At 33.2% G+C, this 72,089-nt stretch overlaps 3 protein-coding genes and 2 long non-coding RNA genes across 5 annotated transcripts; 3 read left to right on the plus strand and 2 right to left on the minus strand.

Annotated features, from left to right (window-relative positions):
- The first annotated feature begins 12,397 nt into the window (after positions 1 to 12,397).
- LOC110792994 (two-component response regulator-like PRR73) lies at positions 12,398 to 19,169 on the plus strand. The gene is made up of 10 exons (XM_021997823.2): positions 12,398 to 12,566; positions 12,732 to 12,787; positions 13,168 to 13,644; positions 15,008 to 15,169; positions 15,300 to 15,433; positions 15,716 to 15,877; positions 16,910 to 17,081; positions 17,165 to 17,618; positions 17,752 to 18,481; positions 18,780 to 19,169. The coding sequence occupies exons 3-10, from the start codon at positions 13,287 to 13,289 to the stop codon at positions 18,882 to 18,884; spliced, it is 2,277 nt and encodes a 758-aa protein (XP_021853515.1). The 5' UTR covers positions 12,398 to 12,566; positions 12,732 to 12,787; positions 13,168 to 13,286; the 3' UTR covers positions 18,885 to 19,169.
- Positions 19,170 to 22,062: 2,893 nt separating this feature from the next.
- Positions 22,063 to 25,103, minus strand: LOC130467896 (uncharacterized). The gene is made up of 3 exons (XR_008927914.1): positions 24,929 to 25,103; positions 24,671 to 24,743; positions 22,063 to 22,438 (listed from the first exon to the last, which is right to left on the minus strand). It is a non-coding gene; the product is annotated as an uncharacterized lncRNA (long non-coding RNA).
- LOC130467898 (uncharacterized) lies at positions 23,000 to 27,008 on the plus strand. The gene is made up of 2 exons (XR_008927915.1): positions 23,000 to 23,580; positions 24,054 to 27,008. It is a non-coding gene; the product is annotated as an uncharacterized lncRNA (long non-coding RNA).
- Positions 27,009 to 33,224: 6,216 nt separating this feature from the next.
- Positions 33,225 to 33,746, plus strand: LOC130465536 (uncharacterized). The gene has a single exon (XM_056834334.1). The coding sequence runs from the start codon at positions 33,225 to 33,227 to the stop codon at positions 33,744 to 33,746; it is 522 nt and encodes a 173-aa protein (XP_056690312.1).
- Positions 33,747 to 33,895: 149 nt separating this feature from the next.
- On the minus strand, positions 33,896 to 39,261 carry LOC110792997 (elongator complex protein 6). The gene is made up of 5 exons (XM_021997824.2): positions 38,905 to 39,261; positions 38,097 to 38,169; positions 35,444 to 35,652; positions 34,475 to 34,621; positions 33,896 to 34,293 (listed from the first exon to the last, which is right to left on the minus strand). Exons 1-5 carry the CDS (start codon positions 39,154 to 39,156, stop codon positions 34,171 to 34,173), a joined length of 804 nt encoding a protein of 267 aa, XP_021853516.1. The 5' UTR covers positions 39,157 to 39,261; the 3' UTR covers positions 33,896 to 34,170.
- Between the last annotated feature and the right edge of the window lie 32,828 nt (positions 39,262 to 72,089).

The following is a 72,089-nucleotide window of genomic DNA, read 5'->3' on the forward strand; positions in this document are numbered from 1 at the left end:
ATTGTCAAAAAAACTTCCTCTTAATATATTTTTCTTTTTTTGTAGCTATACGCCTTTTTTCTTTTGGGAATGAAGGATCAAGTAACAGATAAGGGAAGGAAGAAAGGGAAAAAGGAAAGGGACAAATTCCACAATCTTCTCTAGGTCATAAATTATTCACTTACTACTAGCTGGTATATACCTATACATATACATTTGCATGGACAATAATTTTTTTAAAAAAAATTGGATAATTTGTTTTTGAATGTGCAAGAAAAAGAACTTTATAAAGCCTATTTTATCTTTTTATCTTCATGTGGTCTGGTTCGTTATGGTTTGAATTGATTTAAATATTATAATTTTTAAAGGTTGGAATTTTTCTGGTATGACCTAAACTAGTCCGAATGTTTATATGTGAGTGATTTTTACTTTTTTCTGACTTAGCCTGGTCTGAAATTTTCACGTTCGATCTGATTTTAACAAGAATAAGTAATAGGTCGAAACAAGGTGAAGAGAACATATATAATTTTAGGTAATTGGATTATAATTATCCATATTTAGGGTTATGTTGACCATAACTAATTATTACGAGTAATTAGTAAATAAAAACATATATTGTCTAAAATCTGATTAACTATTGCGTAAATATATAACATACAAGTATAATGATATTCTCTACGTGTTTTTTTAGGAGTTACATATTCTCCAGCACAAAGATTAAGGAATGTGAGTTGATTTTCTTATAATAATGATGCAAGTGGTAGATGTGTGAATTCTTTATTGTAAATATTTGAAGAATGAATAGTTTATTGTGACAAAAAATGATGTGAAAATGTATGAGACCATGGGAAAGAGGGGAATAATAAAAAATGGGTGAGTGAGGACATGTAATATTTTAATGTAGAAGTTGCCAAAAGAAAAATACAACTCCTTGCAAATAGTATATGCAACTCCTAAAAAAAATGCAGAGGAGTACGATATTATATGTATAGAGAAAAAAAGTGAAATGAGATAAGGTTATGTTCTTGTGATTTTTTTTTCTTCGCAACTTCAATTTAGTTCATAACGTTTCAGTTCATTTTAACTCAATTAGTACAATAAATAAGTTCAATCCAAAAGAAATATTCCATTAGGAACTTTTCTCTCATCCTCTTTCAAAACCCTAATTTTCTAGGGGCTACCACCAACCATTAGGTTGATGGTAAGCCCCATTTTTCTTGTTTTTCATAGCTTTTGATTTTGATTTCATGTTTGGAATAAACACTACAAGAAATTGTACTATTAACGACGGGAAATCCCGTCGCGAAAGGCCAATAATCGTTGATTAACGACGGGATTTCCTGTCGCGAACCCGTCATAAAAGGGGGCCGTCGTAAATAGGAATCCCGTCGTAAATCTGTCGTAAGCCCGTCGTAAAAGACATTTGCGACGGTTATTCCCGTCCTTGTTTGGTTGTTAGCCCCGTCGCAAAAGGCTTTTGCGACGGGATTTTTGACCCGTCGTAAATAGGTTGTCGTTAAAGATACATATTCTTGTAGTGAAAATCTCCATTCTCTCCCTATTGGAGAGCTTTTTTACCCATTTATTGGGTTATCTCTACCCATTTATTGGGTTTTATCTCTCTCCTTGTGAGAGTTTGGGGCCATGTTTTTAATTTCACAAGAAAAATTGATTTATTGATGAAGATTTGTGCGGGGTTACAGCAGATGTCATTCTTACGTCTACAATCAATTGAATCGGATTTAATTCAATACCAAAGCTACAACAAATCGAAAGACCCCCTCGTTGAAGGCTGTATCAAACAACGATGTGAAAGAGGGTATTCATTATTGTCAGATCTCATCTACAACGATCGTGGTTTTGCTGGATTTGAATTTTGTTTGATCCAAATTGTTTTGTATTTGTTAGTTTTGATTTCTATTGTAGATGTCGTATGACTATTTTATCAATGAACTAATTTTTACCTTCAAAAAAAAAAAGTTCAATCCAAAAGAACAAGACCCAAAGGTGCATACTATAAATAATCACTGAACTTATTTTAGTTGTAAATTCTAATTTGTTAATCTTTGAACATAGCTTAACTAAATTTACATGAACTTAATTTTCTGAAATAAATGAAAATAAGATAAACATAGCAATGTATGTATAAAACTAAGCCGCTTCTCCCCTCTCCCTCTTTTCTCTCTCTTTTTAGGGTTTACAAAAATTAGAGTTTTCTAGGGCGGAAATAGCCAATTTTCTTCGGAAATTTGGTTATTTCCGCCCCTTCTCCTTCTCTTTCAATTCCGTTGTGTTTTTGCGTTAGATCTCAATAAGTACCCCTATGGTGGGTTTGATTGTTTCGGTGTAGTAAGTACCCCTATGGTGGGTTTGTTTTTAGTTATGTTTTGTGTGTTTAGTTTAGTTCAGGTTGTTTCTTTGGTAAAGATTTATGCGGGATCGAAGAATATGTCAATCTTTCGACTACAATCAGACGAATCAGACGGAAATCATATTTGTCACGGCTACAACAGATCTATAGACCCCCTCGTCAATGAAGGCTGTAAATCACAGCGATATAAAAGAGGGTATACAGAATGTTTGATATACTACGATCGTAGCTATGGTGAAAAGAAGTTTTTATTTGACTCGATTGTTATGTATTTGTTAGATTTATATCTTTATGTAGATGTCGTATGACTTTTTATCAATGAATTAATTTGTTTATAAAAAAAAAATGTATGTATAAAACTATTAACATACCAATTTTGAGATTATAGGATTATCTAGATGGCTTTTATTACTTGTGTTAAACTTTGACAAATTTTGAGGTTTTAATCCTATCAATTTCAATGTAAGATAACGATATATATGTAATACTTTTAAAATGTTACATTTGGGCAATTTATTTATTTATTTATTTTATTTTTTCATTTCTTGCATGGTCTTCTATAGTTGAACAATGGTGCAACACCTATGTCAAGAAATAAAATATAATAATGGTGAAACAATGACAAGCCTTGCTAAAATTTTGTTTCGACATCACAACTAACTCAAACCATTAAAAAAAACATCTATTACACTATACCAAAACAAATATTAGGAATGACACATATCACTTTCTAGTGTAAAATTTTTCCGTCAAAATTTTTATTTTCTAAAAATTTTCTACTTTTTTTTATTCATATCCTTCTTTATTTACTATTTACGTATGGAAGACAAAAAAATTTATATAGATTATGAAAATAATATATGCCACATAATAATAATTTGCTAAAATTATTTTTGTTAATATTTTAGTGAAATCATTATATTAAAAATGGAAAAATATACTCAATATTTTGGTCAAATCGGCATATCAATATATCTGATATTTTGGTCAAATTAGCATATAAATACTTAATACTCCATATTGGATGACCAAATGAGTATGTACAAGATTTATTAATTATGCAGTTACTTTAGGGGGGGGGGGATTTCAATCAAATATATTATTAAAAAAATTAGTCAAATAATTTCAGAATATTCGCGCATACACGAGACCTAATATAGTCACAAATTCTTATTTACAATGGGTGTACAATAAATATTGTACACCGGAGTAAAAGTTAACTCAAAATGCTTAAAAGTTAAGCATATATATGTAAAAGTTATCTATTTTTCAGTGATAAATTTTTTCATTTTAGTAAAACTTATTTCTTCAAAGTAATTAATAATGTATACAATTAATCATTTAACCCTTTAATAAATTTATCTATCAATTTTTTTTACTAATATAAAAGTTAATCAAAACTAGGTTAAAGTTACAAAAAAAATGGTTAAAGTTTTCTTAGTGCACAATAAATTTATTGTACACCTTGTGCGCGCAAGACCTTTTATAATATAGTACTCCCTCTGTATTTTATTAGGAGTCACACTTATAATTTTCGTCCGTATTTTATTAGAAGACACATTTTCATTTTTAGTAACTTTTCTACCCCATAATAAAATTAAATAATATATCAAATTTACTCTATGACCCGCCACCACATTAAACAATTAATTTCAAAAAACCCCCACCTCCACCCTCCAAAATTTAATGGTCCCCACTTATTTTACTTGATTAAAATATTACCCAACCTCACTTGCTTTCATTCAACTATTTTTCCTTAATATATGTGTCCGGCCATATATGAATCCTATTTAAATATGGAGGAAATATTTGTGTAAACGATTGAAATTGGATTTTTGGGTTAAAAATTAACTTTTCCTGGTAGCACACTTTTGGATTAAGAGGATTGGTATTAAAGTTAGCCATGAAATTAGCTTATTTTTAGCCTAAAAGTCAAACAATCATAGAGGATAGAGTAGTAATGTTAATTTTTCTAATTAGCCTTGTTTGATTTGTATTTTTTAAATATTAGTTTTTTTTTTACAAACTTTTATATAAGACGGTCTTATATAAAATATCGCCTTGGTGTCATATAGGTCCTGTTCGGCAAAATTAGCGGTAGCGGGTAGTGGTTAGCGGTTGAGTAGCGGGTAGCGATTAAAGTAGCGAGTAGCGGTGAATAGTAGCGGGTAACGGTTAACTGTCAAATTAGCGGGTAACTAATATGAGTGTTCGGTAAAAGTAGCGTTGATAATATAAAATACAAATAAAAGTTAGAATATTACTTAAAACTTTATTATAAATTTGTCAAACGCTACCCGCTACCTGAAACGATACTAATTTTAACGTTTGACAAAAGCTACCCAACCGCCACCTCAACTGCTAACCGCTACCTAAATCGCTACTTTACCAAACACTTACAAATTTTACAAGTAGCGTCTTGACTAGGTCAAAACGCTACCCGCTACCTCAAACGCTACCGCCGAACACACCCATAAGTTAAACGATTGAACTAATTAGTTAAGCAATGGAATCAATCCGTTAAGTACTGTAACTAATTAGTTAAGCACGAGAACCAATTAGTTAAACAATGGAACTAATTTAGTTAAGCACTGAAAGTAATTAGTTACACAATGAATCCAATTAGTTAAGCAATGAAACCAATTAGTTAAGCAATGAAACCAATTAGTTAAACAATTAAAGTGTTTTTTTTGGTAAGACGGTCTTACACAAAAGTTGCCGCAACTTTTTACATAACTTTGTACGGAGTAATATTTATTTGAAAACGTGGTTGCTCCAAATGTGAATTGAATGTGCAAAAAGGAAAATAAAAATATATTTCTACAACAGAGGAAGTATAACATTTTAGTAGTCCAAATCTTTCAATATTGATACTACGTATATAGTAGTGGCTTTTGTCCAAAACGACTAGAACAAAATCAATTAATTACTCCCTATTTTCTTTGGGTTCGCCTTGTTTGAAAGTATTTTTAATACTCTACTGATAAATATATAAGAAAATACTCATTCGTGTTTTAATTTAATTCATCTTGATGTATGGTTTCACAATATTCACTTCTTCTTCTTCTTCTTCTTCTTATTATTATTATTATAATTATGAAGAAGCGATTACACAAAGTTGGATGAGAGCCTAGCCACTAATTGGCTCCGACACCCTTATTCAAAGCAAAACACAAACGATGAAAAAGAAAAGAACGAATGTTAGCAGCAGCCGTGTTATTCTGAGCAACCCGTGAGACCCTAGACATGAACTCTAGGGCATCACTCATCAGTTCTCCAAAGGTGGAGAAAGCAAAAGCGATAAAACCATACCCATTGCCTATGCACTTCGCTTCATACTCCTTCTTCTTCATGGCAACAGCATTAGCGACAGCAACCCCAGGAGCAAAAGCATCAACTCCTGGCCCGGTGAAGGGAGAGATACCTGTGACATCTAAGCATACATTTTTCCCTTTGTCCCAAGAGTAGACAAGAAGGTCTGCAGGACGGATATCTCTCCCTTCCTCAGACAGAAATCCCAAAGGCACCTCCTTCCGCACAACAACCCCAGCCTGCGAGCAAATATCCCCTAACACATCTCGAACCAAGTTATGGCGGAACTTCAGCCCAACATCATTACCACAATGCACTGCGTGATCCCTGAAACGATCTATGATTTTAGAAGAGCAGCAAGGACAAGTAAAGTCAGGAGGGAACATAGGGATCGCAAGGCGATAACACATAACACACTTGAATTGTCTTGGGTGCATCGTCTGCCCTAACCTCTCAATTGGGAGGGCACTCAAGAAGTCTAAGGAGTGTGCCGCTCTGTTGCTAATGAGTATAGCCTTTTCTCTGGAACTCGGGTTGTGCTGTCCCATCATCTTCTTCTCTGCCATATCAAAGTACACTGTAGCCAACTTTTTCATAAATGGGGGGGCTGGTACCACACGGCAGAGATCGAGAGGATCGAAATGACACAAATCCCGGAAGATATTTAAAGCTAAATCACAAGCAATGCCCAAAACAGAGTCACCACCATGCCCAAGCAGTCTGTTCTGGAGACCAAGAGACTGGAGACGCGAGGCAACAAACGCATATGAGGAAGAATCATGCGCGGTGTAGACCCCGAAACCACCCAACCGAAAAGGTAGAGTGGCACACCGCCACTGCCAATCTCCAAAGCCCGCACCACCATCCACAATAATATCCTGAAGAACCCTCCTTAAGGCGAGATCAAAGGAAATAGGAGCAGACCCGAGCATATGCGGCGGACAAGTCCCACACAACACCGCAGAAGAAGGAGCTCCGATTGAGGATCATTAAGCTCAGCCACGGCCTCCGTCAAACCCACAGTCCTAGCGACCCTGTCCTCTATCAAGCGGCTGCAAAAGTCAGCATTCAAGCTAACTGGCCCACCCAGAAGCCTGACTCCATCACTGGGGCGGGCAATACTAGGAGGGAAAAGTGTGGAATCGAAGCTCCTCGGATCAGGAGTAGGCCAAAAGATTTCCGTTTTCTCAACATTTAAATGCAACCCTATTGTCGGACCCTCAGTAGTGATCACCTGCAAAGCCGAAGAAACCAAAGCAATGTCCCCAATAATGGTACCGTCGTCGAGGTACCAAGCCATGAAATCAAGATTGCATTTTTCGTTGATCAGATGGACAAGCGGATGCAAGGTAAGCGCAAACAACATAGGCCCCAAAGGGTCACCCTGCTGGACCCCCTGGGAAGAAAGCAAGATAGAGCCCTCATAATACAACCTAGCCGGCCGGGCATAACAGAATTCAACCCAAGGAGCGAGCGAAGGACATCGACGTCGGACCTCTCTAAGAATAGTACTACGGTCTATCAAGTTAAAGGCATTGCTAAAATCAACCAGAAGCATAGACATGCTGCTCACCTCTCCCTTGGCCTCGACCAACCTGTTGACATCATGGAGAATAGCCTCACTCCCGTTAGGCACACCCACCCCAAACTGAAAGTCCTCAAGATAACTACAACCCTCCTTCCCGATCACGACAGCAGCGACCTTGGATACAAGTCTCCTCCAAACCGTCCCAACAGCAATAGGGCGGATATCCCCTCCAGGCTTAAGCAAAGGCGTAAGTGGGGCACTAGCAATAAACTCACCCAAAGAAGCAGCACACTTACCAGCAAGAAACAGGTTAACCACCGCAGTAATAGAGGTGGCTAAATCATCATCCACTGCAACAGAAGCCTTTCCAAGCGCATCCACAACATGCTGGGCCCGTAAACCATCACGCCGACAAGAGGTTCCCTTGGGGAAACTACGAATCCTGCTTAAAACAACATCTTTAGGGGCCGAGACTGCCTCGACATCAGCACAAAAGGGAGGCAGGATCGGACACGACGCATATGGGTGCTTCTTCTCTAACTCCCGCAGAGTCTCCTCAGTACCAGGTGCAACCCCCGACGAGGTCAAAACCCTAACAGCAGCAGTGAAGTGACCATCACTGACCTTCCTCATACATTGCCTCATGTTCAACGCAACAGAACTCACCTTCTTTCTCACCCCATCCCCTTCCTCCTCCACCATGGAGGTACGACGATCACCCTACTTAAGAAGCTCTCTAACCAGAACCTCAGGTCCGCCCGGCTCTCTCCAGACCCGAAGAGCCCTCGAAATACCATCAACCTGGCTACACCCCTTCTTTCCCGACTTCGTATCAGTACGGGACCGGATAAACCTAAAGGTGCACAAAGGAAGAATGAGCAAAAGGATCCAAGAAGGAAAGTCATGTGGGGAAGCAACCACCTTATCTAGCGCAGCTTTAAGGCACCGAGAAAAACCAAGCCGATTTGCTCTGGGGATACTTTTAACCGTACGACACTGGCCAGCCAAAACTCCATGCAGCAAAAAAGTATCAAAAAAGGAAGGAGAAGAGGCAACAGAATCACCAAAAGAAACAACAGAAACATCAGCCAAAATGACGAGCGGAACAGACCTAGGAGGCTCGGGGATACCGAGGATCGCATCCTCCTCAAAAGTAGGAGCACAAACCACCAAACCATCAGCATGCTTACAATTCTTACTAAAAGTGTGAGTGCGAAAACACTCACCACAAAGCCAAATACCAGCCTGGTGAAGCGCGGAGTCTAAAGCATAGAATAAAGAAAAATCCCTCCCAACATTGGCTTTGTGAGAAGCCTTCAAAGCACCATCTTTAAAATGACGAGCCCCCAGAAATAATTTATTATTATTATTATTATTTTTATTATTATTGTTATTATAATTTATAAACGTGTAAACATTTTACATAATGTTGGATGAGAGTTTAGAAATAAATTGTGCTCCCACCCATTTTTTAATGCAAAAACTCAACTTGTGAAAGATAAATGCACCACTCTTAGCGTCATTACTACCCCTTTATTTAGTTATACTCCGTAGTTACTACCGATGGCATGAAGTTAGAGTGAACAAAAAGTTAGTGGGCTTTGTTTAAGAAAAAGTAGGAAATAGAGTAAACATGTGGAGTTTGCATAGTAAAAAAATGGAAACGTTGCCAATTACTGACTTTGCAAATTACTACTTACTTCGTACCTTGTTAAAAGTTCTCAATTACTACATAGATGTTTAGTTAATGCATGTTGTCAATTACTATTTTATCTCATATTCGGTCTAATTAGTCACTAATCAATTGTTAATCATATTTTATTTGTTTTAATTAATTAATAAATATTTTTTTAAAAAAATATCCAAAACTAATTAAATCCGAAAATAATTTTTTGTGTTTCTTTTCGGATTCTTGATTTAATTATTTTTGGAGTTTTTTTTCTTTTTAAATTTATTAATTAATTAAAATAATTAAAGTGTGATTAACGGTTGATTATGATATAATTAGTGATTAATTGGTCGGAATATGAGCTAAGATAATAATTGACAACAATAACTAAACACTTAGGTAGTAATTAGTAATTTTTAACAAGGTATGTAGTAATTTACAAAGTCATTAAAGACCTATTACCACCGTTTTTGAAAGTTCTCTACGCTTTGGAAAATGTGTCCAAAGTATAAAAATTTTGACAGTAAATTCTCACCATTATATACATCAAAACATTACATGTAAGATCTTGTTAGGTTGGTCTCGAGATGTATTTTCACAATATCAAATTTTTATAATTTTTTCACATACGAAATTGAATATATTAGTAGTTAAATATTGCATTGGAGTCAATGCAAATAATAACTGTAAAGATCTTTTTGAAACGGATGTCGTAGGTAGTAATTCGCAAATTTTCCTTCAAAACTTACTTGGAATGAGAGAATGTTGCAGTGTGGTATGTGTGGGTTATGATAAAGTTGTACGGAGTAATAAAATTTGACAAAATAGGAATAAAGTAGAAGTAAAAGAAAAGAATGAAAAGTATAACCAACAAACAAAAGTGGATTTAAGCTTATGTCAAAAGAAAATTAACAACGTATTTTACGATGTATGAATATATATTTAAATGTGTTGCATTGAAAAACTATTCATCCCATTAGTTATCGCATCGATATTTTCATCCTACACCGAACTGATAGAAATTTGAGGACGCACACGGAAGTTCTGATTGACCTCAATTATCTAACAAAATTGCATTTTCATCATTGATTACATCAATAAGAATTGTACAACAATATTCGCTTTGGTAGAACACTTGTTTCTACCCCTCATATTTTGTGGGAGCTCTCTTGATTAGCCCGCCCTAAACTTATGCAAATACAACCTATTTATAGTTGTTGTATTATGGTTTATATATTTTTCTACTCCCCTCATCATCTAGATTGTTCTAACTATATTTTTCTTAGGATAATTCCAGACATTTCCTAAGAATATTCTTAATTATAATTTACAATCATATTTCTAGAATTTTCTACATAATACATTTCACTACTAGATTTTTACAAACATATTATCTAGAATTTTTTAGATTAATATTTAAACACGAACCACACAAGTACTTCTTGTGTTCTTTTTCAATTGCTACATCTAGAGAGAATAAATCAAATGAATATGTAGTACTCCTTCCGTTCCTTATTAAATATCTTATTTGGTGAAAAATACCGGTATATTAAGAAATGTGAAAAGTGTATAAGAAAAATAATAATTGTGAGTAGTTTTATGGGTAAAAAGAATAAAGTAGATGCTTATTTATTGATAAAATGCAAATAAAAGTGGATGTGAGTATGAAAAGCGAAAAAAGTATAGGATGTATAAGAAAAAACAATAATGATTTAAGAATAGTAGGAAAAATGTATGTCAAAAAATAGAAACATAACAAGTACTTAACAATACCCGATTAGAAAAACAAGACATTTAATAAGGAATGAAAGGAGTAATTATTATTAAGAAAGGCAAAAATGTCAATTAACAATCCAAAAACATTAAACTACCAACCATATATAGCGAACTCTCATTAAAAAAAAAATGTAATGTTATCCCTCAAAAAAAAAAAAAACTAATGTTATAAAAAGTATTTAAAAGAAAATCTAATAATTAAGAAAAGTAAGGAGCTATTATCCTTTTAATTCACACTTTGAATTTTATCACATTCAACAAACTCTATTTTAACCCTTATTTCTAATTTATAATCAAATGGATTTGTTATACTTTAGTTTCAAAATAAAATTTTAAAATATTAAATGTTTATTTTTAAAAGAAAATACATAATAATTAAAAATAGTTTCCGTTGTATTTTACCATGAGTTACCCTTCTATTTTTGGTTATGTCATGTCCTCTTTCTCACAATAAATAATATATCTACTGCCGATGTTGTGCAACAAATAATAAAACACTATCTTACTTTCATTTTGTTTTAATGAAGTAATATTCAGAATTTCAGGTGAAAGTGTAACTATTATTTTAAAACGGATGGAGTATTGTCTCTGACTCGTCATGTACTCTGTATAAGGAATTATTCATGCGTGGACCTGGTCCACAATAATATTAGTACGAACCCAAAATCAATAATTTTCTCTAACACCCTTTTTACATACATATGGACCTTTATTGTTCATATAATGATTATTATAAATAAATTAAACACTAGATTTTTATACAAACTTTTCTATAAGGCGGTCTTCAAAAAAGACCACCTTGGTATCATATAAGTTAGCAACGGAACCAATTAGTTAAACACTTGAACTAATTAGTTAAGTACTGAAACCAATTAGTTAAGCAAAGGAATTAATTAGTTAAGCAATTGAATCAATTAACTAAATAATGTAACCAATTAGTTAAGAAATTGAACCAATTAGTTAAGCAACTAGAGTGGTCTTTCTGATAAGGCGGTCTTACACAAAAGTTGCCGAGATTTTTAGGTACATACCATATTTTGAACCATAGTAACCCCATGTTTTTAAAAGTAATTTGTGACTTAAATTCGCATTATTCAAGCTCAACATTTATTAACCACACAAATTTAATTTTTTTTCTTTTCATAATAATCTCAAAAAACTTGCCAGAATAAATTAAGAACAAGTTGATAACCTTCTTTTAAAAATGATCAACCAAAAATATAGCGTGGATCAAATCTATTTAAGTATTGACGCCGTATAGGATAGACGTCCTTTATTACAGGTGAAAGTGAGAGGAAGAGAGATGAAAAAAAACTCAAAATCACATTGATCCCTTCCCATGCCGTATTGCCGTTACCCCATGGGAGCATGGCCCACTAATTCGGTGCTGACGTGGAATTAAGGCCCGTAAAAAGGGGATAAAAAAGCAAAGGGGTAAAATGGTGAACAAAAACATAAAGAAAAAGCATCTAACAGATCATCCAAGTTTTTGTACAATTGTACCTAAGAAAAGAAAAAGATTTAACAAAATAAAAAAAGATTTACTCCCAAACCTTTAACTGTCCGCATAAGCTGCCACGTGTCTTAAATCTGATTTACCAAGATCAATTTAGATCCTCTCTCTCAAAACACAGCTTTAGATCTCTCCCTCCAAATCAGCAAAGATATCCTACATGGCATCCCATTTTACCCCACACTCCTCCACGTCATCATTATTTCTATTTATATTAATAATCCAATATTAATAAACAATTTTCAATATATATACATATCTTCTGATCTGCTTCTTTTGTTCTATACTGCTCCTTCTTTTACAGGACACCCATTCATTCATTCTTATTAAAATATTCTAAACAAATTTGAGGCGAGTTCAAGTTCGAGTTCGATCTTTTATTAAACAAGATTAAATTTGGGGGACTTGTTAATATCGGGTATTTTTCCAAACTAACTAAATTTAGTCTCTCTTGTATATGACTTTTGATTTTAGTTGTCTGAAATTGCAACACAGTGAATGAATAAGAACCCTAATTTGGTTTGTGGGTTTTTTTTTAAGTAGAAAATCTTCAATTTAGTTTGATTTACTGAGATTTCTGCAGGGGTTGTAGGTACGGAATCATCTTGCTGAGCTTAGCTGAACAGGGGATTTTAGATGGTATGTCATTTCTTTGCTTTTCGCTTTCGTAATTTTGCTCATCTATTATGATTTGAGTTGTTTCATTAGTGTTGATTTGGTGTTGTCTGTTTTGGGTTTTGGGTAATCTGATTAGTTGTGTTAATTTTGTTTAGAGAAGTTAATTTTTGTTTAGGGGTTTGTGTGTTTTCTGAATCATTTGATTACTGTAGAAATTTGGAAATTAGGAATTTGGTTATAAATAGTTGATTTAATTGAAATTGGGTTTGGATTTGTATTGATCTTGAGATTTTGGAGATGGGATTCAGTGATTTATTTTTGAATTTCAGTAGATTGTTTACTTGTTTGTAAGGATGTGCGTATGATGATATTAACTTTTGCTCTTTTGGTCACCAAAATAGGGGTAATTGAAGGGTTTTTCATATGTCGAAGGCGTGTTCTGTTCGAAGATGCAGGGGTCGTTCAATAGACATGATGTGTTCTTTTGCATAATTGTAATTGATCATTTTGAGTCTGGTTGATGAGGTCCATTCAGAAAAATGAAAATGGTTACGGTGGTGTGAAGGTTGTGGCAGAGCTTAATCAATATATAGATGCTGAAAAGAGAGGAGGTAGGGGTAGGGTTCCAGGTGAAGGACAGGGGCTTTCCGAGGAAGATGAATTGAGAATTATCGATGATGGTGAGGATGCAAATAGCAGGCGTTCAGCGAGTTCTGTTCAGCTTCCTATGGTCACTCATATGCCTCAGTCGCAAATCCAAGGGCGGGTTCGTTGGGATAGGTTTCTTCCTTTTGGATCTCCCAAGGTTTTGCTTGTAGAAAGTGACGACTCAACTCGTCATGTTGTTACTGCTTTGCTACGGAATTGTAGCTACGAAGGTGAAGTTCATACTCCAAATTGAGTAACTTTTTGGCCGAATAAGTGTGATTTATTTGACCTAGATGTTTTCCTTTTGATATTTCGTGCACTATTTGTATCCTGGCTCTTTAAATTTCTTTTTTGCCCTTAATGTTTAATAGGTTGCTAAGGAAAGTTATGGAAATTTAAGTATTGATACTTTATGTACTCCAAAATTTTGCTCTGCTTGTGCTGTTGAATAACTGTTGATTAGCTTTTCCTATAATATGCTTTACAATCATTCAAAAGGAAGTCTGCAAATTAGAGTAGGTAGTGTAAAGGATGAGATCTGGTAAAATTAATGAAGGGAGCTTAAACTTTTATTAAATATCATGTTCTAAATGTCCTAAAATTTTCCATTTAGGTTCTATATCTAGGTACTTTTACATCCTCTTGTTGCGGATCATTTTGAATGAATCCAGGAAGTGAGAGCAGAGAAAGAAAAAGGGTAGGAATTGTATAATTTACAGGGAAAATGGTATGAAGAGAATCAAGGGTATTAAACTTGTAGGAAAATCCAGAGCAAATGAGGTCCTGTGTACCTGAACCAAAATGAAAAATCTGAGTTATTATAGTAATTCTCAAAAAAGCTACAAGCACTTGTCACGGATCGATGGAGTTCCCTGGAAAACAAGTTTTATATAATTTAGAATTAGTGTTTTTTTTTTCTTTCTGTTTTTTATCATGTCACGGTACCATAGTATCATCCCAGTGCCTATAACGAGGCTCCCACCTAGGGTTAAGGGTAAGAAGTTCAGAAGTACATAGGCTCAGCTGTACAGTGACAACAAGGCTCTTATATCATCTAAATATTATTTTTTCCTTTTCGGAAGTCTCTAGGTCACAAGGTCTACAGGGCTTAATTAGTACAGGGAAATAACAACATTAACAGGTCATTTGGTTGTAACTTGTTACAGTCCACCCAGGAAAGTCAAGCTGAAGGTGGTTAGTTAGTAGATACATCCGGCTCAATTTTTTTTTTTGGACTTTTTTCTTATCTGTTTTTTTGGATCCTTGTTCACGATTCAGTTTTCAAAGGCTATATTTTGTTGAACTTAAGTAGGCAAGTCAAGTCTTAGGGAGGAAGGAACTGTTCTATTGCTATTTGCAATTGGTGAAGTCTAGTTGTAGACTTTAGTTACTTAGTTCTTTGTGGGAATATGCTTATCAGAAAAACTTGTATGTCTTTTGTATCAAGTACATCGATGTCTTATACTTGGGTGATGCTAGGATTTGCATATATATGAAATATAAATTTTGATTTGGTTAAAAACAATTAGTATGCTTGTTTTTCTGTCCCCATATTTTCATTTAGTGATAAACTCGTGATTTGACATTTTACAGTCACACCAGTGTCAAATGGTATAGAAGCATGGAAAATCTTAGAAGATTTAAACCATCAGATTGATCTGGTCTTGACTGAGGTAGTCACATCTGGACTATCTGGTATTGGTCTTCTGTCCAAGATAATGAGTCACAACAGCTGCCAGAATACTCCTGTCATTAGTAAGCTCTTGGTCCTTAGTGTATGTTATATTTCCATATTTGATTTGTGCCTTTTCAGTCTTTCTTTTGTTTATTTTCCATATAATTATTTAGATATAGAATTTTAATCATTTCATACTATTTTGTGCAGTGATGTCATCTCTTGATTCAACTAGTTTAGTCTTAAAATGCTTGTCCAAGGGTGCTGCTGACTTTCTGGCGAAGCCTATAAGGAAAAATGAACTTAAAAACCTTTGGCAGCATGTATGGAGGAGATGTCACAGTGTAAGTTACTTTACATTTTCCCAGCTTACTCTGAACCTGATGTCATTTTGGTTGACGCAGCAGTCTTTCAATTTTTAAATTCACTGACAAAAAGGGAAAATTCAAACACTGCATGATGAGTACCGTTTTGATTATAGGTTTTAATGTTTCATCTGTTTCTTACTTCCTTTTCTTCTCGTGAGATATTTATACGAAGTATGCTATTAATACGTTTTGTTATCAGTATATGTTTAGTGTTACTTTCATTAATTTGTTTCAATTTGTTTTCATTTCTTTTCTTAGTCTAGTGGTAGCAATGGTGACAGCTGCATACGGAATGAAAAATCTATTGGCGCCAAATGCGCTGATGAGTCGAACAATGACACTGGCAGCAACAACGAAAATGACAAAAGAAGTATTGGTTTACAAGCTCAGGATGGAAGCGACAATGGAAGTGGCACTCAGGTACATTGACCCTAAAATTAAAGTAATTGGCATTGTTATATTAATGTGTGAAAAATGTAATAATGTTGAGGATGCTTGCATATATTTTATTTGAAGATGAAACGAAATTGCTGTTATGGAATTCTGAGCACTTGATTTACCTATGACTTTTTGTGTGTGTTTAATTGCTACATGTTGCTTGGGTTTGGGTATAAGTAACCTAAAATTTTCAATTGCTAAGAATCTACCTCTAGTAGACCTCACTACGTAATAAGAATTTTTTACATACGCATAAACCTGAATGAAACTATCACTAAAGCAACTTGACGAGCTTCTCAATATGTGCATCATCAAGAACACCCCCAACTGACAATTTTAAGTTAGCTGCATATTCCTCAGCTTGTTCTGTGTTTGTGATAACTATGTCATACGAAGTAGTCATTGTTAATTAGGTAGTTCGGAATAATGTTGAAACGAACTGAAGTCTGTGATAATCCCTTACCTTGAATTCCCAGACGTTGTCTACTACACTGTCTAAGATCCCAGGCTGTAGCATTTAAGCTGATAGTTAGTCTGGATTTTGTACTGTACTAGTCCCCATCTGAATGTCATTTCAATAGTTACTGGGGCGCTATGTTTATATATTTACGTAGTAAGTGGAAAATATTCATCCTAATTTACATATTATCTATGTTACTCAGACACGGGTACGAGTGTCGGGTACAGGTAGATATGCAAGTGTCGGATACGTCAGGATTCAAAAATTCAGAGACGAAGACACTGTCCTTGTTCCTTAAGTTGGACACAGGTGCGGGGATACAGCACTCGTGAACCATTTTCCTGATTTTAGAAGACTTTGTGCGTGAAAGTTTCATGTAACAAACATATACACATATTAATTTCAGAATGTAGCCTGTTGTCTATCCGTGTTTGGCATATTAATTTCACTTACAATGAATGGTAGTGTTAGTATGTTGGAAGCTACCGGCTTTATTGCTTTCTTTCCTTTCTTTAATCTAAATTTTTCCCTTTTTCTTCTTTTTGGTCATTTAGAGTTCATGGACAAAAAGGGCAGCAGAAGTTGACAGCCCCCAGCGATCATCTGCTTGGGAACAAGCAACTGATCCAGATAATAGTACTTGTGCTCAGGCCATTTACCCAATGCCCGAGGCATTTGCCAGCAGCTGGATGCCTGGAGCCATGCAGGAACAGGATAATCAACTTGGTATTTTTCCACTCCATTTGCTAATTGTTATATTACTATGGTGAACTAGGACCATTTAATGACCTAGTGTCCACCTATATCAGAAAATGTCCCGATGGGAAAGGACTTGGAGATTGGAGCACCTAGAAATACAGATTCACTGATAAATGTACCAAACAGAAAGGTGACCATATCAACTACTGCTGAGAAGTTCCAAACTTCACAGATAGACCTGAACCAGAAAAATGATGGTCAGAATTTTGATGATGAGAATCAGGAGATGAGCAATGATAAACCTAAAGGTGAATGGAATCAACAGGATATGAACTTACCAGGAGAAGGTTTCAGCACTGATGAACATCATGAAGGAAATTTAGTATCTGATGCACTGCCATTTCCTTCTGAAATTTGTAAAAACAATGACCAAGTCATGAAACATGCCGAGGAATTGCCTTCACTTGAGCTCAGTCTGAAGAGGGTGGGTGATGTTGCAGACACAAGTACTAATGTCTTGGACCAAAATATCCTCAGGCACTCGCAGCTTTCAGCCTTCACCAGGTATGCTTGAGAAGTCAGAACTTGAAATTTATTTAATTTTTTATTGGTACACGTGGCTTTGAGCCTGGCTCGCCTATCTCATGTGTATTAAAGCCAAACCAAGGAAAATGTTTAATTTATCAAATTATTGCAGGTACAATACAGGTTCAGCTGGTAACCAAGGCCAAACAGGCAATGTTGGTAGTTGCTCTCCACCAAATAACAGTTCAGAAGCAGCAAAGCAATCCACTGATCCTCCGAATCAAATTTCTAATAGCAGCAGTAACAACAACAACATGGGTTCTACTACTAATGGATCTTTCACAAAGCCTACTACGGCCACTGCAAAGTCAACAGTCAACGATTCTCAACAATCATCCGTGTTTCATCCACTGCAAATTGGTAACACCAGTGTTGCATCATTAAATGCTGCTGTAATGCAAGAAAATGGGATGGGCCATCAGCAACTCAAGACCCAACATCACCATGACCATCATCATCATCATCATCATAATTTCCATGGTGTACAAAAGATTCCTCCCCAGGATGATATGTCAAAAAGCACCCTACAATGTGGATCCTCCTCGAATGGTTGTAGAGTGCCAACTGAAGCAAATGCCGCCAACTGCAGTGTAAATGGGAGTGCAAGCGGAAGTAATCATGGTAGCAACGGAAGTAGTGCTGTTGTGAATGCTCAAGGAACAAACAAGGTCAATGGTAATAGTGGGACAGCTACAAAAGATGGTGCAGATAATGGAAGTGGTAGTGGAAGTGGAAGTGGAATTGGTAGCGGTGTTGGTTTAGATCAAAATCGATCAGCACAACGAGAAGCTGCATTGAACAAATTCCGTCTGAAGCGAAAAGAAAGATGCTTTGACAAAAAGGTAATACTACTAATTATTGTCCATCGAATTTATACTTGGACATCTAGTATGAACATGCCATGCCGTTGGATCTAAAGCATCGAATTCGAAGCTGAATTTTAGAACTATAAACACAAGTATAGTACACAAATGTGAAGACAGGGTACTGTAGGATTCACATTGGTTGATTGTGTATATTAAGACATGTGAATATCTGTTTTTCTGGTTACATTAGCAAGAAGCCTGCTGTCACAGTATTTTGATCAGTGCTTTCTTATACTGAAAGTGAGTTAAAAATTAATCATTGTCTCAACATTAGGTGCGATACCAAAGCAGAAAGAAGTTAGCCGATCAAAGACCACGTGTTCGTGGGCAATTTGTGCGCCAAGAGCGAGAAAACAAAGCAAATAATGCAGATAGCTAACACAATCTCATTCCAAAAGTCGCCGTCAAGATCATTCATGCCACTCTAGTGTTAGCTGTCTACATATGTATAAGAATTCAATTTTCTCTCTTTCTTTTTAATTTTTATTAATGTCTACATGAGGTACTAAATACTGTAAAACCTCATCGACTCTGTTTCTTTTAGACTGTAGGAAAACATGTTTTCCTTTGTGTTTTCATGGTTCCTATTTTGAGCTGTGTTCACTACTTTTTAACATGGTAGCCCCAACCCAGGGTTGCCTCTGGAAATAAGCTTCTCTTTTAATGGTGTGCTGCTTTAACAACTTGTTTCTTGTCGATTCTTTTCTACAGAGGCAGATTCTATAGAATCTTCAAATCACTTTACAAATTTTGCTCATGAATCTGCAAGATTTATTAGTCTGAACTGAAGTTATGATTCTTCCTAAAATAAAAAGGTTTTGAAAATCATTAGCAGAGCGTTTGGTAGGTGGGAATGGGCATATTTGCAGAGCTTTTATATGTTTTGGCACATAGTTTCAATAATGCTCCAGGTGCAGTAGCTTGGGACCATGCTCCAGGTTCAACCGTTCAACCAGAAAAGTTGTGGATTGGGTATATGAGAAATCATTTGTGCTGGAATAATGCTGTCATGGCTAAATATGTCAGGGCAATTTCCAAAAAGAAAGATAATAGTATGTGGATATGTGCAGTGTACAAAAAGAATGATAATTGGTGGACCTCAAAAAACAAAAACAAAAACAAAAACAAAAACAAAAATAGTGGGGATACCGGCCTAAGGTGAGAATATACTCCGTATATGTTTTGAAAGAAAATAAATAAATTAAATGTGTAGGTGCCTTGAGTTTTAACGTATGGTTCACTTTTATTTGGAAGTTCGACTTTAATATCTTGTGTTTTACAGAGTAACTTTTAAGGTTATGGGTGGGATTACCAATGCACGTTTTTTACCAATAATATATTATATGTTAGTAAAATCATACTACTCGTAAAAATTTAATATCCTTAAAATAGTAATTGAGATGAATCATACAAGACAACAATGCTTTTTGTTTTCTCCTATATTTAATTTTTTTAGAAGATTCTCTTCAGTTATCAATAGTGACTAGATTCCAAATGTGAAGTACTTAGAAGATTCTTCTTTAATTGGATTTAATTTGGTATTTTTTAGGTTTTGATTGTGTTCCCCCTTTTTATACTTGAATAATTACGTAACCTTTTAAACCTTAAAAAATTACGCAACTTTATCCTTCCTGGTCATGATTTGACTGGTCGACCATCTGAAATGATTAAAATTATCCCATCAAATAAGTAATAAAATGAAGTAATATTTAGGAACTTCATGGATTGGTTAGGTTTTTAATTTTTTTTTTATATTTTTTTTTATAGTAAAGTCAATTTATTAAAAAAAAGTAGTATGACAATAAATTTGACTTTAACAAATGGAATGCAAACAAGTCTTTCCTTCTTCACAACTATGATCGACGAGCAGATCTTGCAATGTGTTGCATCTCTCACACGTATCATTGGAATGCACAATCTTTTCGGTTAGATAATCTAACGATACATCGTTGTAGCCGTGAGGATAATTCTCATTCATTAATCTAAATTTATTCGAAAAATTGATACCCGTTATGATCCCCATACATTTTTACAAACGAACCAAGCAAAAAAAAACAAACACAAAATTTACGGAGTATATTTGAAGCTATCAACCGATATAAACCGATTGAAGATTTGAAACCCAATCAAATTACGTCGATGGAAAAGGGGGGAGGGGAGGACATTAGCTTGTGTACCTGTAATTGGTAAATTTAATTAAGGTGAAATTATATCCTATCATGTGGAATTTTAATGACTTTATGTAATTTCTCCTTTCTAGCTACTTTCGTATTAAATTGCATGGTTTTTGCCTTTAACATTTTTCAAGTATAAATTTGATCATTGTTATCTATAAATCTATAATTATCTACTACTCCATAGTTGTTAAGCTCGTACGTCGCCTTCCTTGCTACCGCTTACATAGGTTAATGAGGTTATGCATTTCATTTATTTTATTTTTTTTAAAAAAATTATCTAAACTTAAGTTAGGCTCTGTTCTATTCAACTTATTTTGATTTATTTCAGACAAAATAAGTTCAGATAAGTTCAGTTAAATTCATGTCCAGTTAAGTTCAGATAAGTTAAATTAAATTCAACAAAAAATGAGTTTTTTTTCACACATTTTCACACACAAATAAGTTTATTTCAGACAAATTAAATTTTTCTTAGATAAATTAAGTTCAGATATTTCAGAAAAAATCAATTAAGTTCACATATGTTCAGATAATAAGTTCAGTAAAAATAAATCAAATAGAACGGAGCCTTAACAAACTTAGTACTCCCTCTGCCCCGGAATATACGCACCGGTTTGACCGACACATAGTTTAAGGCAATTTAATTGACTTACTTCCTCTGTTCATAAATACTCGCAACGTTTGATATTTTTACACTATTCACATATTCCAATTTGGCTATTGTTGATGATTTATATGTCAAATAAAACATAGTAATTTGGGATCTTGTTAGATTCATTTTAATACGTACGTATTTTCAAAATATCAACTTTTTATAATTTTTGCTTGAAAATAAGTTAAGATATTAACGATCTAAATTGTCCATTAACATACGTGAAAGTGACAAACTTTGCGAGTATTTATGAACGGATGAAGTATTATTTATAAGGTGGTAGTTGAGATTGAGTATTTTTTAATAACGTTAGTGGGAAATATATCAAGTTTTTTAAAGTGGTGGGGATAGGGGTGATTTTTTTTAATGTTTTTTGAGATGTTAGGAATACATGCAAGTGGGACCTCAGGTAAGTGAGAAAAACAATATAAAATTAGAAAATATGATATTTATAGAAATAATGCAAATATTCCGAGACGCTTTTATAAGGAAAGCGGTGTAAATATCCCGTAACGGAGAGAGTAGTATAATTTATCAGAACTTTACTGAACAAATTTAGTATAACTTAACCAGACTAAGTTGTTAATTTTGTTTTCTTGGTCCTAATCATAAAAGAAAATACGTTATAGAATCATATACAATACTCGTTTTCTTTTTTTTAATAAAACTAGTGGAAGGCACGTGCGTTGCACGTTGATAAAGATATTAAAATTTTTACATTATGCAAAATATAATTAGAATATTTACCTACAGTTCATCATTATTAATTACATCGACTTTGTTTTTCTTACATATACAAAAGTGTGTACAACTGTACATAGTGAAAATTAGCTTATGTTCAGAAGAAGCTTAGTGTAACACCTACTCATCTTTCTTCTATGCCAGCATTTTGCAGCAATTTTTTTTCATCATATCCAAAAACAGCCCACAACTTTGATTGCAGCATATCTAAATTAGTGTGTGGGGTACATGTCAAAAGGAGATTAATAATGCTTGTTCAAGCTGTACACCCTGTCAAAAAATTTAGCATTGAAGCGGTATATTGAATCAAATCTATAGAGTCACGTTAATTCCGCTTCATGCATCCTTTGCTTCAATAATATTAATCTGAAATAAAACAGAACAGAACTGAAAAACTTTGATACTTTGTTTCTAGATACTACGTAGAGTAAGTACTTCAGACATTTTTACTAATTTCAGTAGATCTGTATATTAGTACAAGAATAATATTGTGTATCGCTGCTGATAATTAAGCACAAAAAATTGAGCACAAAATCGACCGACACTACTACCACCGAATTTTCAATCAAATATGTAAAATAAGATTCTGGACTATTAGACAATGGGGGTGTTGGTACTATGGTGGTCAGTGAGGCGAAGAATAATGGTTAGAACAGGAGAGGAAGAAATGAAGAGAGAGAACTATATGAAGTGAGAATTAATGATCAGATAGAGAGATATACACAAGGAGAGAGTAAATAGAGCAAAAGAAAAAATGCAAATCCAAGCTTTTTTTTCATAAGTTTGTAAATCAGAATAATGTGACAAGTAAAAAAGAACATACCTAGGTGGCGGTTACTTTAGAAGTATCATCTTCTTTCTTTTGGTGGGTGGAAGTTTGTATTTCATTATCTTCTTGTTTGAGGGCGGTTACTAATATTTATTAGAATCAAAATATATGTCAAAATCTGGATAACTGATCACTAAATACACTTTGTTACTCTATAAAAAGCACAACAGAATTCACCAGATCATCCAGTTTCAGTTTAGAGTCTAGACAAGGTCAAATTTGGTTAAAATGGCTTTTCTTGTTTTGCAGGATCAAAGACTCTAGTTGCATTGTGAAGTTGTACGATGTAAGTTAGTTCAGGATTAGGGTCAAGGTCAAGGGTGGAATTCGGGACTCTCATCTTGTGCAGTTAGGTAAGTTGAATTATGGATAATGAACATGTCCCAAGCCATGGATGATGCTATCTTAAACAATTCATTCGATATCTGATATAATGTAGCCTATTTAATGGTTTTTTGAACCAGTTTCTATTCCTTAGACAGTTTGAAAAAGATAAAATGGTTGGGCCATATTTTGATCCAGAATACGAAAACTTAAGCATCAGAATAAATCCTCCCAGGTTCCTAATCTGTCTAAATCATCCGCAAAGATATTGTATCATACACCTGTCTCTAACTTAGTTTTTTTTTTCAGGGTTTCTGTGGATAACTCCAGTTGTAGTGACTGTACCCTAGTAAAGGTTAGTATCTCATCATCAAATGGTCAAAACAGCAGTAGCACTAACTACCCTAGTTATTTTTGCACTTGTTAGTTATCAAAATATAATTAATAGGACCATTATTAGTATAATTATCTGATAGTTAAATAAATTTTACATACAACATAAGCCTGATTACGGAAAAAGGGATAGGACCATTATTAGTATAATTATCTGATAGTTATATAAATTTTACACACAACATAAGCCTGATTACTGAAAAAGGGAACCTTTGTTGTACTCTGCTGGAAGTAAGTGTAATGGGTTGGTTTCACAGTTACTTTGTTGTACTCCGCTAGTTTTCCGAACTGGGCCTTAATAGGTTCCAACGTAACACTAATGAATGAGTTTTTTGAGAAGTTAAGTAAAATTGAAGGCAAATAGGAAAGTTAATCCGCTATCTGTTATAAATTTCCTATTTCTGTTGACAGGTTAAACTGTTTCTTCTGTAGCAGGTTGACAGCATGAACAAACCAGGAATATTGTTAGAAGTCATACAAATCCTAACTGACCTTGATCTAATCATCACCAAAGCTTACATTTCTACTGATGGTGGATGGTTCATGGATGGTATGTTGTTCTTCAATTTAAGATTTCTTCAATTCTTTTATCTTGACACATTGACAGCTAAATTTTTTGTGTTTTTCTTAATCACATACTCTGTATCTTTTTACTTTAGAATATAGCTCATCTTAGATATACACTCTTGCTTTGACTGGCGATCAATGTTTGATATTTTTTTCCCCTTGTGAAAAAACAGTCTTCCATGTTACTGACCAAAATGGGAAGAAGATTACAGAGTACAGAGTACAGACAGCAAAACCATAGAATATATAGAAAAGGTACAAATACTAATTTGAGATGGTCAAGGCTGGCAAGGACTTCTTTGGATTAGTCATGCTAGCCGATTGACGAAAATGAAAGATGACGAAAATGAAAGATGACATCCAAACCAATCTCCCCTTGCTATGGTATTGAACAATCCAAAATGAATAGATTCATTCAAAAATTTAAGCATGCATTATTATTATTAATCCATTGGGGGGAGCAAAATTAGGAGAGACCAATGTACCTTCCTTCTGGGTATTATTCGAAGAAAATCTTGAAATTTCCGATTCAAACATCAACGGAAGTGGAGAGTAAGCCTGCAAATATTATTCTACATGTAAAAATGGAACGAATTTATATACAAATTCGGTTTATTTAGGGAAAGCATGTGTAAATGGAATTAAAGTAATAGAAAAAAAAATCAGCCCCAAATCATAGTGAGAAGTAATGGCGAAGAAAAATTACTTCCAGCAAAATTGAGAGAAGGGAGGTCGGCACTTACTCCGTACTTTTTATGAAGAACAAGCGATTAACTTTGTTAAGTTAATCAGAGAACCGCTCAAGCTCCATGGACAGCGTCTCTTTAGGAAAAGAAAAAGGAATTCTACAGAAGCTTTGTGTCTTTGGGAAAGAAAGAAGGAAGGTCAAGTGATTATCTATCCAAGTAAACTCAAACGTGGAGGCTAGGATTGCATTAAAATTTTAAAGACACTTGTCAAGATCATGCAAGTGTTGTAATTATAAGTTACAACAAGGGTATAAAAGGAATAAAAAAATTACGTAAGAGTAAGATGAAAACAAAGTTGGATGAGGGCTTTTTTTTATAGAAGAGAGGATAGAATTCATCCGTCTTTAGATGAAGTTTCTATCCAAGGATTCTATTTCAAATATAATAAGTTATACATTACTAGAATTTCTTCAATTCGCATCTTATATCTTACTCCTCCGTTCTTTTCTAGATTACTCAATTTTTTTGCCACATTTATCCATACACGATACAAATACTAATATCTTTATTTATGAATAAGAAAAATATATGGTGTTTCGTTAGGAGAGGTTTGAAAGAAAAAGAGTTTTTTGGGGTGAATTAGAGGTTTGACTTTTAGAAAAACCTATTTGGAAGTGTTTGGTTATGAGAGGTTTGGAAGAGAGTTTTGGGGTGAAAAATCTAATTTTGAAAAAGCTCAATATAGGAGTTTTTTGCAATTAGAGGTTTGAGATAGTGGATGAAAATGACTATTTTGTCCTACTATTGCCTATAATTACAACCACTATCAACCTTGGTACCCTACATTATTTTTGTCCTAAAAACATTACTCACTTTCTTTTTCATTTCACCCTATTTACTAGATTCGTTTTTTGTTATAATAAATTTTGTATTAGTACTTTGAAGGAATAGAAATATATTGCAATTATGCTTGAAATATCATTAGTAATATTTTTCTATTTGAAAAATATATATTACTAAAAAAATTAATTAAAAATATTTGTTTTAAAAATTATTTTATTTAGTGATTGTTTATTAAAAAAAATAAAGAGAAAAAAATTAACACAATAAACTAATTGTCTAATATTAATAAAAAACAAAGTATGTCAATGTCCTTAATGGTCATTTTACATATTAAACAGCTAACAGCTATCAGCTAATTTACCAAACACTTTTACACAAACAGCTAATGTAACCAGCTAGTCAAATCAGCTAATACAAACAGCTAACCGCTAACAGCTAGTCAAACCAGCTATCAGCTAACAGCTCCTAACCAAACAGGGCCATAATAAGTTGATATTTAAAAAATATTTCATAAAATCTCACATGACTATTTATTTTTAACTATAAATCACAAAAAAAAGTCAAAAAACTTGTGTGAATAGAGTCAAAGTCAAATTGTGTCAACTAATAAATTAAAAGCGCGTCTCCTGTGAGACCAGTCACACCATCAAATTGATGGTGTGACGAGCGCAAAACCAATAGCGTACCTCCCCTAAAACTAAAAAAAAAAAGTAACAGATCTAAACTATAGAAGTAACATACCTAAATTAAAAAAGTACCTCCTCTAAACTTATATTAAAAAAAAGTAACATGTCTAAACTATAGAAATAACATACCTAAACTAAAAATGTACCTCCCCTAAAACTATTCCGTATAAAAAAAAGTAACATGTCTAAACTATAGAAGTAACATACCTAAACTAAAAAAGTACCTCATCTAAAATTATATAAAAAAAAAAGTAACATATCTAAACTAAAAAAAATACCTCCTCTAACATTATTAAAAAAAAAGTAACATGTCTAAAATATAGAAGTAACATACCTAAACTAAGAAGGTATCTCCCTAAAAATACTTCGTATAAAAAAAGTAACATGTATAAACTATAGAAGTAACATACCTAAACCAAAAAAAAGTACTTCCTCTTAAATTTTTTTAAAAAAGTAACATGTCTAAACTATAGAAGTAACATACCTAAACTAAGAAGGTATCTCCCCTAAAATTACTCCGTATAAAAAAAGTAACATGTATAAACTATAGAAGTAACATACCTAAACTAAATAAAATACCTCCTCTAAAATTAAAAAAAAAAAAAGTAACATGTCTAAACTATAGAAATAACATACCTAAATTCGCAAGTGTGAACTGGCCTCACCATCAGTTAATGGTGAAGACAATCTCATATAAGAATTTGGGATAAATTAAAGGAGTATTTAGTTAAACCACAACTTATCACACGTAGATGAAAAATAAATTAACACTCGTAGTTTGTTGTTTCATGTGGCACTCCTAAATCTTACTGCTTCATAAAGGTTTCCTTTATACGTAGATAAATTGAACATCACTCCCTCTGTCCCAATTTAATTGTCGTAATAGACGTTTCACGGAGTTTTATGCGATAAATTATTATAAGATTATCTATTAATACGAAGTATAAAATTAGATATTATGGAGATAGTGAAAGAATTTTTTTAATTGAATGCGAGAGGTGCATAACCATATCTTTTGGTATTGGGAAGAAAAATGTACGTAGTAGCTAGTAAATATTATTAGATCTATGTTATAAAAGGAAATATGGCAATTACTAAGACTGAAATAAATGAAAAATGTGATGATCAAATTTGGACGGATGGGATATTATTTTTTTTATGTAAAAATTATTTTGTGACATTTCACACTTATGCAGTGCTCTCCATGCTCTTAAAAGTTCATCTTTTTATATATATAACTAGTGTGTGGCTCGGGCGATGCCCCGATTGATACATTGAATAGTTAAATTTTAGACTTTTCTTAAGCTCAATATTTGATAAAATTCATGTATACCACAAAGGGAAAAACATCCATCAAGTTCGTCAACTGCACAAACAAACTACGTCATTTATCATGAGAAATAATTTTTCAATTGCATCTCTTATCATTTGTATAATTTGTGGAACTAAGTGATTCAAATTAATAAACACCAAATTAGATATATGCAGCCATGGAAGGCATTTCTGTAGTTGATGCTTATGAGACTTGTGACATCATGTTTATTCATGGTTGTCCTAATTATTTAATAATTAATTTTTTTGCAAAATTAGTTAATAGAAAATAAAGTCTTATAAAAAATTAGTTGTTTTAAACTTCAGGGTAACATTAATTTATAAATTAATGTGAAGAGATAAACCACAATTGGTTGTTGGTTAAGATGGTAATGGGAGTTATCATCCACACTTGAGGTCTGGAGTTCGAACCTCATTGTATGTATTGAATTTTGGTTTTCCATGATATGACATATCATCTGGTGAATGAATGATGTGACACTAAGGGAAGAGTACTATGTGACACATAGACATTTTTCTCAACGCCTTTTAATATATTAGTATAGATAATTGTTAGTAGCGCTCTACATGCTCTTAAAAAGTTCATCTTTTATGTAGATCAATTATTGGTTGTAGTAAATGTTTTCAAAAAAATAATAATTTTAAACTATTCGATCTAACCACTTCTTACACACTACGTACGATCATGTTATTCCTTCAGTTTTTAATTTTTGTTGGTAGTTTGGTGTGTAAACTATGTAAGGGGTTTTAATGACCCTAATAGTTTAAGTTGTTTTAGTTTTAGTAAGTTGTAATATGTACACTTTCTTTATTTATGCAAATTAAGTTTATGTCAAAAAAAAAAACCAAAAAAAATACATACTACGTACGGATTATATATTTGAAAAACTCAAGGAAACTCACGGACATTTATATGGTGGAAAAAAAATATTATGTTTTATATATGAGAAAGATAAATATGTTTAATGTGACGTATGTAAATTATACAAAAGTCAAAACATTACAACTAAAATAGAATAGTGGAATTTTACAAGATACACAAAACATCAATTTTGTCGCGGCCTCGGGTGTACGTTGCAAACTTGCAATTCGTATTTTGATTTAGTTTCTTAAAACTTAATTGCTTTAAGAGAAAGATAAATCATTTCTTTCATCCACAATACACCAAAAAAACCAAACTCCAAAGATGACATAAAACAAAATTCAAGGTAAAGAGTAGATGGATTTTCCTCTAGTTATGAAAATGAAATACTAGTTTAAAAGAGAGATTATTTTTAGTCTTAATCCACCAAGATTAATTAAACAAACAAATTAAATGGGAGGTAGAGAAGGTCATGTTTGTATGGGATTAGTGTTTTTCATCATAGGTCTTTGGCATCTTAATTTGCAATAACCTAAAAAACAATGCAACCCAAAAATGTTTCAAATCATACACTTGGTTTCCTACCTCATTCTCAAAGTATTTAGAACTTTACCTAATCCTAATTGGATCCTTTATATTCATCTTAGTTGAGCTTCATAGCTCACCCATTGATCATAATGGAGAAATCCAAGCCACTCGATCATCTCCACCACATTGAACATACTCTCACCGCCATCAGCCATGCCCTTCTTCTTGTATGCTCTCTTTGTTATACTCCTTGACAAATTAGCCCAATTCAACACCAAGGCTCACGTGATCAACGTGTGCCATTTCCTCGCGGCCATGACCTTCGCCCAAGAGTTTCTCCTTATTCATTTTCACTCAACGGATCATGTAGGTTTACAAGGGCAATACCATTTGTTTCATGAACAACTAGTTATTGTGTGTTTATTATTTTCTCTCTTAAGCATATGGTTGCCTAAGAGTTTCATGGCAATGGCAGACCTAGCCTATGACCAGGGGTGGCACGTGCCCCCCTCCTCCCGAGAAAAAAAAAAAAGAATTTGGTGCTGCAGTGGCAATTTGTTGCGCTTGGAGTCTCCCTTTGGATTCCGCTGATCCAGGGGTTCGAGACTCCTCTACTGATGTTAGCTTCACATTTTATCATTTCTTTTTATTTTTTTTTCGTTCTTTTTATGATAATTCAATTTTTTTAATATGAAATAGCATTACTACAAATTTTTTACTTTGGTTATTTATTTTTCATTTAAACTTTTTCTTATTCCCTTTTATGATAATTCAACATTTTGAATCAATAAAATACTTGGTATATAATACTGACTACTGAGTAATACTACGTACATTACTGCATACTAATTAAACACAATAATGTTATTGGAGGCACCTGTTTTTATAATTTATTTGAAGAGGATCAAAATAGGTTGTAGATGTCTTCATGACTTTTTTTTTTTTCTATTTTGAAGGGAGATGTTTTGGTGATCTAAAATTCAAGTTAATGACACGAATTCTTTCTTCGGAATATTCATTTTTTGACTTTGAATGTATCTGGATGAGTGTTTTGGTGTTACTAAATAAAGTCAAGATGTTTATTTTTATTTTTTTTTGACGTAGGAAATTCAAGATGTTTAGATGACCTACAATATTTAATATAAGTCTACAACACTAATATTTTCTTCAAAATAATATACGGAGTATATTTTTGTTTTACTTTGAAAAAATGAAATATGAGTGTTACTGTGTTAATAATTTTTTCAATCAATATTTTTTGCTTTAATGTTGTTTATTTTTTTGTTTATTTATTTATTGATAATTAAGGATAAAAAATTAGGTTAACCTCAGTTAAACCAAAAAACATAAAAACTATGGCCGTAAGTGACCCAAAAAACCGACTTCTAATTTGCTGATCCTTTCTCCACATCGGCAATAATGTTGAAGATCGGTGCCCCCCCGATTGAAAATCCTGGGTCCGCCACTGTTTCATGGTATGTTACATTAGGTCACTTGGTATGACTTTTCAAGGTATATGGTTCATTGTCACCTGATTCATGCTATGGACTCCGAATTTTGCTCCCAAAGGTTGCTTAATGAAAAGGGATCAGTATGATCAGGATGTGATTAAGTGTGAAGATCCTGAATCTTTACATCGTGGAAAGGCGTTGGTTACTATTTTGTTTTGTTGGGTTTTCACAAGTATGATGGTTTTTGGTGCGAGTTTTTATTTGGTTGTAAACAAAGTTTATGGTGCAAGTAAATTCATGGAAGATGAGGAGGAGGAATTAACATGCGAAATGGAAGACATGCAAAAATTTCTATGCACAAACAAGGTTTCACCTATTGATTTGGAAGAATTATAGATATTTTATCATTTTATGTACTCCTACCTTCTGAATAGATGAATCACTCCATTTCCTGTTTTCAAGAAGAAAAAGAATTGTCTCTTTCTACCATGGTCACCACTCACCACCTATATTTATGTAGTATTTCTCTCTCCACCTCTCATTGGCTTAAACATATCTTTATTTTTTCTTCTTTTATGCACCCTTTTTATTAAGTAGATTAAATGGTTCATCCATTAGTTAATTACATCCATCACCCATTCTTTTTGTTAATTATTATGCATATTATTAGATGGTGAATTTTTAATAGTTAATAATTTTCACCCGAATATCTCCCGATTCACCCGGTTCACCCGCGGATGATGGATGGACGGAATGCGGGTGATGAGTAAAGCGGGTGACGGATGGACTGGGTGGAGCGGATGGAAGCGGATGATGAATGCGGGTGATGCTCCACCCGACCCAAATCCCACCCATTTCCATCCCTATGTACATGTGAGTGAAGCATTCATATTATGTTTGTAAATTAAATGGTTTATTACTTATTTACGAATATCGTTTTTTGTTTTTATCACTATGATCTGATTACAACATGCTAATTGTTTTGGACATTCATGGTTCTGTGAATTTTGACTAACTCATAACACTCCCTTTAAATATCTATCCTTAAAGAGTTATTAGTTTCTAATTAAGAACATGTCTTGGTAAAACTTAGTCGGATAAAAAAAACATAGTTAGGAAAAATGAGTACAAGTTTTATGATTATATACTTTACTCAGTCTCAGATTCGAACTTTGTATACTGACTTATTAAAAATCCGGTGCGATTAAAATCTGTCCGAAGGAAAAAAGCGTGCAACACATATAATTAACAATCCTCCTGAATTTAGCATTGGTCATGAAGACGACGGATATCAAAATTTGTACACCAGCTGCTCAAACTTCTTTGAAGGAAGAGATTTGGTAAACAAGTCTGCATATTAATTTGTTGGACGTTTACCTTTCCTTCTTTCTAAAGATCGTCAGGGGAACACCTATGGGGATATGTGTAATGTGTTTAGTTTGATCTTCTTTGATATATCCTTCTGTTACTTGTGCGACACATGCAATATTATCGTTGTTATCTAACCTTTTCTCTCTCTTTTATTTGTAATTAAATTGTAACGATATGGGTTTTGATGTTTATAATCTTTAATCTTTCTGGCTGACCTAAGTGGTACAAGTAAAATAAAAATAAAAATGGATGAAGTACTTAAAAGATCAAGAAAAGAGGAAATACTATTTTACATTACCTCAGCCTCAGCCTCAGCCTCAGCCTCAGCCTCAGCCCGCGGATGTCTACATGAGTATATCGGAGTAGCATAATATGTAGAGTCAAGATTAGGTCTACCAAACTTGTTTAAATTGAGTTCCTTTGGGAGAAAGATTAAATCATTATCCTTCATACACAATTATTCCAATTACTAAACTCGATCCCAAGAGTCAATTAATGCTAAAGATATGACATCATACAAAATTCAAGGGTAGAGTACAAGGATTTTCAAGAGTAGTTTAAAAGAGAGATTATTACTATTATAAGTTTACCAAAGCCATATTCTGCCAAGTACCCAAAATCCCATATATATCTTTCAAGTTCATTTAAGTATCTTTCAAGACAACATTGCCTAGCTTTGCATAAACTTCAACCATGCATTTTTCTTATTACTACAAAACTAAACTACTTGTGTTTATTCTTTGGCATATATATATGCTTCCATTATAGTACGTACTTATGCTTCTCAAAATCGTCTCTCTTTCACTCCATTATTCTATCTAACTCGTCGATGAGGAACTTATAGTCGAACTTTGAGGATAAATCAATCTCAAGTGTTTTTATTCAACAAGACTAATTAAACCAACATCATGGGAGGTAGAGAAGGTCATGTTATGTTAGGGTTAGTGTTTTTTATCATAGGTCTTTGGCATCTCTACAATAACCTAAAAAACAATGCAACCCTAAAATGTTTCAAATCCTACATTTGGTTTCCTACCTCATTCTCAAGGTATTTAGAACTTTACCTAATCCTTAGTGGATGCTTTTTATTCATATTAAGTGAACTCCATAGCTCACCCTTTGATCATAATGGAGCAATCCTAGCCACTCATCTTCACCACATTGAACATACTCTTATTGCCACAACATTCTTCTTGCATGCTCTTTTTGCTATTCTCTTTGACAAAGCCCGGCTCACCACCAACGCGCACATCAATGTGGGTCATTTCATTGCAACCATGGCCTTCGCGCAAGAGCTTCTCCTCTTTCACTTTCACTCGACGGATCATGTAGGCCTAGAGGGACAATACCATTTGCTCCTTCAACAAGTGGTTATGGTGTGCCTATTTTCGACTCTTTTAAGCATATGGTTGCCTAAGAGTTTCATGTTATGTTACATTAGGTCACTTGGTGTGATATTTCAAGGCCTTTGGCTCATTGTAACCGGTTTCATGCTATGGACTCCAGATTTCGCTCCAAAAGGGTGCTCGATGAAAAAGGGTCATTTTGGTCGGAATGTGATTAAGTGTGACGATCATGAATCATTACATCGCGGTAAGGCGTTGGTTAACATTTTGTTTAGTTGGTTTTTCATAGGTATGATGGTTTTTGGCGTGGTTTGTTATTTGGTTGTAAACAAAGTTTACGGCGTAAGTAAAGTCATGGAAGATGATGAGGAGGACTTGACATGGGAAATGGAAGATAGGCAAAGATTTCTACACAGAAACAGGGTTTTACCCACTGATTTGGAAGAACTGTAAATATTAATTTTACCTATATTTGTAAATTAAAATGGTCTGGTTACAACTTACAACATGTATATTTATTTATGTAAATATCACTATGATTCTTGTCACTTACTAATGAAAATTCTTTGTTGTATAATTTATAATTTTAAAGGACAAGAAAATTGCAAAGTAAGAATGTCATTATAGAACTTCATTTGATTAGTTTATAGCTCCACATGGGAAGATACATTCCAGTCTCAAGGATCAAATAAAAAGTTAAATAGTTCACAACTCCGGCCACTTTCACCGGAACCCCAAAATTACGAGACATGGTGCTGAACTCCACAAAATATATCAGCATTATGTTAATTCCACACCACTGAGATGTGTACTTGTGCGGCAGCACCTACGCTATTAGAGGGTATAGCCTTTCGAGTTAGTTTACTATCTTCTCTTTTCAAGCCCGAGTCCCTGGAAAAAAGCACTCCACACCATTCTCCTTGAGTTTAAAGTGGAAATTTTGTACCTTGTTTGTTGAACTCCTAGTCTTGTCATGCATGCCCTTATTCAATATAGTCAACTGCAAGTTCAAGAGCCATAATTAGACAAGAGATTCAAAATCCTGCAATAACTATGCAACAAGCAGCTTATATATTTTCTAAAATTTGGAAGGGATTAAGAAAAATGTGATACAGAGCACTGAAAGTTTAGCAAAATTACTAGACAATCAGACTGTTTCTCCCTAAAAAATCATATCATACCTGTCCATGGACATCAGTTGCCAGACCAGTTGCCAATGGTTCAGCTTTGATCAATATGTTAGCTAGGTACTCCATCTGTAAAATGGGTGTCGAACTTTCCTCTCCAAAATAGATATCCTCATGGTTAAGAATCACAAGGGAACATCCCTGAAAGAAGGTGAATGTGAAGATCATGTTAAACTCATAATGTGAAGATCACGTTAACATACTTTATTGAAAGCCTAGATTGTGTTCAATTGTTCAAGACACTAAACTCATAATGGAAGTGTCATAGTGAAAATGTCTTGATATTTCAATAAGAGTTTACATGTGTAGGAGTAGGACATGGCTAAAGCCAGTTTCAGGTGTTCAATGGAATATCCTTTATTCAAAGAGGGTTTGAAGAGCTTATCGACTTCCTCTACACCATGATAACTTATCTATTCAAAGAGGGTATGAAGAGCTTATCTACTTCACCTGTAAATTATTGATTGTAACAGAGTTACACATATTAGAACTGACTAAAACTTATTTTACTGAATATGGAGTACTTTTTTAAAGGTGAAATCTGAAATGAACAAGGCCTTAATATTTAATAATTTTACTCATTCAGCTCTCTTTTAAAGGTGAAATGAACAAGGCCTTAATGTACAACCTCAGATGTCCTAAACAATGAGATGGAGCGAGAATATAAAACCCAAAAAATTTAAAGCTATAGAAGCAGTTAACTACCCCGTTAGATCATTACGCATTTATACGGGTCAAGGGCCTGCAGCAACTTTAATTCCTATCACAAGTTCACAACAGGTTCAAATCTGCACCACAGTAATAGATTTATGGGTAAACCTAGATGGAAATACCTTACAAAACAAATATGTAATCATGCGTCAAATAAGCATTCCTTTTTCTCTGAAAGTGTGTGTGTGTGTGTGTGGGTGGGGGGAGGGGGAAAAAAATGCATGAACTAAGAAAAAAGATTTGTCATCTTACTTCCGAAGTCAAAGTATAACAATATCGCAGGAAGTCAAAGCTATGATTGAAAGAGCCCTTGGCAGCAACCTCGATTAGGGAGAAATCGTCAAGTATAATAGTGATACATTTACTGTTTCCACCACTGGATATAATGTCTTCTACAACTTTTTGGATTTTCCCGTACAACTCAATCAGTACACCATTATGTAAGTTTCCCATGCTTTGGTCTGGTCACAACCAGAAAACAGAAAAGAGAGAAAAAGAATGAGAAGAAAAGGGCATTTTAAAGAACTTCTAAGAACACAAATTTCATAGATGATCCTACGATATCCCAAGCTGGTAAAGGCCAAAACATAAGGAAACAGAAACTTCAGTACACAAGTTGAACACAAGCCAGAGGCTAACAGAAAACTACTAAGTCTACTTTTCCCATCTAGGATCAAAACTCAGAAAGGGCAGAGGGAGGAAAGGGCTAAAAGTAAGGGTGACGATGGGTGGGATTCGAGGCAGGTGGATTTCCACCCATATCTACCACCCAACTCCACAACACCTGATACATCCATCACCCCCTGAGTGAGTCAGGTGTAATTGTGTAGCAGATGATTAATGAGTGAATAATATGTATCCCAACTATTAAAATTTGGACTCAACTAAATTTATTGTATATACTAGAGCCATATAGCTCAAGAACTGTGCCAATCAATTTTTTCCAACAAAATTGCTTCACAAAAATTCTCAAAGGGAACTAATCAATAATTAAAATTCTCAAGGTCGACAGATCAATAATTGTAGCAGATCTAGATGTCGCAAAAGCAAGTATAACTATCAAGCCATTGAACAAAAAACTGAATTGAAAATTTGCCCATAGGACCACAAGGCATGAATTCAAGAACCAAATTGCTCACTTAAGTTGAGACTTCCTTAAGCAACATAACAAAACAGGTTAGCACTAAGTCTCTGAAGCGAATAAGAAGGACAATCTCCCTCTACATTTTGGGAAATCCTCAATTTCCCATTGTCTCTGTATTTTTTCTTCCTGTTGGTAGCCAAAAAAAGTTATTCTGACAAATAACCCCTTAGACTTTATTTAACACGGTAAGTTATTGATGATTTTTGTTAAAGAGTCCGGTTAAATATAAACTTTCTTAACCACGGTAACCCTTCACCATCTTTGACCAATCTTGACAATTTCCCACCTCCACATCAACCAACCCGCCACCCCTAACACCACCATGCTCCCACCAACCACCAGTCACCACCATTGCACAAACGAAAGATTCATACTCAATACCTATCCTCACTTTCTCTCTCCTCACTCTCTTCCTCTTCTACACTCTTCCTCTTCTACAGTGATTCAACAAACAATTCCTATGGTACTCCTCAAAGTTTATACAATAATCAATTCTGTAGTTCAGCCCATCACCAACCACCTTCAATACATGATTCCTGCCCTCACCGCATCTGAATAACCAATTTATGAAAAAATATTGAGAAAAAACCCCGATAGAGAGACATTCAACATACAAATTCCGAAGAAGCACCAATTTCAACTTTAGATAGTTGAATGATTGGATCCCACCATTGAAACTCCAACACGTCTTAAAAGTGGTAGAATTTGACCATCCAAATGTCTAAAATATGGTACACTTACACAACCAACTAGCCAAGCAAACCTAGTTTCTGGTCTTTTGGGGTTTAGTCATTGAAAAGTGAATGTAATTTGAAGAATTTATAGAAATAAAACTACTCCATCTTGATTGTAGATGCGCTACTTCAACTTTTTCTTCCACTTCAAATTGCTCAAGCTATCTTTTTCTAACTCCATTTTTGGTTCCACTTAATGTTTTTTTTCAGGTTCCATCTGATGTTATAGGTTCATGTATGTACAGTTAAACCACTTGATGTGTTTCAAAAAAAAAAAAAAAAGAACATTGATTCCTTTCCTTTCTCATGATTGAACCAAACAGCCTTAATATAATTCTTACAATGTTACCATAATTACATACAAATATACAATCAGTATCTTAACGGTTAAAACCATCCTTAATGTCAACTTGTATAAAACTTAGGAATGCAGGGTTATTTTGTGAGATTATCTTTCTTTTTCCCAGGGTACCAATTATAAAGAGTAAAAACAAAGGGTCACCAATGAGAATTTTCCTAAAATGTAATACTGTTATTCTTTAGAGGGCCTACTGAGCTACTCCGTATAACTTTTCTCCATGACCTGTTTTCTCCCCTGCATTATCTCCTATACTGATACACCCTCTTAAAATTTTAAAAACATATACTAGCGAATGTACGGAATTATCTTCTGGAAGGAGCAGAAGAAGCATTGCCAACTCAGAAAGTAATGCTACCAACTCATTCCCGATGAGAAACAATAGAAGAATTTTCACTTCCAAAAAAGCTGGCTATTCTTCTCAACTATTTTCAGCTTTTGGAACCTCGATAGATCCATCAATATGATTATCGAACTTCTAGGGTACAAGAGAAATGCAAGTCATCTAATTTCCTAAGTGACTCGCATGCATCATAATTAAAATTACTAGCAACGCGCCAAGGCCCTAGAAGGCATAATAAAGAATCAACAAGCCTTATGATAGATCCTGAAATTCCTTGCAAACATAGTTAAATGATGGACAAAGATAACTAAATGTGATATTCTCACCTGTGCATCCCAGCATAAGCATGTCAAAGAAGAAAAACCTCCCATTTTCACGGTGGGAAGCCAAGTTACAACCCTGTTACAGCACCGAATATCAATATCAATGGTATCACATCAGACCTTTGAAAGCCAAAAGAGGGATGCATTGACCATTGGGGAAGAGGAGTTTTGTTTTTCATTTATCCAATCAAACATGAAACTTAAAAAAAGCACGAAGAAGCAATGATTACTTCCTATAGAAAAAATACATCACTAAATATATTTTCATCTCATGTAACTATGTAAGTCTCAATTGCTTCGCCATGAAAATACAGGAAGCTCTCCTTCATTCATCATATATGCACAAAAAAAAACATTTGTCAACATTTTTCTCTAACTTAGCCACGGAGACGCCACAGAACGCCATTCTATCATACCTTAATATTACAATCTAAGATATACTAGTAACCAAATACTCCACAGCAAATTCCAGATGGAAACCATGAACTTTTAGAATTTATTTCAAACCTAGATTGGCTAGATAACCCATCTGAGTTCATTTTAATTCAAGGTCCAAAACCTACAATTTTAGCCAAAAAATAAACTCCCAACAAAATACAGCATAAATAAGCTAGCAATCTATCAATTAAACCCTAATTAATTCTCACACTGCATCACTGTTCAAATTCAAGCAATACAGACATTTCAAAGCCGCCGAAGAAAACTTAATTTCTACAGTCATAACATAATTTAGATTGTAAGATTGAGTTCAATTGAACAAGAATGTCGATTAAAAATCGATAATATTAAGACAAGAGTGTGGTGAACATACAAGTTTGCGGAGAATGCGATCGTAGTGAGAGAAAGGGTGAGAAAGAGAGACGAAAACGACGGCGGCGGAGGAAGAGGAGTGAGGAGAGAGAGTGCGTTTGAGTATGTGGTGAATGACGAAAGCGCCGCTTGTTTCGACGGAATCTTCGATCAGTACGCAACTGCCGCTGGGTAGTGAGGAAGAAGATGAAGAAGAGCTTTCGTTGAAGATTCCAAGAGCTTCATCCAATAAATTTGAACTTCTTCCCTCCATTGTTGCAAACTTCAAGCTTTGAGATCAAATTTGAAGAAACGGAAGGAGGGTTTTTGGGTTTTGCCCGTTTTGGGTACTTGACTATGTGGGAGGAAATTTTAGGAGAAACTATAGTATAGTACCCGTGCGATGCACGGTTTTTTTTAACGGATTTTTCATGAAATACCCCCGAATATTGGCGTAATTCACCAAATGCCCCTCGACTTTCAGAAATTCACCAAATGCCCCTCACAAATGACTTAATACCCAAAATACCCTTATTAATGATGCGCCGTTAGTCCTCCGTTAACCTAATTTTCAAATTCACCAAATACCCCTATTTTAATACTTATTTCACCAAATACCCTTATTCAGAAACTTAATTCACCAAATACCAATAACTTAAAATTACTCATTTTGATGCTCAACGGCTAGTTTTTGTGTTTGAAAATTAGCCGTTGCTTATTGTTTGCTTATAAATACTCTTTTTCTGACGGTTTATTGTAGTTTTCCTATTATTTTGTTAATTTCATATCATTTTTGTCATGAGTTTTCTTTCAAAATCATCATCCACACCCAATGAGTCCACATATGTAAGAGTCCCAAATAAATTTTGTTATCATGGGAGAAAATTTGACATCCGAATATCTGATACAACACTCAATCTGAAGCTCCGGTACAACACTAAAACAGAAAACACTCCTAAAAACACCTCAAAACGTCGCAACTCTTCAAGAAAATAGCTACTTCTTTTGTACCTTATTCTTTATGTGACCAATTAATTATATTTACCACGCAATCGGAAGGTATTCCTTTTTCAATATGGGAAATATCTTTAACATATGCAAACAGATTAAAAATAAAGCTCTTATTAATTTTATTCTAACGCATATGTTCCAGCTACCTCGGCTTCTATTGCTTCCATGCCACATATTTAACGTTAACTCCCTTTTGTCTCCTGTCTCTACTGCCTCCAAACATCTTTCTTCAATCTCCTAACTTTCTCTCAACCTTACAGTCGAGGCATAAAGGTTTTCCCACTTTTCTTTTGAGCTAGGTCCTATTGACATGGTCAGATTTATGGACAAATGTCTATTTTTGGATTTGAGGGAACAAGAAAAAAAAATAAAACTAAGGTATGTTCCAAAGCTCATGAACCAGTGAAAAAACATGAATCTTGGCACAAAGATTTGCCTCCAAACTCAAGATTTTCACATCATGAATCCAAGTTGAAATCGAGGTTGTGATAAAAATGTATGTGTTATTGAACTTGATTTCTTAGTTTCTTTACCATTCGGACAATAAGAAAATTAAGGTGTTAGCTTTAGATTGAATTACTTCAGCTTCACTTACATAAGATCCCTTTGAAAATGGGGTTTTTTGGCCTTTTGCTCAGCTAAAGTGCATTGTCTTTACTGGATGAGGCCTGAACTTATTGGATCATAATTGAAACTTACTGAGTGTTGTATCGGAGCCTCAGATGGAAATTTCCTCCCATAATATTAGAAATTTTTTGGAACTCTTACATATGTGGATTCATGGGTGTGGATGATGATTTTGAAAGAAAACTCATGACAAAAATGATATGAAATTAACAAAACAATAGAAAAACGACAATAAATAGTCAGAAAAGGGGTTTTTATAAACAAACAATAAGCAACGGCTAATTTTCAAACATAAAAACTAGCCGCTGAGCATCAAAATGGGTAATTTTAAGTTATGTGTATTTGGTGAATTAAGTTTCAGAATAGGGGTATTTTATGAAATAAGTAATAAAATAGGGGTATTTGGTGAATTTAAAAATTAGGCTAACGGAGGACTAACGGCGCGTCATTAGTAAGGGTATTTTGGGTATTAAGTCATTTGTGAGGGGCATTTGGTGAATTTCTGAAAGTCGAGGGGCATTTGGTGAATTACGCCATAATTCGAGGGTATTTCATGAAAAATCCGTTTTTTTAATCTATACATAAATTTGTATGAAATCTGTTAGGAAATTATAACCAAATAGAGATTATATATATTCTCCAAATTAAAACTAGTTACTGGTAAATTTATCATTGCTAGTTCATTTATCAAATCAATTAAAACAAATAAGAGTACATAGATAAAATTATTTTCATTCTCATTCACCACTTGTGTCAATCACAAAGTTATGTCATCACTCTTAATTATTTCGGTAGTACGTAATACCCACTTAATACTCGCATAATCTCTCAATCAACTTCATTACCCGATCTCTTAACACCTACCTAAACCATTTACTTTACTAAGTTAAAGATGACTTTTAGGAGAAGCGGGGCCTGCACACCTGTGCCCGCCTACAGTTCTCCCCTCCATCCACGATGGAACGATATCCAACCCTCATAATCCCCGTCTCGAGAGGTACAAAATAAAATTCATACCCTCTTCATCACCCCCCCTTGCGTGTATCTACACCCGCCTCAAACTCATACACAGACTCAACTTTGGTAAAGAAGTTTTGAATTTTACAACTCTATTCTAGAGTCTTTGACAATTTGTTTGTCTAATTAGAGTAATTATATTGAATAAATACACAAAACATTATAATATACTCCCTTTGTTCCACAATGTTCCTCATGTTTACTATTCATATGGTCAAAGTTTAAAAACTTTGACCGTAATTAATAGTATAATTAAGAGTAAAAATATTAACTTGTGGGATATTATTGGATTCGTTTTAATATATATTTTCTAAATATCATTTTTTAATAATGTTTTCTAATGTGAAATTAAAACTATTAACGATCAAAGTAGTGCATTGGAGACCGCGCATAATGGAAAAGTGAGGAACATTATAAAACGGATCGGAGGGAGTATAAGTTAGTAGTAAATTTTATTTAATATATTCATAATCAATTAGATGGAGGATTAGAGACACAGGCGGGTCCAATTTAAAATTCATTCTTGCCCCGTCAAGGCGTCAACCACACCGTATACATTTTTAACCCCCACCACCCACCAAACTTTCCTCCATCCCTGCCCACTTGGAGAGGATCCATCGGGGGATCTTCCGAAAAATCTGCCTCACTAACAATCTGCCTCACTAACAATCTGACATCCCTATGTTCGATAAACGATCCACTTTTTCTTCCAACTAACTTTTAAATATATCGACATAAGTTTATTACGAAGTATTCTAATTGATTGTATTAGCTATAATATTGATAAAAAAAAAAATATTTAAAAGCGACATAGATAAATAAGAGTTATCGTTTGTTATGCATATCCTGATTTATTATATGACACAAATTCTTAAAAAGTTGATAGTATTGTAATAATTTAAGTGATAGTACATGTTCAACTATTATAAAATTTTCTATGTCGATCGGTTCTCAAAAATTTCATGCAAAGATTTTTCTTTGGATTACAAATAATAAACGATCAATGGTAAACGTTCATTATACATTATTCACATCCATTATACGTAGTATGATACAATTTATAAACAAAACATGATACTCGACTATTTACGTTATAAGAGAGGAAAATCAGAGAGTGACATTTTTTTATCACCACGTTGATTTGCCTCTCTTTATTATAATATATGGAGTACTCCTTCTATTTTCTAATATTAGTCCTATCTGGAATCTTTCTTGTCACTATTCACAATTGAAGAAAATCTTCTAATTTATTTCAAATAAGTATTTCATAACATATTTATGTGATATTTTATTTTGATCGTCTCAATGTTTGGTTTAACAATATCAAAATATTATGCTTTTTAACATACATATTTGGAGATATTTACGTTTAAATATTGAGTTGAAACGGGTGAAAAAGTCAAAAGATGACTAATATTAAAAAACAGAGGGTGTATATAGATATATATATTTAAATTAAGAAATTTACTGACCTAAGTAAATAAGTACTTCGCAATATGATCCATTATAACCATAAATAATTAGAAGATTTTAGGAAAAATATATACGAATTATATTAATTATTACTAATAGAGTATTAGATATATTAGATTACGCAAGTTTTACTCATGTTTAAGAAAGTTACATAATTACTATCAACGACGGTGATAATTATTGAAATTATTTGCTAAATATACTACATAATAAAACAGTAGAATAATTGGCGGTTATATTATCAAATTTAGTTGTTTAAATATTATAGAGTGAAGGAAATAATGCCCTTGGTCCAAGTATGCATTCTATGTTAAGTCTAATAAATGCGGTTCAGTATTAATTAACAAGTTAATAATTCAGTGAGATCAAGTGAGCTGAATGCCTAGCTAGAGGCCGCTTCAGTTCAAGTGGAATTAATGATATTAATCCACAGCTTACTCTTGACTGAACCCGTAGGGTCACACAAATAGTACGTAAACGGATCAAGTATTTAATGGCATTAAATACTCCATCTATGAATATTCGGAACCGACGGATCTTGGTTTCAGTGGGAGCTAAGATCGTCACAGGCAAGAAATGAATACTCCGGAAACGATGATATTGCCGGAAACGAAAATATGGATCGTATCGGAAATATGAATATTATCCAAGTCGTAGATGTTGCCGGAAACGGAAACATGGTACGTATCGAAAAATATTATTGGAAATGGAAATATTACCAGAATCGGAAATATTGCCGGAAACGGAAATATTGTCAGAATCGGAAATATTACCGGAATCGGAAAATAATTCCGGAAACGGAAATATTAAATATTTGTTCGAAACGGAAATTAATTCCGGAATCGGAAATATTAAATATTGTTCGTATCGGAAATAAATTCCGGAACTGGAAATTTAATCGGAAGCATATCGTACGAATTAGCATCGGACGAGGCCTGCCGGACGAAGGCCCAGCACGAAGCCGGGCCATCGCCCAGCAAGCACGCACGCCACAAGCCCAGCCAAGGCAGCGCCCAGGCCTACCGCAAGGCAGGCCCAGCGCGCGCCAAGGCCACGGATGCGTGGGCCGCGCTGCGTGGGCTGCTGCTCGCACGCGCATGGGCAGCCCTTGTGGCTGCCGTGTGTGTGTGAGTTTGTGCTCATGCGTGATTCCTAAATCTACAAGAGTCAGTGTATGATTAAATTTCTATTCCTAATTGGATAAATTAATTAAATAGAATTCATGTAGGATTCTAATTTCAATTAATTCGTATCCTACTAGGATTACGATTCCTTTTCCATAAACTCTATAAATAAAGGCCTAGGGGTCATTATTTATATAACAAGTTTTAAGTATTCAAAACTAAGATTTTTAAGCAGAAAAATCAGCCAATATTCTTGCCTACCTAACCGAAAATAATAGTACCTTAAGGGCGATTCTAGTTGGTCAATCTTAAGGCGGATCCGGACGTGCTGTGGACTATCTACGGAGGGACGACACTTGGAGTCCTAAAGACTTGTTCTTGTTCGGTTCGGGCGCAGCTAGGGAAGGCACGCAACAAAGAGTATGCATCTAATCTATGCTAAATGATTATGTGTAAATAATATGTTTTCCTGGGTTTATGGTTTTTCCGCATGATTTATGAATTGTCATATGTATCATAGACTAACAGTGGTATCACGAGCCCCTTATTATTTTCATAATCTAAATTGCATGAACATGGTTAAATATTACAAATTTGCAAGAATTAAAAGGGGTGATTAATTTTCGTAATTGTTAATTAATTGCAAATTGCGTTTATTTAATTATACGTACGCAGTTTTTCGGCAGTTTCTTCGTCACTCATCCAAATCGAGTGATTTTTGTGTCAATTCCGCATGTAAAAGGCATTCTAAAATTTTGACAAAAATAGTGTTTTTCTGCCGAACCCAGAATTCTCAAATTCGAAGCCTAACTATGACTTTTCGAAGGTTTTAGTTTTTCGAATGCAAAATTTCGTAAATTTAAGATGTTAAATTAAATATTTGCGATTCTTGTTGATAAATCTTGAATTTTTGATTGACCTACTGCATATGTTTAACAAGTTTGAATGCCTAGTCTTGTTAATTATGCAATCTAATTTGTAATTATAATTAATTTGTTGAAAATTAGAATAATTTAGAATTAATTTGATTTTCATAATTAATTGTAATTTAATTAGAAACCTATGATTAAAAACCACCATAAAAATTGTAAATTTACGATAAATTTTAAATTTTTTATGACCTAGACTTGAATCCATATCAATCGGAAATCAATTGGATAATAAATTTTCGATTTTTCGCCCTAAAATTATGAAATTAATAATATTTATTAATTTGTCATTAATTTTAAATAAAAATTTTAAATTTTATGCGATTCGTTCATATAACTTGCACGCACGAAGCAATGGACGCTTCGTGTTACCCTTAAGGGGTGTTGTATAATGCGGGCATGCGACGACGAGCAAGGGAGCTCGTCGCCCGTGCGGCACGAATGCAATGAGCAAGGGCGTAGTGCACGAGCACAAGGCAGCAGCCCTGCCTTGTGTCGTGTGCCACGAGCAATGAACGAATGGGCATGGGCGAAGGGCGAGCCAAGGCAGTCGCGTGTGGGCAGCAAGCGAGCTGCGCCACAACGCGCGCTGCCTCGCGCGCAGCGAGCGCAAGCTCGCGTGCCACGAGCGCTGCGCCCAGCATTACTCGCGCGCACAGCGCGCGATGTCGCCCGCCCAGCGAGCGATGTCGCGCCCCAGCGAGCGATGGCTCGCGCGCACAGCGAGCGATGTCGCGCGCCCAGCGAGCGATGTCGCGCGCCCAGCGAGCGATGGCTCGCGCGCCCAGCGAGCGATGTCGCGCGCACTGCGAGCGATAGCTCGCGTGCGATGAGCGCTGGCGCGCGCAGCGAGCACCAATGCGTGCGGAGGCTTGCGATAGGGAAGCAGCAGCTATGCGACGAGCGCATGGGCTGCGCGCACATGGCCAGCAATGGCTGTGTGCGTACGGTCCATGGGCGTGCAACGCGTAGGGTGTTTGCGTTACGATTAGATCGTTTTGAATGTTTAATTTGAAAATTTCAGTTCACGTAATTTTAATTAATTTTAAAATTAATAATTTGAATTATTTACTTGGATTTTAATTTTGAATATTATAATTATAATAAATGTTATTTATTCTAATTATTTTACTAAAATTAAAATCATGAATTAATTTAAATACGACTGAAATTAAATTAAATTTTGGATTCAATTATAAATTGATATGAGCTTTAAATTTTAATTAAATTTGTATGTTTCCGGTTAGACTAGAAATACATTTTTATGTTTAAAATTGGTAAAGCATATGAATTTATTGGTTTAAGTGGGAGCATTTTTTAGTCATAAACTCTTGATTAGGTCTACAAATCCTTAAGGTTAAAACAACTTGATTAGAATTAATAAGGACTGAATAATTGGTAGATTATTGGTGCCCTTGATTAATTGCTGCAAATGTTTACGTGATGCATAATGTGTTTTACTAACCAGCTATGTGGGCCATTCATGATAATGAATGGGTGAATGGTATATATTGTATATGTACTGTTTTGCAGGTTATGAAGTGACTAGTATGGCCCAAATAGGATAGAAAATATGGTCTGCGTACCATTAATTTGAATGTAATTGGTCTAAAGTACCAAAGTTATTTTTCAATTCAAATATGGTCTGCGAACCATCAAATAGTTGTAATTAGTTATAGCTTATCCTATTTGAAGAAAATGGTGCCTCCCACGGAGATTTTCAAGACGGACTTTGAAGTCAAAGCTTCAAGATGAAGTCGGGCCATACTAGATCACAAATATCTTATGCATGTTTTAAGTTATTTATTGTTTTAAATATGTCTTAAAATGCATGAGATCAAAAGCTTGATTATGTTGCATGATTAAGGATTTTAGTTCACTTAAAATCTAACCAACATAGTAAGAGCCTTAAGTTCCAAACTTAAAAATTGAGTTAAAAGGTGCCATGCCAAAATATACACTTGCTTGGATATCCTTTACATCAATCTAGTAATAGTTTTCGCTCAGCGAGGTGTTACTTATTGGTCCTAAAGGGGCAAGGTACACAAATAATTGTGAGTACATGTTAGTTTTGGTGAAACTCAACGATATAAGTAAGGAGTCCTTTTATGTCGTGGCAAATTCGATAGGTTTACCTAATAAGTTCTTAGACGTACCTATCAACCAAGAATAGTTTCTAGACTATTAGCAAAAGGCTTTTGCTTACCTAAGATGTTCTAGGATTAAGTCGACAAACTGTGCTTAGTTCTTCAATGATTTTAGGATCTTGGAATCATTTTATTCACACCTGCCGGAACAATAAAATCGAATAAAATGCTAATAACTTGTTTGAATTGCATGGTTGCTTTAATTTCAAGTTATTATTCATGATAAATGTTTAGACTTTGCATGCTTCAATGTATGTTTTAATTATTGTTTATAATTAAATATCTTGCACTGCAATAAATCCTTTTAGAAAGGTAACAGTAAATTTCCTCGATTGGTAGTGAATCCAAGAACGATTCACGGAAATGAGAGAAAGTGAGCAATTTAAAATGTACGTTTCTTATAGCGACTTTTATGGTTGTTTTCGAACGTCAAAATCGAATGGCAAACCAATTGGTGCTTGTGAATTCAAAATACACTGTAGTTTTGAGATCATAAAGCATTGAGTTTAATACGCTCAGCTTTACCAATGGTTAACAACCTAATATCTTTGTCCATTTAATTCTCGAATGAGTCTAGTCCCTAGACATTCGAATAGATCGATGCTTAGAGAACTTTAGAAGCTTCTGGTAAGATCATCTAGTTGAAACAAAATATTCAACATAAATTAAAATGGTAAAGAACCTTGTTGGTGACATTGAACATATCTAACAAAGTATAAAAGTCAACACTAAAGAATTCAATTCTTAAGACTATAAGAAAGGGTACAAGAAATAGGAAAACAAAGGAACAAATGAAAGGAATTACGATTCCGTTTCTACCTATAAGTTTATATTTAAAGAGAAGTGACCTAGCAATCAAACTTCCTTGGTATCATATACCGCTTGAGGTTCTTACTTCGGTAATAACTCAAACGATGGAAGCTAGGATACACTAATGACCTACAAGTGGGAAATGAAGCATGACAATGCTACATTAGTTGTAGGGTCATCTAAGTTTGTTTTAAGTCCTTTCAAAGGCTGGAACTTAATGGCTATTTTGTTCCATAATCAGCATACCTAAATTTCTGTTTCAAACACAGAAAGACTCACATTCAAGAAAAACAAAAACAATGTTTGTTTGTTTATTTGAATGAAATGGTCAATTACAGGTTGAGTCAATATGCTTGATTAAAACAAACAACTCTTTAAAGAACTTTACTAGGTTCAAATCAACTTCTTGATTTGAGTTCCACTAATCTTTGGCATTGTTGCTTAGACCATATCAACAAGTTAACATTCAAAAGCTCTATTTTGATGGACTTTTGAAAGTTGGTTGATTTCTAGATCAACTTAAGACAAGCTAGTCTTACTTGTTGAAAGTAACAAAGAATATGAACTATTGTTAGAACGCCTAGACGATAGAGTTCAAAGCTAAAGAAAGGTTTTATGACTTTATTATTTCACATGGATTTGAGTGAATATAGGTTTATTTACTCAAATGTGATATAAGTTGAATCTGTTTGGCTAGTTCAAAGATTCAGAAGTATAAAATCCACTTGGCAAGAAATCATAAAGATCTAGGTTAGATCATGTTGATGATTACTTGAGACCAAATATGATCATCAATGATTGTGTGTTGTAATTTCACAATCTAGGTCCTTAAGATATGGCATATCTTAGTTGGAATAATCGAAGTCAATTAGTACTTGATTCGATCAATGATGGATCATAAAGACTTTTCCTATAATTTCTAAAACAAAATGCTCAACTACCACCAAACTAAACCAAATTCGTCAAAGCTATTGAAAAGTAATTTCAGGATATCTTTTCAATTATATATATATCTAAAGAGTTGCTAAACTCAGTGGGAGCTTAGTGTTTGTTATTCAACAAACTAAGGCCCAAGTCTAGATATATGTTTCATTGTGATTTATTCAAATGAGACACGAGGGTATTGTTTCTACCACGAATTTTTGAGAACATAATGTTTGTTTGCTCAAAATAATGTCCTTTTGGAGATTCGTTTCCAAAATGACAAGTGGGAGAAAATAGACCTCGAAAGTCTTCGAGGCGAACAACAAACATAAACGGACATTCCGAAGGTTTTTCGAAGTTCTTCAGAAAATCCGAACTTATTCTTTAAGGACTTTAGAAGTGGCTTTAAAGAATAGACATCTCTTAGAAGACTTCACAAGTGCTTCAAGGAGAACAGAATATTCAAAGGACTTTCAAGTGGCTATTGATATTCTATTGTTTGATGTTCTATACCCAAGTAGGCATAGAATTCAAGTCACTGAAACTATGAGATTCTTCTATTAAATAGTGAAGAAACCTACAACTTGCAGTCAAACTGTTATCATGTAGATTAATGAGTTTGTGACTTGTAAGAAAGCTATGACAAAACCCAGATTCCCTAAAATGGTTAGAGGCCATATATAGACTAAATGTTTTAAATGGTTAGAGGCCATAAAACATACTCAATGTTTTGATGACAAAATTGAAATTTTGTTGATTTGCAAGAATAGTTTCACACCTATTGGTTGCAAGGTTTGTTTTAAAGATAAAAACCATCAAACATGAAATTGTGTTCACACGCAAAGCTAGATTAGTTGCTAAAGGTTACAAGCAAATTCATGACGTGGATTGTGTTGAAACCTCATGCAAAATCGTAATGCTTAAGTCTATAATTCAAGCAATAATTGCATATTGGTACATATGGCAATTGGATGACAAAACGTATTCCTCAATCAAATGTTGGAATATAATATGTACATGGCATGTCATAGAATTTGTGGATCCAAATAAATGCTTGAAAAGGAAAGCTAGCTTATAAAATCTAAGTACAGATTTAAGCAAGCAATTGGGAATTGGAACTGTATTTTAAGTGAAGCTAATAAGCATTTTAGTTTCATAAAATATACATGATTCTTATAGATGTATAAGAAGTTTAGTGGGAGTACATAAAAACTTATTTGGTCCTATGTGTATCACACACATATCTCTCTATTGTGAAATAACATTCAAATGCTAATTACTTAGATTTGAAATTATTCATCAATGATGGACCATGGCGAAACTTAGTACATACTGGGTATTAAGATCTATTTACAAAGATCTTATGATATTGTTTTGGATTAAGTAATGGCATTTACTAAATCAAACACGAAAGTCTCCATTGGAAATATTCGACCCATGTGAATAAATCTAAGTAAAAGATGTTTGAACTATGTATAAGCATTTACTAAGTTAAACATCAAAGGATCTAAATAAGATTCTTAACCTATATTATATGTCAAAGAATTTAGCTGAGTTTAGTATCTACTGAAACTAGATAAGCTAAAGTTACATGAATAGAATTCAATTGGGAATTATTCTGCAAAAGAATTTATCATGTATGATATAATATGAGGATCGCCAAAAACGTATCGTATGACTTTAGGCATGACGAACATATACCAATCTCTATTGATCTAAGTGAAGATCAACTAGATTGAGATCAAGAATACTTATGGTACTTGAAAAGGTACATAGGAATAGTTCTTGATTCAAGGAAATAAAGATATGCTAAATATTGATGCTACACGCATAAACACTGGCAAAGGATCAAGCAAGACCCTTTGGAGTTAACCATTGATAAGGACGAGCTATAGAGCATCGTGTTTTGAAATGGCAACATGGGTTGGAGACCATGAGTTGTTGCGTGGGAAATTAAAATAATAATTTCTATGTTCCAAGATATAGTTGGAGAATCTTCCACATATCTATGAACTGCCTGGATAGGTAAATCCAAACAAAGCATCACTAGCAACCTATACAGTTGAAGTAAAAGTAATTATTGCCTAAGAAGCAATAAAACAAGGTTGTTTAAAGTTCTTCACTGAACTTGGGTAGATCACCTATCTGCTGGCTTGATGGTTATTCATTGAAAAATGCGTAGAACCACTCTTGAAGCAAGAAAAACGTCTGCTAACTTGATGGTTCTTCATTGCAAAGTGAGTAAAACCACCATCGAAGTAAGAAAGACTAGATCACATAATAAACAAACTCGAAAAGATCTTATCATCATATCTCGAAGAACATTCGATGAAAAGGATATTAAGATTGGAAAAGCATGATAACTAAACCTATGCAACAAGTGAGAAGCAACACTCACATTGTAGCACTGGAAATCAAGCATAGCTTTGAATTCCATGAATTGTTTTAGAAGATGGGTTTGAGGCCCATGGTTATAAAACATTGGGGTTGAACATTTATCATATATGAAATGTATTTTCATATTCCATTTAATCTTGGTTTAGTATTAAATGATGAGTCCCTTCAAATTTGACGATATATTCAAGATAGACTGTCAGGACCAGTCCTGTGACTAAGAAATGTCTATCAAGTGAACTTGAATGTCAAAGGTTGAAAATGGTCCCTAATCGGAGTTTTCTATAAAATTGGACACATAGAAAACGTTAGACGATTAGAATTCAAGATGACTAGTAGTTCTGTTTCTTGAACTATGTGGACATGGCAATGTCATAATCATTTGCATAGATACTTACTTTGGGAAGACTAGTATCGGACAAGACCTATGAAACTTTACTGTAAGAGATGAAAATCTGTCATAAGTAAATTTCATTAAATTATTAGACACTAAATCCTCAATACCTGAGTGATTTGAGATTACTTGTTTGAGAACTGGTTGCTTTGACGTTGACCAACCGTCGCACCGTAAAAGGAGGCTATAAAGGCAACGCTCAGGTAATCACCTATCAAACGAAGTCTAATCTCAAGATCGCAAGATTGGGATTGTCCTCCCATAAATCGGGAAGAGATGCTTAAAAGTTGTACAAGGCCACTCGGAGAGCTAGAAACTGTGAAATGCATGGCCGTGCTCGGATGAATCATAGGCTATGATTATCTGTTTATTTGATCAGTTGAACTCTGAAACCGAGGAACACCTCTGGACATAATAAGGATGACAACTCTTACCTTATGTTCAAGAGCAAGCATCGAGCGACAAAGGAATTAGGAAATGCACACTTGTCCCTAAGGACAAGTGGGAGACTGAAGGAAATAATGCCCTTGGTCCAAGTATGCATTCTATGTTAAGTCTAATAAATGCGGTTCAGTATTAATTAACAAGTTAATAATTCAGTGAGATCAAGTGAGCTGAATGCCTAGCTAGAGGCCGCTTCAGTTCAAGTGGAATTAATGATATTAATCCACAGCTTACTCTTGACTGAACCCGTAGGGTCACACAAATAGTACGTAAACGGATCAAGTATTTAATGGCATTAAATACTCCATCTATGAATATTCGGAACCGACGGATCTTGGTTTCAGTGGGAGCTAAGATCGTCACAGGCAAGAAATGAATACTCCGGAAACGATGATATTGCCGGAAACGGAAATATGGATCGTATCGGAAATATGAATATTATCCAAGTCGTAGATGTTGCCGGAAACGGAAACATGGTACGTATCGGAAAATATTATTGGAAATGGAAATATTACCAGAATCGGAAATATTGCCGGAAACGGAAATATTGTCAGAATCGGAAATATTACCGGAATCGGAAAATAATTCCGGAAACGGAAATATTAAATATTTGTTCGAAACGGAAATTAATTCCGGAATCGGAAATATTAAATATTGTTCGTATCGGAAATAAATTCCGGAACTGGAAATTTAATCGGAAGCATATCGTCCGAATTAGCATCGGACGAGGCCTGCCGGACGAAGGCCCAGCACGAAGCCGGGCCATCGCCCAGCAAGCACGCACGCCACAAGCCCAGCCAAGGCAGCGCCCAGGCCTACCGCAAGGCAGGCCCAGCGCGCGCCAAGGCCACGGATGCGTGGGCCGCGCTGCGTGGGCTGCTGCTCGCACGCGCATGGGCAGCCCTTGTGGCTGCCGTGTGTGTGTGAGTTTGTGCTCATGCGTGATTCCTAAATCTACAAGAGTCAGTGTATGATTAAATTTCTATTCCTAATTGGATAAATTAATTAAATAGAATTCATGTAGGATTCTAATTTCAATTAATTCGTATCCTACTAGGATTACGATTCCTTTTCCATAAACTCTATAAATAAAGGCCTAGGGGTCATTATTTATATAACAAGTTTTAAGTATTCAAAACTAAGATTTTTAAGCAGAAAAATCAGCCAATATTCTTGCCTACCTAACCGAAAATAATAGTACCTTAAGGGCGATTCTAGTTGGTCAATCTTAAGGCGGATCCGGACGTGCTGTGGACTATCTACGGAGGGACGACACTTGGAGTCCTAAAGACTTGTTCTTGTTCGGTTCGGGCGCAGCTAGGGAAGGCACGCAACAAAGAGTATGCATCTAATCTATGCTAAATGATTATGTGTAAATAATATGTTTTCCTGGGTTTATGGTTTTTCCGCATGATTTATGAATTGTCATATGTATCATAACCTAACATAGAGTACTATAGTAATTTATTTATACAATCTTATAATCTTATTCAGACTTGATTGATTCTCTTATTTATTTGTATTTTAATTATGTAAGTACAAATCAGTAGTCTACTCTTAAATTTTTATAAAATTACTACTACGTGCTCCATATAATGGATTAATTATTCGTAGTATAATGTTTATTACATTATACTAAAATAAACACCAGAAGTGACACATGTCACATCCTTGTGCAAATTTTCCCACCAACTTTTGACACATTTGTCTATAAAACGTTCGTAGTATATAATTAGGAAATGGTTATTAAATTAATGAATCAAAAGTGTATATTTTTTGTAAGATAAAAAGTTCACGATTTTTTAATTGTGCTAGAAATTAAACTTTAGTAGATACATAGTGCTCCCTCTGTTCCATAATGTTCTTCATGTTTACTATTCATATGGTCAAAGTTTAAAAACTTTGACCGTAATTAATAGTATAATTTAGAGTAAAAATATTAACTTGTGGGATATCATTGGATTTGTTTCAATATAAATTTTCTAAAATTTATTTATTTTATAATTTTTACAAATGTGAAATTAAAACTATTAACGGTCAAAGTAGTGCATTGGAGACCGCGCATAATGGAAAAGTGAGGAACATTATGGAACATAGGGAGTACATGCCTAAGTAAAATGTCAATGTATATTTTAAAAATTTAAGTTATTTTTTAGACTTAGCTATATATTTTATTTCAATTTTGTTTTACCTTATTTAGCTAGCTTAATATACTGTTATAAGAATAATTAAGTATGTGTTGGTTTATTTTGATAAAATAATTAAATACATCTTTTGCACTAATTGATTATATTTTTACGAGTCATTTAATTGTATTAAAATAAGAATTTCCTAATCGATAATGAGTATATTAATTATAAATAAATTAGTTCTCATTTTACGAAATGAGTTTCCGTACGTCATTATTTATATGATGTTCTATCTAAATCGAGATTTTATATCGTTGGCTAAATGTCTAAACAATAGTAATGTTTCCTTTTATAAAAAGATAATCTTAAATTGGTTATATTTGTTATGAAAGTATATAAAAGATAATTTACACAATATTTCCCATTTTTAGAGTGAATTTTTTTTAAGAAAAATAGAATCAAATATTCTTATGAGGTGAAAGTTAACAAAATAATTATAGAATGTTTTATTTTTTATAATTTTTTTATATCTAAAAGAGAGGCCAATCAATGAGTGACATTTGTCATCACCACATTGATTTTCTCTCTTTTAGTATAATATATAGAGAGACGAAAACGACGGCGGCGGAGGAAGAGGAGTGAGGAGAGAGAGTGCGTTTGAGTATGTGGTGAATGACGAAAGCGCCGCTTGTTTCGACGGAATCTTCGATCAGTACGCAACTGCCGCTGGGTAGTGAGGAAGAAGATGAAGAAGAGCTTTTGTTGAAGATTCCAAGAGCTTCATCCAATAAATTTGAACTTCTTCCCTCCATTGTTGCAAACTTCAAGCTTTGAGATCAAATTTGAAGAAACGGAAGGAGGGTTTTTGGGTTTTGCCCGTTTTGGGTACTTGACTATGTGGGAGGAAATTTTAGGAGAAACTATAGTATAGTACCCGTGCGATGCACGGTTTTTTTTAATCTATACATAAATTTGTATGAAATCTGTTAGGAAATTATAACCAAATAGAGATTATATATATTCTCCAAATTAAAACTAGTTACTGGTAAATTTATCATTGCTAGTTCATTTATCAAATCAATTAAAACAAATAAGAGTACATAGATAAAATTATTTTCATTCTCATTCACCACTTGTGTCAATCACAAAGTTATGTCATCACTCTTAATTATTTCGGTAGTACGTAATACCCACTTAATACTCGCATAATCTCTCAATCAACTTCATTACCCGATCTCTTAACACCTACCTAAACCATTTACTTTACTAAGTTAAAGATGACTTTTAGGAGAAGCGGGGCCTGCACACCTGTGCCCGCCTACAGTTCTCCCCTCCATCCACGATGGAACGATATCCAACCCTCATAATCCCCGTCTCGAGAGGTACAAAATAAAATTCATACCCTCTTCATCACCCCCCCTTGCGTGTATCTACACCCGCCTCAAACTCATACACAGACTCAACTTTGGTAAAGAAGTTTTGAATTTTACAACTCTATTCTAGAGTCTTTGACAATTTGTTTGTCTAATTAGAGTAATTATATTGAATAAATACACAAAACATTATAATATACTCCCTTTGTTCCACAATGTTCCTCATGTTTACTATTCATATGGTCAAAGTTTAAAAACTTTGACCGTAATTAATAGTATAATTAAGAGTAAAAATATTAACTTGTGGGATATTATTGGATTCGTTTTAATATATATTTTCTAAATATCATTTTTTAATAATGTTTTCTAATGTGAAATTAAAACTATTAACGATCAAAGTAGTGCATTGGAGACCGCGCATAATGGAAAAGTGAGGAACATTATAAAACGGATCGGAGGGAGTATAAGTTAGTAGTAAATTTTATTTAATATATTCATAATCAATTAGATGGAGGATTAGAGACACAGGCGGGTCCAATTTAAAATTCATTCTTGCCCCGTCAAGGCGTCAACCACACCGTATACATTTTTAACCCCCACCACCCACCAAACTTTCCTCCATCCCTGCCCACTTGGAGAGGATCCATCGGGGGATCTTCCGAAAAATCTGCCTCACTAACAATCTGCCTCACTAACAATCTGACATCCCTATGTTCGATAAACAATCCACTTTTTCTTCCAACTAACTTTTAAATATATCGACATAAGTTTATTACGAAGTATTCTAATTGATTGTATTAGCTATAATATTGATAAAAAAAATATTTAAAAGCGACATAGATAAATAAGAGTTATCGTTTGTTATGCATATCCTGATTTATTATATGACACAAATTCTTAAAAAGTTGATAGTATTGTAATAATTTAAGTGATAGTACATGTTCAACTATTATAAAATTTTCTATGTCGATCGGTTCTCAAAAATTTCATGCAAAGATTTTTCTTTGGATTACAAATAATAAACGATCAATGGTAAACGTTCATTATACATTATTCACATCCATTATACGTAGTATGATACAATTTATAAACAAAACATGATACTCGACTATTTACGTTATAAGAGAGGAAAATCAGAGAGTGACATTTTTTTATCACCACGTTGATTTGCCTCTCTTTATTATAATATATGGAGTACTCCTTCTATTTTCTAATATTAGTCCTATCTGGAATCTTTCTTGTCACTATTCACAATTGAAGAAAATCTTCTAATTTATTTCAAATAAGTATTTCATAACATATTTATGTGATATTTTATTTTGATCGTCTCAATGTTTGGTTTAACAATATCAAAATATTATGCTTTTTAACATACATATTTGGAGATATTTACGTTTAAATATTGAGTTGAAACGGGTGAAAAAGTCAAAAGATGACTAATATTAAAAAACAGAGGGTGTATATAGATATATATATTTAAATTAAGAAATTTACTGACCTAAGTAAATAAGTACTTCGCAATATGATCCATTATAACCATAAATAATTAGAAGATTTTAGGAAAAATATATACGAATTATATTAATTATTACTAATAGAGTATTAGATATATTAGATTACGCAAGTTTTACTCATGTTTAAGAAAGTTACATAATTACTATCAACGACGGTGATAATTATTGAAATTATTTGCTAAATATACTACATAATAAAACAGTAGAATAATTGGCGGTTATATTATCAAATTTAGTTGTTTAAATATTATAGAGTACTATAGTAATTTATTTATACAATCTTATAATCTTATTCAGACTTGATTGATTCTCTTATTTATTTGTATTTTAATTATGTAAGTACAAATCAGTAGTCTACTCTTAAATTTTTATAAAATTACTACTACGTGCTCCATATAATGGATTAATTATTCGTAGTATAATGTTTATTACATTATACTAAAATAAACACCAGAAGTGACACATGTCACATCCTTGTGCAAATTTTCCCACCAACTTTTGACACATTTGTCTATAAAACGTTCGTAGTATATAATTAGGAAATGGTTATTAAATTAATGAATCAAAAGTGTATATTTTTTGTAAGATAAAAAGTTCACGATTTTTTAATTGTGCTAGAAATTAAACTTTAGTAGATACATAGTGCTCCCTCTGTTCCATAATGTTCTTCATGTTTACTATTCATACGGTCAAAGTTTAAAAACTTTGACCGTAATTAATAGTATAATTTAGAGTAAAAATATTAACTTGTGGGATATCATTGGATTTGTTTCAATATAAATTTTCTAAAATTTATTTATTTTATAATTTTTACAAATGTGAAATTAAAACTATTAACGGTCAAAGTAGTGCATTGGAGACCGCGCATAATGGAAAAGTGAGGAACATTATGGAACATAGGGAGTACATGCCTAAGTAAAATGTCAATGTATATTTTAAAAATTTAAGTTATTTTTTAGACTTAGCTATATATTTTATTTCAATTTTGTTTTACCTTATTTAGCTAGCTTAATATACTGTTATAAGAATAATTAAGTATGTGTTGGTTTATTTTGATAAAATAATTAAATACATCTTTTGCACTAATTGATTATATTTTTACGAGTCATTTAATTGTATTAAAATAAGAATTTCCTAATCGATAATGAGTATATTAATTATAAATAAATTAGTCCTCATTTTACGGAATGAGTTTCCGTACGTCATTATTTATATGATGTTCTATCTAAATCGAGATTTTATATCGTTGGCTAAATGTCTAAACAATAGTAATGTTTCCTTTTATAAAAAGATAATCTTAAATTGGTTATATTTGTTATGAAAGTATATAAAAGATAATTTACACAATATTTCCCATGTATAGAGTGAAATTTTTTTAAGAAAAATAGAATCAAATATTCTTATGAGGTGAAAGTTAACAAAATAATTATAGAATGTTTTATTTTTTATAATTTTTTTATATCTAAAAGAGAGGCCAATCAATGAGTGACATTTGTCATCACCACATTGATTTTCTCTCTTTTAGTATAATATATAGATTCCGAGTTAATGTTAGTGATTGGAAAACATTTTCGTAAATATTTTGGCCGAAAACTGTAGGTGGTATAAAGTTAATTGTTGACTGTATATTTGTAGGTATTGACTGTATACTTGCGGTTATTGACTACATATTACTCGGTGTTGATTGTGTATCACTTGTCGTTGCCTGTATATTGTATGATTGCTTATGATAATTATTAAAATGCAATATTGTTTATTGGTAAGTGATTGACTGTATATTTATAGTTGTAGATTGTTTATTAGTAGAAGCTTATTGTATATTGTGAGCTGTTGACTGTATATTATATAGTTGTTGATGTGTTATGAAAATACAATAATGACCGTACATGTGGTCCACATTTGATGACCTCACTGTAATTTAACCCACATTTAATGACATTTTCGTAATAAAATCATCAATTATTTACGAAAATACCATTTGATTGAAAAGTTTTCCAATCAATGAGATTAACTCAAATTTTAGCCACTTTATTTGATTTTGATTTTGACACATCCCATACGTCCCAAAAAAATAAGGTTGGCAAATCCCCACTTATTGAGTGATTGTTCAAAAATTACTTCATGATATGTTAAAATTATTTTCCTTTGGTGAATATGGAAGTTTTGGTGTTTTAAGAGGTAGAGGTATATATATAAACTCTGGTGCTCGGTTCGAATTGTGGCCATGTTATTTAGTGTCTCTAATTATGTTCGGGTATGGGTTATAGGTTGAGTTCAGTTCGAGTTATAGCAATCTTACCTTATGGAGATAAGCAAGTTTGATTTCGAGTGAAATTTTAATCATGTTTAATTTCAGGTCTGTGTTTTACTAAATTTAATTTTTGGATAAGTTTGTGAGGGACAATTTCGTATTCGAATCAATTATTGGATAGGATAAACCGATAAAATTCCAACCTATTTGGACAAGTTAAATCAAATTACAATCATAAATCATTCATGAGCTCATCACTAACATAGGCCTCAACGACTCTCACGTACAAATTGAACCTTCTAACTACATAACCTTTTAAACTTTCTAACACTTTAACTTTTCTCCATGCTCTTTAAGGTAGAGGATTTGGGACTTTGCTCACCAAACAAAAATGTAGAGGTTTTCAATATAGAGCAAGAAATTTTATGATCTTTAATTAAGTTAAACACCGCAATTTAGAAGGTGGACCATGGTGCACATAGAGCATTGAAAGAACATCTGGTTACGAGAAAAGAACATGAGTGTTTTTTTTATTTAGGTTTTTAATAAATAGTAAAATAATATATTATTTTTATAACAAAAAAGTGAAATATTATATCGCATGTTCTTTTACCGTTAGTGTCATGTTCTTTTGCTTATGCACATATGTTCTTTTGGTGCACCATGGTGCACCATGCTCTATGTGCACCACGGTCCATAGTCCACGGATTGAACACCCAAGAAATCTCTCTAACCGTTTTCCATCTTAAATGTCGTTGTTCATCTATTTTGCAAGTACATACTACATATGATTTGTTTGCTTTGCATGCAAGGAAGGAGTCACAAAGATTGTGATGTACATTATGAAACATTTTAAACCATAAACAATTTTAGAATCACTTTTCTCCATGACCTTTGTTTTAGAGGGTTTTTTTTAGACAATAAGATCTTTTACGAAACCAAAATTTTAAGTTTAACGCCCAAGAAACTTTTAAATTATTTTCCAACGTCTCTCAAAAGTTTTCTATTTTTGCAAGGATACGATTTATTTTCTTTGTGTTTAAGGAAGAGATGTATAGATGGTGATGTATATACAGGTCGAATATTAGGTGATATTTATTTTACGTAGTAAAAACAAATACGAAATATATTGCTTTTAAGAATAATGATTTGATCAATTTACGACCTTATCCTACCGTAGCCGTGTTTTGAGTTGGTGATCCTTTAAAATTATTAAAATTAAGTTTCTTTCTTTTAATTTCTTTGTTTGAAGCTCCTCTTCTCATTTGAATAAAAAAAAAACTTAAAATAATTAATCCGTAATACTTCGTATTAACATAAGAGCAAGATTAGCGGCAGTCTGAGCAATAGTTTTATTGAGTATTAACTTAAGACCTCTCATTTAAGTGGAAGAGCTAGTATGACAAAAGTCTGAGCAAGAGTCTTGAAATTCCAAGATTCTACTTAAAACGTTTAAACAATACATTCAATCCTAATTATTATTATTTATTCTTTTTTATTTTATTATTTTCATAAGTTTGAGGAGTCTTGAATGAGTACGAGGGGTGAAGTGAAAAAATTAAGTAAGTCTGAACAGTGCGTCTCCTGTGAGACCAGTCACACCATCAATTTGATGGTGTGACGAGCGCGAAACCAATAGCGTACCTCCTCTAAAACTATATAAAAAAAAGTAACAGATCTAAACTATAGAAGTAACATACCTAAACTAAAAAAGTATCTCCTCTAAAATTATAAAAAAAAAAAAAGTAACATGTTTAAACTATAGAAGTAACATACCTAAATTAAAAAAGCACCTCATCTCAAATTATAAAAAAAAGTAACATGTCTAAACTATAGAAGTAACATACCTAAACTAAAAAAGCACATCATCTCAAATTATAAAAAAAAAGTAACATGTCTAAACTATAGAAGTAATTAACATACCTAAACTAAAAAAAATACCTCCTCTAAAATTATTAAAAAAAAGTAACATGTCTAAACTATAGAAGTAACATACCTAAACTAAGAAGGTATCTCCCCTAAAACTACTCCGTATAAAAAAAGTAACATGTATAAACTATAGAAGTAACATACCTAAACTAAAAAAAGTACTTCCTCTAAAATTATATAAAAAAAAGTAACATGTCTAAACTATAGAAGTAACATACCTAAACTAAGAAGGTATCTCCCCTAAAACTACTCCGTATAAAAAAAAGTAACATGTATAAACTATAGAAGTAACATACCTAAACTAAAAAAAGTACCTCCTCTAAAATTATAAAAAAAGTAACATGTCTAAACTATAGAAGTAACATATCTAAATTCGCAAGTGTGAACTGGTCTCACCATCAGTTGATGGCGAGGACAGTCTCATATAAGAATTTGGGAAGTCTGAAAGGGTCTCAACAAGAATCTGATTAATTGAAAATAAATAAAAATTAATAAAAAGATGACGTAAAAGTCTTAGCTTATACTAGCGTTAATCTTGCTCTAATCCTCTAACAACTAATTGCTACGTTGGACCTACTTTTTGGAATGTAAAACATGGAAGATCGAAACAATAAAATTATGTTAATATGTCTATGATCGAATAATAGATAATAATGAGTAATGAATAATAAATAATAAATTATAAATACTTCCTCCGTCTCTAAACGTTCTTTCAAGAGCAAAAAGAGACGGAGGGTGTAATATATAATAAATAATAATAAATACATAAAGATATGAACATTGCAATATAAGAATACCGAGTAGTAACTTTTAACATTATAATATAAAAAAAGTAAGATTATTAAAGACGGAAATGAACACGACGTCGTTCTTTTGAACTGAAATGAACTGAAATGAATGGAGCTGAAATAGACTAAAATTGTACTAAATGGAATTGAAATTAAATCCAAATTAAATGGACATGACCTTAATAATAGAGATCATATCCCTATACCTTGTACAATAGTCATAATGTTACCATTAAAATTAAGAGACTACAAAAAATACTACTTCCTTCGTTCATTTTTTAGATGACACAATTTTTAGGCACGTTTGTCAATGTACAATTTCAAAAATTAATATATTTAATTATGGATAAGATTAAATTATAAAAAGTTGATATTTAAAAATAATTCTTTATTACGAATTTAATAAGATCCCACGTGACTATATTTTTTCTTGCTATCTCAGGTTCAAAACTAATGATCTTTACTAGACCTGTCAAACGGGTCGGTCGGGTCGGATTGTAAAAAACTATTTTCGGGTTCGGGTTGAATCGGGACGGTCACTTTCGGGTTCGGGTTTACAAATGCTTGTTCAAGACCCAGAACATTCGGGTTCAGGTCGACCCAACGGGTTGAGAGATTTTAAAACGCGCATTAATTTTCATTAATTTAGGTGATACATATACAAAATATGAGCAGAAATTAACAAATTTTCCTACACAAGTTTATATTTAGTCAAATTCAACCATAAAATGACGTATAATTCAATTTAAAATCATATTACACACAACAATAGTAAAAACAACGTGTTTATTATGCTTAAATTTTCACAAATATTAAGAAAAAGTACTGAAAGTGTGTAAAAAAGTAGGTAAATATAATAAAATATGGATAAAGTAAGATAGATGTGGAAAAAGGTGGTGAGTGTAAGTAAAAATGAATAAAGTAAGAGAAAAAATGAGTGAAAAGTTATAAATGTTATGGGGTAAGAGGGGTAACATAGTAAATTTCCATGTCCAAAAATAATATAAAGCACAATGTAAAGAATATTATGAAACGAATTAAAACGGAAAGTGTAAATATCATTTCGAAATGAAGGTAGTAAATATAAAATCACAAAAAGAAGTCAAATGAGTTTGTGTGAATAGTTTCAAAAATCAGATTGTGTCATCTAATAAGAAATAAATGAATTCTTTTACAAAGTAATACATAATTTTTTCCGCATCGCAGCTGGCGGGTGCATGTACATATGAACTTGTAGTTTCGTGTTTTTGGTTTAGTTTCTTTAGATCGAGCAACTCCGATGGCAATCTAATTTGATAATTAGCTTGTTATGCCACATAAAATTTCAAGTTGTTTTATTTTCTAGCTAATTTGTGCTCCAATGCATAGCAACTAGATTGTTATTTAAATCGGATTTTTCATGAAATGACCCCGGGGTTTGCGTTAATGCACCAAATACCCCTAATGTTTCCCGAATGCACCAAATACCCCTAAGGTTTAATATAAATACACAAAATGCCCACAGGCTAACGGACGTTAAACCTCCGTTAGCGTACATTTACCCTTTTGCCCTTAATCAACTATTTTACCTATTAATCCTAACATTAACCATTAATTAAAGTAATTAAATCCCAAAAAAATCAATTAACCTCAAAAAAACCAATTACCCCCAAATTTTTTTGGATTCTCCATTTCTTCTCTTCTCTCAAATTTCTCCATTGCTGCTCTTCTATCAATTTTGAAAGTCGCAATTTTTGGTGCCGAGGTGAACATTGACAACAAGCATCATTTTGATGTCCTGCTCTATTGCTTCTCTTTTTTCACCGAAGAAAAGTAATTTCCGACTATCTACAGAACAGTAATCCAAAATTGTTGAATTAGGCAATTGCAGACTTGTAGTCGGATATTTGTTGTTGGGAATACCCATTTGTCAGTAATGTGATATATTATCAGTCACAAATTGGTGCTTTCAACCCCTCTCAAATTTTGTAATTTAAGAAGGCACATGGAGCAACCTTCTGGTTCAAACCTCTTACTCCCGCTAACTCCATTTTTGCGGCTGCTTCTCTTTCTCTTTCCTCACTCCCTCTCTTGAAGAAAAAGGGTTGTGATTCTGCAGGAGATTAGGGTGAAACGATAGAGGAGAGAAAGAAGCTATACTCTGTAGTGAAGACCCATTTTCTCCCTTCTCACACACACCCAAATCGATTAAACAAGACCCGGATCGAGGCTCAGATCTGTTGGTTTGTTTCTTGCGACGATCTGGGCGTGCCTTTGGTCCGCTTGAGCACGCTGGTGTCGGTGGTGGTTTGGGGTGGTGGTGAGGGAGAGAAGGGGGTAGCTAGTGTGCCGGTGTGTGGTGGTGGTGAGTAAGAGAAGGGGTGCCATGGAACATGGTGGTGATATGGGCTGCCATGGTGCTTTCAACCTAGAAAAGTTGAGCTTTCATGTAGGATAGGAAGAAGGAAGGGGGGAGAGAAAAAAAACAAATGAAAAAATAATAAAAATAAAGGGTAAGAGAAAAAATAAAAATAAACTAAAATGAAAGTTAAAGTTAACGGATAAGTTAACAGAGTTAACGGAAAATAGTCATTTTGGGCATTTTGTGTATTTATATTAAACCTCATGGGTATTTGTTGCATTCGGGAAATATTAGGGGTATTTGGTGCATTAACGCAAACCTCGGGGTCATTTCATGAAAAATCCGTATTTAAATTTGTCCCACTTGTCAATATATTATTTGGCAACTTTTGGGAGCTAGTTTTCAAAGAAATTTTAGCTTAAACAATCTATTTGTTTGGCCAAGCTAATTTATTATTTTCACTCCAATGGTCTAGTTTTAAGCTAGTCTCTAGCTATAATTATTGGAAATGTACTAGACGCTACATGAGTATTTTGGACACTTTGGAGTATTCCTAGCTCTTTAAAATTTGTTGCTTTAGGAAAATTATAAATTGTTATCCCAATATATACCAATAACTAAACTCCAAAGGTAAGGTTAAAGATCACATCAAACCAAATCCAAGGTTAGTTTAGAAGAGGTATTATTAATTATAAGTTTAATGTTAAATCACCAAAGCCAAACAAAATCCAAAAACATTACCTAGTATATAATTAGTTACACTAGTGTTGATTGTTTTTCCATTGTTCCATTATACTAGTACGTACATAGTATGCTTCTCGAAATCTAGCTTGACGCGAGCAGAGCAGTGACTTGAAAGCCGGCCTGATATTTGAGTGAAGATGAAAGGTACACAAGGTCATGTTTTTATGGGGTTAGTGTTTTTGATCAATAGGCCTTTGGCATCTCTACAGTAACCTAAAAAACAATGCAACCCTAAAATGTTTCAAATCCTACATTTGGTTTCCTACCTCATTCTCAAGGCATTTAGAACTTTACCTAATCCTTAGTGGATGCTTTTTATTTATGTTAACCGAGCTCCTTCACACCTCAATCTTTCATCATAACAATTAATGGAGCAATTCCACCAACTGATCTACACCATTTTGAGCATACTTGTATTGCCACACCATTCTTCTTGTATGCTCTCTTTGCTATCCTCCTCGACAAAGCCCGACCCATAACCAAGACTCACATAAATATGGGTCATTTCCTCTTAGCTATGGCCTTCGCTCAGGAGCTTATCCTCTTTCACTTTCACTCGACGAATCATACGGGCCTAGAGGGCCAATACCATTTACTTCTTCAACAAGTAATTATGGTATGTCTATTTTCCACTCTCTTAAGCATATGGTTGCCTAAGTGTTTCATATTATGCTACATAAGGCCACTTGGTGTGATACTTCAAGGCCTTTGGCTCATTATCATGGGATTCACGCTATATATTCCGGATCTGGCTCCCAAAGGTTGCTTACTGAAAAGGGATCAATATAATCAAGATGTGATTAAGTGTGAAGATCATGAATCATTACACCGTGGCAAGGCGTTGGTTACTATTTTGTTTTGTTGGGTTTTTACAAGTACGATGGTTTTTGGTGCAACTTCTTATTTGATGGTAAACAAAGTTTATGGTGTAAGTAATTCCATGGAAGATGATGAGGAGGAATTGACATGCGAAATGGAAGGTACACAAAAATTTATATCCATGCACAAATACGGCTTTACGTACAATTGGTAAATTAAAATTGTTTGGTTACAACGTGTGTATTTATTTATGTAAAATAATATCTCTATGATTCATGTTTACATGAAAACGAGTGTGTGTCTCAGTTTGTGTTCCAGGTTACTACGTTAGATGTCTTATCCTACGTGATATGGTTTTGATTAACACTTTAGTTAGGTAATTAAGTTAATTTGTCTTTCATTTCATATTGTTTTAAGAAAATTTATTTATTACAACTTGATTGTGTTATGTGTGTTTTTTATAACTTAGACCATGTATTATTATGTATTTGCGTAAATTGTTCTTTGTTCTTATTAATTATCAAATGTCTTGTGTACGTGTTACTATGAATTTGTTGCAGACTTGCAATTCCGGAGCTTTGATTTGTGTTTCAGATAAAATTTGGGGTTTCTATTGGACCGAGTTGAGTTATTATGTGTCAATGTGTTTGTCGTTCTGATTATTTTTGTGTACCATCCGGTTCACCCTTAGGGTTAATCCGGAATCGGAGCGAGTTCTGAGTGTATATGTTCTAATCCTCTCTCAGTTGTCGCTGCGGGGGATCGAACACAGAGTTCTCCCTACCAAGTTCAGCCTCAATAACCATTGAACCAACATGCAATTGGTTTTGTCGCTCTGATTATGTCCGGCGAAAATGATAAAGGTCGCAACATGCGACCTTTAAGCCGTGTCACAATGATGACATGGCGTGCTTACGTGTCATGATTTAAATTGGAAACTAAAATATTTAACATATATATTCTATTATACATGTTTCAAAAAATGATAGAAATCTTAATATTCTAATTTGTTTCTTTTTTTATATCGGCTACTTTATTTACATATTTTCATAGTAAAATATGATGATGACTCATAGCCTACGTGTCGCTTATATGTACCAATTAAATTTCGACACGTAATATTGCGACAACTAAATGTTGTCGCAACTTGCGACCTTTATCATCACTCTATGTCCGGATACGTATTGGTCATAGGTTAGTTAGAGTTTGGTTTGAGACATGTCTTGGCATTTACCTTTTACGGACAAGTTGGGTAAGTCCGAGTCAAACTCGAGTCATATTTGAGGTAGGATCGATCATTTCAATTCAAATTGATTGTGGATCAAGTTTCATCCATTCAAATGAGTACTCTATTACATTTACTATAGTTCTTACAACAAAGTGGAGTAGTTCTTATAAGAAAGTGGTTGGCTGTAAAAATGAATATTCCGTAAATGATTAGGCTAACAATCTTGCTATCTATCTATCTATATATTATACTAAAAGAGAGGAAATCAATGTGGTGATGACAAATGTCACTCATTGATTGGCCTCTCTTTTAATATTAATTAATTAATTAATATATAATTTTTTGTCATATTTAACTTATTGTATTTTCTGGTAACAAGAACTAATATGGAAAAACAGATAAAAAATAAAAGATTCATCGTTATTTAGCAATATTTTTACTAACTTATATAGATCATTATCCTTTCAAAACAAGAAAAAAACCTTATATAGATCATTAGCATTTGGCATTATTTATTTAAGGAATTGTGCATTTAGCATTATCACATTCTCATGTCCAAAACCCAAAACGTAAGTATTGAGAATGCGTGATATACATATCACAATCTTTACATAATGAAAATAAGTCTTTCCTATACATGCAGCATTTTCCTATCAATATTTTACAAACTAATATAGAGCATTTCCTATATATGTATAATGAATATCATGTGAATCTATATATATCTATATCTATATCTATTCTATCTATCTATATATAATATACATTACTACACTGCCAATAAAAAAAAAACAAAATCCGAGATATTAAGGACTGGTGGAGACAAAAACCCGAGATATTAAGGAGTGGTGGAGTTTTACTTTGCTTAGGTCGTGTTCAGTGTAGTTTTTTAAACAACGATCAACGTTTAGCATTTATCTATAACTATATACCGAGTATTATACTAAAAGAGAATAAATTAATGTGGAGCTGACAAGTGTCACTCTCTAACTTGCCTCTCTTATAATTTAAAAATTATTGAAATATATGATTCTATGGGATTACATATATAAAAATAATACGGGGTAAAATATTTTGTAGTATGAATTTTTTATTAACTTTCTCTATATAAAAGTAAGTTTATTCTAATACTTCGTATATAGCAAAGATAATTGCAGTCAAGTAAAGTCAAAGTATATTTTTCTTATAGGAAAAATTATAATTCTGATTACTTAATACAAACTTAATCTATATCTATATATATCTATATATACTCTAATAAAACACAAAGCGCTCGATGTAAAGCTGACACATGTCCCTATCAGTGTTTATTATTTAATTTTTTTTAACTTACATATATATTAAATAATTATTTAAGGTAATAAACATCTTTTACAAATCCATTTTATCATATGCGGAGTATTTGAAAGAATAAAACAATTATATTACTTGGTCATACTTAACAAGAGTTTCCTAATATAATGATCTACTACGTATTATTTTGTCAACCTTAAATAATTATGATCCCAAACAAGTTTAGAATGACCAAATATAATAAAGAATGTATAATATCATGAACGTAATATAACATTTTAAAAAATAGATTCATCCTAAAAAATACAACTACTAAATGTGATATTATACAACATTGAATAATTATACATAGCTTACAAGAAGAAGAAAAGCTAATGTAACCTATATATTACGAATAATTATACATAGCTTACAAGAAGAAGAAAAGCTAATGTAACCTATATATTACGAAGTATTTACCTCCATACATCGTATTAAATAAGCAAGTCTCTATCTTTTACAACTAACACATCGTGCTCTCTGTGTTTTTTTTTTTTTTTTCCAAAAAGTACTTCAAATTTTTTTAAAAAGATAATTCAAAAAAAAAAATACTACTTCGTACTCCTTATCTTATAATATGACAAAATTACTTAAATGATGCATTAAGATTATATGAATAATATACTCATTTCTAAAAATCATCTCATTTCTATAAATGATTAATTATACTTTATACCAAATCATACATAGTAATAAATACTTAATGAAAAATATACTCCATCCGTTCTTAAATATTAGTCCCATTTTGACTTTTTCATCCGTTTCAACTCCATATTTAAACGTAAATATATATTCAAATACGTACGTTAAAGAAATATAAAAATTTGATATTGTTAAGATACGAACAAAACAAGATGTCACATGAATATATTTTGAAATACGTATTGGAAAGAAATTAGAAGATTGCCTTCAATTATAAATAGTGACAAGATTCCAAATGGGACTAATAATCAAGAACGAAGGGAGTATATCTTTTGATATTTCTAAACAAAACAAAAAAAACTTTGTAATATATTCTTTCAAAAAAATCTTTTTCAAAAGTAATACATGAGTATGGTAATAAACAGAAAAATATTTAAATATTACAAGAAAAATTGATAGCATTTTGAACTATTTAAATATGCAGTTTCATAGATAATAATATTGGTGAAATTAAAATATGACTAACTAATTATACTTGGTATGTGCTTCATCAAATACTATGAAAAATATGACCAAAACCAAATTCTACAATTAATTGGTGGACTATGATTTATAATCATATATGCATTATAGTCATGAAACCCAATTTAGTTTGGGAAGTTAGTATTTTTGGAAAGGGCCAACGATTATAATATTTACTTCTTTTTTCCCACTACTAAAACCTAAGGTCACATACTCATTCTCATTCAATTAAAGAAAATTCACCTTTCATTCTACCTACTTTCTCAATAAAAAAATATTCGATAACCACACTTCAAAACTTATACTAAAATTATGTGTCATGATATGTGAACACTTTAAATTGTGGACGGAGGGAGTAGTTTAAGAATTATTTTTAAATAACGAATTAATGTCAACAAGTATATGCTCAAAAGTGTAAGGATTAGCATAGAATAAAAAGATGGTGTTTAAGATGAATCATTGAACATATTTGATATAAAATTACTTAAATAACACACTATGTATTATGAGTTTGTTAAGTTATTGTTGATAATATTTTTTTTAAATTAGAATAACAGATTAATGTAACGAATGCAATATCACTTATATATAAAAAAATTGTACAAAATTAACATTTTGATACATGAATCGTGTGTCTATGGGGATAAAAATGTATCTGTCAAGCGATGATGGATTTTAGGGGGTACTACGTTCTATTCACCTGATTTTTATTTCTTTTAATGAACTTATCTTATATGAACTTACCTAACCTTATTAGAACTTATCTTATTTATAAATTATAATTATGACAACCCTTATTTTTCCTGAACTTATCTTATCTGAATTTAGGTGAACTTATTTGAACTTATTTTCATTTTAAAAATAAATGGAAATAAGGTGAACCAAACAGAGCCTTAGTCTGGAACCACATGTCTAGCTTATCTTCATCTGATTGATTATGATTATATCTACATCTTTTCACTATACTTGCATATTATAAATTCTATTTATTTACTCAATCACTCGAATCAAACAACCAGATTAAATTATAGAAAAGAACAGTGTAGTAAAATTCAAAAATCTCCTACCAAATTAAATAAATTTGTTGGATCAAGGGGTGAGTTTAGGGGGGGTATCTGGGTGGTGAAGGAGCGGGGATGACTTTTATTTTATACCCCGCGAGGCGGTGATTGGGATGAGGATGAGTACGAGTACCATATACTAACCTGGGTAGCGAGGATGGAGATGACATTTTTAAACGGATATGGAAGTGGAAAGACCATCTTCCGCACGCGCCCTGCTTCAGAGTCATCTCTACCTAAATAAAGTAGATGGTGTGGATAGGTATTAATTGATCGCGTAATGGATATATGGTATATCCATTATTAGATGGTATGATTATCAAAGTAAAGGTGGATGAAAATAACTTTATGTTTGACATGATGATGAACGGGGGTCAAAATAATCTTGTGTGAAATAGGAGGGTCTCTCACAAATTTGCTTCAAAGTGTGATAGATTTGGATTTTAATTAGAAAAAAATCTATAAGATCTATTTAGAATACAATTTTATATAGCTATAGTTTAGATTTCATGCAAAATTAATCTTTAGATCATAAACCGTGCATCGCACGGGTACTATACTAGTTAATTTACTAATCTCTAGCTAAATAACCGCATATATGATGTATTATTAGATGTTAACTTGTTCTACCTAATTACGTCTCCATGTGCTGCATAATGTTATCCTACTCAATCTCCACTTCTTTATAGAGCCGGTTTATGGCTCGCACCAAAAAGAAAACCATACAAAGTCAATCATACAGATTTTACGGCCAATTCACCATAATGTTAAAAAAATAAAGTAACACTAACGACAATTTGGTGAAAAAAACTTACAGCGACGACAATTTGGTAAAAGAAATTGAGCTTCAGCGACAAGTTGATAAAAAAAATTAGCTCCGGTGACACTTAGGTAAATAAAATGATCATTGACGACAATTTGGTACATAAAATGGATTTCTAGCTACATTTATGCCATATTTTCAAGAATTTTTCAGTTTGATTAACATTCAATACATGCATTTACATGCCTTTTATATAGATTTTTTCGAGTTTTTTTATCTAATTAACTACTCCCTGTCAAAAAAAAAAAATCTAATTAACTACTCTTGCTAGTTGCCACTAACACATATTTTTAACTAAATCGAAATAAAATCTTGTAAAGTGCACGCGTTGATCAAATCGGAAAATTATAGAAAAAATTGTCCTAGATGTCGCCGAAGCTCAAGTTTTTTAAAACAAATTGTCGTCGCAACAAGGTT

The sequence above is a fragment of the Spinacia oleracea genome, chromosome 1, assembly GCF_020520425.1.
Source record: "Spinacia oleracea cultivar Varoflay chromosome 1, BTI_SOV_V1, whole genome shotgun sequence".
Lineage (NCBI taxonomy): Eukaryota > Viridiplantae > Streptophyta > Magnoliopsida > Caryophyllales > Amaranthaceae > Spinacia > Spinacia oleracea.

What these genes read in the sequence shown, in the direction of transcription:
- LOC110792997 (XM_021997824.2), bottom strand. Translation starts at nt 39,156, where the DNA reads ATGGAGGGAAGAAGTTCAAATTTATTGGATGAAGCTCTTGGAATCTTC. An exon ending in ATCGCATTCTCCGCAAACTT is followed by an intron (nt 38,170 to 38,904) that starts GTATGTTCACCA and finishes GTGCTGTAACAG; the next exon opens with GGTTGTAACTTGGCTTCCCA. An exon ending in GTTATACTTTGACTTCGGAA is followed by an intron (nt 34,622 to 35,443) that starts GTAAGATGACAA and finishes ACCTTCTTTCAG; the next exon opens with GGATGTTCCCTTGTGATTCT.
- LOC110792994 (XM_021997823.2), top strand. Translation starts at nt 13,287, where the DNA reads ATGAGGTCCATTCAGAAAAATGAAAATGGTTACGGTGGTGTGAAGGTT. An exon ending in TATGGAGGAGATGTCACAGT is followed by an intron (nt 15,434 to 15,715) that starts GTAAGTTACTTT and finishes TTCTTTTCTTAG; the next exon opens with TCTAGTGGTAGCAATGGTGA. An exon ending in GGAACAGGATAATCAACTTG is followed by an intron (nt 17,082 to 17,164) that starts GTATTTTTCCAC and finishes CACCTATATCAG; the next exon opens with AAAATGTCCCGATGGGAAAG.
- LOC130465536 (XM_056834334.1), top strand. Translation starts at nt 33,225, where the DNA reads ATGGCCTTCGCGCAAGAGCTTCTCCTCTTTCACTTTCACTCGACGGAT.